We start from the raw sequence: 72,089 nt of genomic DNA, 5'->3' as shown, positions 1-72,089 counted from the left end.
ATGATATTTTTTGTGGTTTGCTTTGTGGTTCTTTCTTTTACGTTTTGAATATATGTTTGATTTTTCTTTTTGTTTTTAAGATATTGATGATAAATGACAGGCATCTAGAAGAGACAATCCGGAATGAGGAGGAATTCAACTGTTTATTTTGGAGCAGAAGTAGTCTTTTGTATGGTTTTCTTTTATTATTATTATTATTATTATTTTTATTTGTTTGTTTATTTTGAAGTCAGTTTGTATATATATATATATATATATATCAATGGAAACAATATGCATGAGATTGATGAAGTGCTTAATCTGTGGTTAAATAAGGTGAGGAGGATGTAGAATTTCTGTGGGGAAAGAAGGTGGCGAGTACGTAGTGCTTGTGTGGGGATATAAGTTGGGAAGAATGGACTTTGTCACTGTGGGGGAAATAAGGTGGGGAGAAAGGAGTTTTTAAGTTTTAACTATGGGGACATGTGTTATAATGAAGTGTCTAATTGTTTAGCATAATATGTTGCGGGAATAGAGTGGTTGAATGTGCCAGATAATAAGCTGAGATAGCAATCCATAATGTTGGTGAGGTAATAAGGTGAAATGTGAACCATCTAGGATTGTTAAGTGGTTAAAGATTTGCTTTTGGAATAAAATAATATAAAATAAATACAACCTTAGTGTAATAATAAAAATTTGAAATTATAATTAAAATTTTACTGTTGTAGCAAGTAGAGATAATAGTTATAATTTGGTGATAGGGCAGTTAGTTTTAAGTTGGTTTGGATAGATTTCATCCATTGTGAGCGTGTCATGCATCAATAAATGAGAACTTAGATAAGTAGAGGAATAAGATAAAATGGATAATTTTATGGGGGGATCTAATGTTTAATCCAAGTAGAGTAATGAGGCAAGGTATAGCTCGACTATTTGTGGAATGCTTGAGTGCAGTATTAAACCATCAAGAAGAGGATCTATGATGATAAAATGTTTATTTATTATTTTAAAAGTACGATATAAAATCTTAATGGAGCAATAAGGAGGTATATGGAGTATTATTTGGAAGCACGGGCAGCAAAGTTATGGGGAAGGATAGGGCAAGTAGTCATATAAAGACTGGTTGGGTGTTGGATGTAGCAATGGTAGTAGTCGCAAGAGAAGTAACGATTATATAAAACGTTGACATCATCAGATTTTATCACCTTTCAATTAGAAATCACCACATCCGAATAGGTTTCTCGTTGGCATCCATGTTATCATTCACATTATTCTTTTTTTTTATAAATTTCAAATTCAAACGTTCAAATTGTATAAATCCTTAAAATTTTAAATTATAAAACATTATAATACCCTACCTAAAACTTTAAAATTTTAACCCCGAATACTATAAAATTTATACCCAAAATTGTAAAAAACCAAATCCTAAATAGTAAGGGTTTGCAGTTTATTATTTAGGGTTTGGAGATGTGGTTTTCGGTTTACCGTTTACAAGAGTTAAATAATAAAGAAAAATTAATTTTTTTTTTTAAAACAAAAGAAAAAAGTTCTGATGTGCCAATTTTTGAATTGACGGGGATAAAATCCTACGTGGTGTCACCATTTCAATCCTAATTCGTTCTGAGGGATGGAAGTACAGTATATTCGTTCTAAGGGGTGGTTTGTTTTTAAAATATTTATTTTAAAAACCTGAAATTTTTAATTTTAAAATATTTATTTTAATTGATAAAATTAAATCTCTCCTACGGAAAGGAAAATTATTTTAAAGGGCCAAATCCAAGCTTCAGTCTGCTCAAACATAATCATTCATCATTATATCTCTAACTTATTTTAATTTTGGTCATATTTTGAAAAATAAAATTTCACATAAAAATTAGAGTTTTTCCCCTTTGAGAATTGGCTCAATCATAATTATATAATTTCATACAATCATGCATAAAATTTATGTTTTATTCTTGTATATATATAAACAATTTATTTAGAAATTAGTTTCTTGCTTTTGATTACCTTTGAACATTATTACAATCTTGATTTGCAAGGTATATATACATTATATATTAATGAAACTGTTCCAATTAATGAATAAGCTCTTCTTGAACATAACATTTTACATGTACCAAATTTGAATGTTGACTTTGGTCAAAATTAGTGAAAGCATCCTAAATGGTTATAGTTTTGTTTGTGTTAAAGCTTCCTCATACTTATTAAAACTTCACATTCTAATTTACCAAACCCTAACCCCAAAACCCGAAACATGAAATCCTAAGGTCGAAGTCGTAAAACTAGCCCTTTTGTAAACCCTAAACCCTGAAATGAAGAAGACAAGAGGAATAAACCCTATAAAGAGAAATGGTTTTAATGAATGTGTGGAATTTCAACTGAAAGGCGGAGCTGTGTTACGGCTGTGGACAATAGGGTTTAGGGTTTATGTAATGATATGATTCAATATAGCCTATCATTACGGAGGAATACCATCTCCACCAATGAGTAATGCTACATAGAACGAAAACCTCACACGAAACCAGCCACACGAATGATGTGGCTGGTGACATGTATTTTTTTTAATTTAAAAAAAAAAATTAAAAAGAGAAGAGAGCCACACGTGATTTCTCTTCTCTCTTCTCTAGGGCACAATCGCGAAGTCCTGCCTTAGAGAATGTATCTCTCTCTCGCGTGGGTATCGGCCGCCGCTGCGTTCCCCCGCGACCGACCACCTCTTTCCTCCCCGTGACTGCCACTGCCCGGCCTTCGCCTCCCCGTGATCTCTCTTCTCCTCTCGCTTGAGGTGTGCTCCCGACCGTCCCGTCCCTCCCCGCCTCCCGGCTGCTCTATTTCTCTCCCCGCTCCTGCCCCGTCCCTGCAGCCCACTTCCTCCTCCTCTCCGGCCACTCCCTGGGCCTGCTCCTCGCCTCCCGTCTACGCTCTCTCTTGTTTGGCTTTTGAAGAGAAACTGGGGCACATGTCGTTGGTACACAAGAGATAGAGAGCTGGGTCGGTTCGGTGCGTGCACGAGAAGTTAGGGCATGGCTCGCCGCTTTGAAATCGTGTATAGAGGCAATGATGATGCCCTAAATTTCTCTCCCGCCTCATTTCTCTACAATGATGGCATAGTAGCTTGGATGGTCTAGTAGGCAACCGCTACTGTTATTGTTGTAGAGGGAGGGGGAAGGATGGGAGAAAATCATGTATGTCGAACTCGAGCCTCGAGCTTTTGATTCTATTGCTTGATATTTTTATATAAATTCAGCATGAATCATTTTGTTGCATCGTGTATTTGTTTCATCGATGTGGTCGGTTCGTAGTGATCTTTTTCGCTCTATATAGCATTACTCTTGTGGCCATGATGATTTGCCCTTTAAAAGAGTATATAGATTGATTGGGTGGCGTGGCAACTTTAGTTGCAACCCTTGATACATGTTTATCCATGCGAAAGAATATGGGGCATGATCTGAGCCTTTGATGAATTATAGAGCATTATCCTATTGGTTTGGTGAATTCTAACTTGATTTCAAAGTTTGATATTAGTGCATTTATCTTAGATACATGTAATACTATTTCTTCTTGCAATTGATTCTTTCTTGCATAGTTGATCTTTATCTACTTGGTTTTCATTGATTTTTGGGCCAATTGGTGGACTAGATCTCGTTGAGGTGTTTGATTGAAGTCTGGCCTCCCTGCGACTACCGACGATGGAAAGGTTGGAGCTTCTTGATGACGATGAGCATATCCCTAGTATGAAGATCGCTGGAGGGATCTGAGCTTAAGGTTTCAATGCTCACTCTCATACTCCTCTTTCTTTCTCTCTCTCTCTCTCTCTCTCTCTCTCTCTCTCTCTATAATGAAGTTTTTGATCTAGTTTTCTAGCTATCTTTGCATCTTGGATTGGTTCTGTTGAATGATCAGCAGCTGGGAATTGTTTCTTTTATCTTTGGTTTTGATTCTGGTCTTGGGTTTGTTGACAAAGTTTCAGATTTGCTAGTTCTATTTGTGTGTGTGTGTATATATATATAGAACTCAGAGGCATGTTTGAGTTGTGGGTTTTGAATTTTTATTGGCATTATTAGGTGTGTGGTTACTTTGGTTTGGATGGGAGTTTGAGAAGTACCTAGTTTGGATTGAAAATTTGAGTGGAGATATTATAGTTTTGAGGAGCTCTTTTGCATTATTATCTTCAGTTTTCAGTGATTGAACAATTTGTACATTCAAGATTTTCAATAATAAGACACTTGGAAATTGGCAAATCAATCAAAATGATTTTTGCAGGTTATATTATCCTGCTTGGTTGTTTCTTTGTGTGAAAATGCTTTCCTGTTTTTATGGGATTGTGATTGTGCTTTGGTTTTTATTTTCATAAAGATTAAATTTTCTATTCAGGTATAATGCTACTTTGTTAACATGAATGGTGAATTTTTGGTTGAAGAAAGTTTTGAAGACCTTTACTTGACTTTGTTAACATGCTAGCATTCTTGGACTTGATGATCTTTGTATTTCAGATGTGGAGAATCTTTCACGTTTATCTTTCTATTCAGTTATAATGCTAGCATTTATTTTTGTTGAGCAGGTTTTCCAATTTTTCGTATTTTGGTATGCCTTACAGAATAATAAGCAGCACACACATAACAAACATAAGCCATGATAACAAAATCAAACAACATATATCTTAATATCAAACAACATATATGCCCTGATAAGCCATGATAACAAACATAAGCAACACAAAAACCTTATAACATAAGCCATGATACTCTGCAGCAGGGTCAAGAATAATAACATTACAAAATCAAACAACATGGACACCTTCCCTTACTATAAAATCAAACGCAAAAATATCTCTCCATCAAACATAAGCAATACAAACAACTGAACATGAACACAATTTTTTTTGTTTTTCCTCCATGAACATGAATACAAATACGAACACAAAAATTAAATCTTAATAACAAACATAAGCAACACAAACAACTAAACATGAACATGAACACAAATTTTTTTTGTTTTTCCTCCACGAACATGAACACAAATACGAACACAAAAATTAATCCTTGAGTTATATAAGCAACTTGCATCACCATACGATTCCCTGAAAAATTAAAATGGATAATACATGAGAAATTCACAACACCAAAAATCTTAATCAGTAAGTATTGAGCAAAAATGTAAATTGTATCCCAGTGCAACTTACCTCAGAAATCATTGGGATGGCTTGTAAAACCTAGAGAAGAACTATGATGCTTGTCCAGATTGATCGATATAGAATTTGAATTCACCTAAGAAAAGAGATTATAGTTCAATTAAATCATCATTTGAAATTAAATGATTGAAAATCGTAATTTGGACATTAATGACAGTTACAAGAGAATTACCACGCTCTCTTGTGTGCAATGATCATTGGGTGCAAATTTTTGAGATGATGCATCTCCCTTTGTTTGTGCCTTCTGCCAATAATAACACAGGTGTCATACACTAAAAAATAAGTTCATCGAAAACAAAAACTAAACAAGTAATGATTATGATACTACTTAAAAATACCTTTTTCTTGTTTCTAATTATTATTTCTTCAACTTTCGACTTCTTCCTCTTTGATGGTGGACGACCCTTACTCTGCACCTTCAAAGGAGTGAGAAATTGTTGGTGTGGCACAATAGTCGCCTCCGACAACGTAGATGTAAAATTTTCCTTGCAAGTTGTGTTGTCATTCAACTTCTCAATTGCCTCATCCACATATATCATCAACAAGTTGTATTTGTCATTTGACTCCGCTCCAAGTTCTGCAGCTTTAGAAAAATGAGAGCACAATTTATTGTACCGCAGTTTCTCCTCACTTGTTTGTGGGTCATCGTAACAGTTTTGTACATATGTATGCATGCGTTTGATGTCTTTCCTCCATCGTGGTAAAATATACCTAGAAGGAATGTCTTTCACATTCTTTTCAATAAGCACCTTGCAAATGTGCCTACAAATAATCCCCTTGAACTCAAACAACTGACATGAGCATTTAATGTCAAATTCTTCCTCGTTAGTGTAGACATTGTATACCACTTGCTTTCTAAATGCACCTTCCTTCCCCTTGAGAATGTCGGACACCTGAAATGAGCAGACCGCCCCATGTGAACCAATGAGACTAAGATTGCAATATATCATGCCTCACAACTCATCATGAAACAATTTAAAAATTTCATTTGTGTATGCTTCTTGTAGTTGCTTCTCAAAATAGCAATCGGTGATTAATGGAAAACACGAGTTAAATGAAGCAAAATCAGCTTTTGTTCTCCTTCTCAATCTTGCTTTTCAAGGCATTATCATATTGCTCAACAAACTGCTTCAATGAAGTCGTCGGACCAACACAACCATCAAAAAATGCATTGACGTTTTCAGTTCTTTCAGTGGTAGACATTCCAGCCCAAAATATGCCTTTCACATATACAGGACCCCAACGATCACGAATTTTGAATAGAAATTCAGCCATTCATTTTTCTCAATTTTTATAGTCCGCCATCATCTTCAAGTATGTGTCTTCAAACTCTTGAGAATCAGCTCGCTTCATCACGTGATATGTTTCAAAAATCTTCTTGATTGCTTTGTATTCATTTAAACCTCCAAGCTTCTCGGGAACCTTCTTCATGATATGCCAAAGTCAAAGGCGATGATGTGAATTTGGAAAAACCAATCGAACTGCACCTTGAATAGCCATACACTGATATGTAATAATTTCTTTAGGAGCCTTGCCTGAAATACACTCCAGCCAAGTTTTGAAGAGCCAAACATATGTTTCTGTATCCTCTCTGGACAGCAAGCCACACCCAAACAATACCGTCTGCCCATGATGATTTACACCGACAAACAGAGCAAACGACATGTCATACTTATTCGTCAAGTATGTTGTAGCGAAGGAAATTACATCACCAAAAGCTTCATAAGCCGCTATAGACCTCGCATCCACCCAAAATACATTTTTCAGACGACCTTCTTCATCCATGTCAATCAAATGGAAAAATTTTGTATTTCTTTGTTGCATGCGAGAAAAATATTTTCCAAGTGCCACGGCATCTCCAACGCCAAGCCTAAATTGCCTTGCTTTCGCAATATAATTCCTACAATCTTTTCTGTGTATGTTAAATTTTCATAACCCCCACTTTCAACTGCCAGGGAATGAAAATTTTTGCTCAGACTTATTCCTACTTGGTCGTTTAATTCAAGCCTTCTTTTGACATACGCATCAATTTTTTTATTGCACTTTTGGAAACGAGCTTTTTGTGGGCTAAGTGCATGATTGTGCTCCAAATTAACACTAGAAATGGTAAATCGTCCATCATTGCCAACAATGACATTAATCTTTGCCGAACAATTTACTTTGGCGGATAGTCTTGGGTTGAAGGAGTTTTTAGAAGTAGATATTTTTTTGCCACCTCTTGCACATGCTAGCGTGTAATATTTCAATTTTCCATTATAATCTAATCTCGTGCTTTTTTTGGTGATGCCAAACCCTTCACGCCGTGCATATTGAACATATAAATTATAAACTTCTTCTTCAGAATCAAGGATCATACCGGCCCCCGGCAGAATATTTTCAACTAAATCCTTTTCTACCGGTTTTTCTTTGGCATGTATGTCATAACTTGAACATTCAACTTCTACATTATCTTTTTCTTGCTCACACCCAAGTATCACTTCTTCCATGTTCTTGCTTTAGGTATATGTCTAAAAACAAATTATACAAATATTTAGAAAGCATGAAGCAAAGTAATGGTTTCTAATCCTAAATAACTCCAAAAAAGTCATACCAAAAAAATCAAGATGATGGCTAAATAACTCCAAAAATAATTCATATACATTGCCAACAAACAAAAAAAATCCATTCATAACTATGGTGCAATGGAGTGGATTATTTAGCCATAAGAATCCGTTATAAGTAACACAAACAAAAATAATCCACAATTAATTAAATGCGTTAATTAAATGTGTAAACTATTAATTTTGAAAATAAAGATAAATTCAATTTAATTTTATCCCAATGCTAATAGAATTAAGTATGGATTATAAAATTTTTAATCTCAATTCTATGGCGGGATTTGAACAAATCAAGTAGGAAATTACGATCAAGGGATTTGAACAAATCAAGTAGGAAATTACGGTCAAGAAATTACGGCCGAGGAGGAAGCATGACCCTGGAAGCAGCCCGGGCGGGATGGAGGGCGAGGCGGGGAGGAAAGTGGCGGCAGGACGGGGAGTCGGGAGGCGGGGGAGGCAGATGGGGGCCGGGAGCAGGGAGGCAGTGGGGCCGGGAGGCGGGGAGGCAGGCGCGGCCTGGGCGGGAGGAGACCAAGATCGGCCGGGAGTATACACTCAAGCGAGAGAGAGAGAGAGAGAGAGAGAGAGAGAGAGAGAGAGAGAGAGAGAGAGAAGGGAGAGCAGAAGAAGAGATCACGTGTGGCTCTCTTCCCTTTTAATTTTTAAATTATACACTCGACCACATCATTTGTGTGGTCGGTTTTACGATGAGGTTTTTAGATTCTACGTAGCATTACTCTCCACCAATATGAAATGATACCATGATCCAATGTCTCAGTCTATATTATGGGCCGTTTAGGAGATATTATAAAATATAACATGATTTGGGTTGTAATAATTAGTCTCGGTCTATCTCTCGCATGAGTACATACTCTGGCCCATAATGTGGCCGTTGGATGTTGAAATAATTACATCCCGCGAGGTCCAATCGTAAAGCCACTTCCCCTTTCAGTCGATTTTCACCCATTCGATAAAACCCTTCTCTTTATATGGTTTATGACAAAAGAAGCCCAAGGGCTAACAAAGCGAGAACAAGAAAAGAAAGCAAGAAAAAAACTCGAGCGAGGCAGTGCTATAGACAAAGCTCTTCAACCCAAAAAGGACTCTCCATGCCTCGAAAAGAGTGAAAAGGCGAGGATTAGAGCACGCAACATTGGCAAGGGTGTCGGCGAAGGTGTTGAGGTCCCGCGAGATTGTTTCAATTGCAATATTTGGAAATGATTCATGGTTCTTCTTCATAATTTGGTAATCCGAGTTGACATGCCAGGCAACGCTGGCATTATAATGCTTCAACAGGTGAGCCACACCCGGGCGATCCCGAGAAGACTCGGTCGGGGAGTCCATCCCAAGTCGAGGCAGTCCGAAGGGGCAAGGTTGATAGTAGCGATTTCGACTGAAATGGAGAAAGGCGAAGATAGACCCATCGAGCACTGCAACCCAGGGATATTCTTAGAATTAGTAAGAATAAGAAACCCAAGACCAGCAAACAGATTACATGAGGACCGGGGACGCATCGAGAAAAATGTGAGCGAGTTCGATTTTGCCGAGAGAAGAACCCGATCCACGAAAGAGTTTTTTGAAATCGAGGCGGAGAGACCAAGCTACGTTAACAATCACATCGGGATTGATAGGATCATTTCTAAAGACAAAAGTTGCAACATTTGCTTCCATATAATCCAAAGTAACAGTGATGGCAATAAGGGCCTTCGACCAAGGATCCAAAAATATCAACTAGCCATGAACCGATTGATGAAGAGAATTAATCAAGGATGAGTTCAGACAAAGCATATTAAAAAGTTCAAACCAGCATTGAATAACTTTGTTGCATCTCCAAATAATGTGCTCAATGGTTTCATTTTCCAGTCCACAAAGAGGGCAAAGGGTTGCGAGGGGCCCCAATATTAAGATTATATAGATATGCATTAGTGGGTAACCGACCATGAGCAATTTTCCAGAGGTGGACTTTGATGCGAGGCATAATGGGAAGTATCCAAATTTCATGCCACCCCCGCCAACTATCCCGAATGTGATTTCTCTGATTGAGATGGGTATACACTGAAGAGGCAATACTTGCGATGCAAGATGGGGAGTTCCATTTCCAAACCAAAGTATCCTCAGAACTAAAATGAATGTCATTAAGGAAAGGCGAGTCGATGGAGCTACCAAATAAAAGTCTGGCGATAGTTTGAGAGCAAAAACCATTAGCAGAGAAGCAATCCTTGAAACGAAAATCATCCAAATTCAGGGAGGTGTTGAGAAAAGTGGGCTTCTACGGGAAATAGGCAAGTCAAAAAGGCATCATTCCATATATCAATAAGCTCAGGATTGCAGGCAAGAAGTTTAATATTAGGTCTCAAACAAGTAGCAGTATGACAAATGGATTTATAGAACCAGGAGGATTTAGAAATTTTATTAGGGTTCCAAAGATGCCAACCACTGTACTTATAATTAAAAATGCTGACCCAGATTTTATCCTCAGAATTTAAAATGGCAAAAACATTTTTCGCCATGAGAGAGTGATTCTAGGCCGGAGATTACTGAGATACTAAGACCCCCTCGAGTTTGCCAAGTGTAGTAGTAGTCCAACCCGATTGGTGAAAACCCTTCTTATTATCTGCTTTGCTACCCGGAGGAAATTCTAGCATGCTTAGAGATAGTGTCCAAAATGGAGCCGGAAGGTTCATTCTTGATAGCATGTAGTTAGGAATGGCAAAGATAGTACTGTTCAGGAGAGTAGCTCTACCAGCAAGGGAAAAGGACGAATGATTCCAGGAGTGGATAATTTTTATGCACTCTATCAGGGATGAATTGAGCGATTAATAGTCGGGTCTCTTAGGGAGATAGGAATCCCAAGATAGGTAAAAGGAAAATTCCCCAATTTTATACCAAGGATTTTGGATATAGCATTAGATAACCTACGATTGCACCAAGAGGGGACATAAAGGCGATTTTCAAAACATTAGGCTTCCCGACCCGATGAAGAGAATGATATAGATTTAGAGACGAAAAGAAGCGTTATGCAGCATTTCTCTCCTGGAAGCATTGGTGACAAGAATCGGTCATCCGCAAACATCGAGATGGTTGAAGTTGTTTGTGATGTTTTCGATTGAAACCATGAATCATGTCAAGTTGGAGTGCTTTGTTAAGAATGGCAGTGAGGTTTTGAGAAACTAAAATAAAGAGGAGAGGAGAGATGGGGTCCCACCATGACGGACGCCTCTCTTGCCTATTAATCCAAGAAGTATGGTGACCATTCACAATGAAAGAAAAAGAGGCAGAATTGAGACAAGAGGTGATCCAAGTAATCAAAATATCAGGAAAAAGCATTCTCCGGAGGGTAGCAATAATGGCGGGCCACTCAATAGTATCAAATGCTTTTTCAATATTGATTTTGCATATCATCCTAGGGGGGGTATCGACCTCCGTTTCAATACTATGGGCGATCTCCTGGGCTGCGATAATATTATCAAAAGCGCCCCACCCAGGGATAAACCAAGATTGCTCAGGGCCAATAAGCTTGTGAATCACTAACTTCAGACGATTAGCAAGTAATTTTGTAATGAGTTTATAACAGACATTGCATAAAGAAATGGGTCTAAAATCAGTGACAACAGTTGGATTAGGCTTTTTAGGAATAAGGACGACATAAGTTTTACCCCAAGATTTGGGGATTTGGCCGGTGTTAAAAAAGAAAGAGATGGCTTTAAAAAGATGCTCCCCAATGATGTTCCAGTAGAAAATGTAAAACTCAGCATTAAGACCGTCAGGACCAGGACTCTTACCACTAGGCATGGATTTAAGAGTTTTGTAAATCTCATTCTCAGAGAAGGGTTTAGACAAAAAATCTCTATCCAAATCAGTAAGCGAAGGCAAGTCATCCGGTAAGGCATTATAATAAAAATCAACATTATGCTCAGAAGAAGAAGACCAAAGCATGGTATAATACTGAATAAAACCATTTTCAATATCAAGCTGGTTTGAAAAGGTATTACCCGATAGATCCTTAAGTTCCTTTATTCTGTTCATATGATGTCTGATTTTGACAGTATTGTGAAAAAACCGAGTATTACTATCGCCTTGAGTCAGCCATTGGACCTTAGAATGTTGGCCCCAGAAGATGTTTTGCTGTCTCAAAAGAGCATTATGTCTATTGTGCAGAGCTCGGAGCCAGATACCGAACCAAGGATCCAAGTGAGATTCATCGGCAGACTTCAAATTCTTAATTTCCTCTGGATGTGGCGAGTTCTTTATCGATGTGGCAAAAGCCACTTTTTCCCACGAGAATATTACTTTTAATGCGGGAAGCGAAAGCATGAAGGATTGCATTGGAGAATTTATAGGTGCATGGGAGAAATAAGCGAATCATTTGACCAAGCTCTAGCAACATTATCATGACAACCCTCATAGTTAAGCCAGACATTATCAAATCGAAAAATTTTGTTGGGCAGATTTGGGGAGTTTTTAGCATGTAAAAAAAGGGGAGAGTGATCAGAGTTGATACGAGGGAGAATATAGTTGGAATAATCTTTAAAACTTAAAAGCCACAGAGAATTAGCAAGAAAGCGGTCCAGTCTGGCCCATTTACGGGCCAGACCAATCTGGGCATTGCACCAAGTGAATGACGACCCAGAGAAGCCCAAGTCAAAGAGATTGTTGTCAAAAGTAAAATTGTTAAACAACAGGGACTTAGCTGCATAATTCCTGAAGTTACCCCCACGAATCTCATCAGAATTGAGGACAACATTAAAGTCACCTGTAATGAGCCAAGGCAAGTCCAAGGAGTTAATTTTAGCAAGAGAAAGCCAGAGAAATTTATGATCCAAAATTAACTGAGAGTTATAAACAGTAGTAAGAATCCAAGAGTTGTTATCAGAAGAAATAACGAGATGGAGGGCATGTCTGTTAATTGCAATAGGGGTAAACCAAGCCAATAGGCGACACCGAGAGCGATTATGCCTCCCGAGAAGCCCAGCGGAAGGAATGGCGACCCAATCCCATTACCTAGCAAACTTAGCACAGAACCTGTGGATTCTCAAAGCATTAGTTTTAGTTTCAACCAAACAAATAAAATCCGGTTTACGAGTTTTAATGAAGTCATGGATACTGACGTGAGTGTTACGATTTGAGGAGACTCCTGCAATTCCAAGTAATGATTCGTAAGTCCATGGATAATAAGAGAAGAAGGGAAAAAGATTAAGACTAGGAAGAAAGGGTTGAAAAAAAGAAAAGATTAGATGAGGGGAGAGCTTCTCCCTTTCTTTTGCTTTGCTCCCCTTTTTGAAGGGGCTCTCTTCAGAGAGGAAGTGGTATCAGACTTCGCAACATTTTGAAACTGACCAAGAGTCATGTCATCGTCAACCTCCTTCAAGGAACCAGAATCCTCAGAGGAAGAGTCCTCCATTGAAGGTTCCCTAATGGGAGAGCTATTGAGGGCATCAACAACTTGATCAACCAATAAACCATGTCGATCCTCCAGAACGAGGTTAGGATGTGGAGAATGAAGAGGCATAGAAGAGATGAGCATCGGTTCTCCAGTGGGAGAGGGTTCACATTGCTTGGAAGTGGAGCCGAGTTCAAAAGTGGATCTAGTCCCCATGCCACCGGAAAGGGAAGCCTCAGGAGTCAGCGAGGTAGGTGTTTTCAAAGAAAGTGGAGAGATGTCAGAGGAGTGTTTCTCGGGGATAGGAGGGCACTCAAAGGAAGGAGAAGGAACCAAGGGTGGCTGTTTCTCGGGAAAAGGAGAGCAATCAATGGGGAGTGAAGGTACCGAGGGAGGAGATTTCTCGGAACTCCCAGAAGTATCATCAACAGGCATGGGGCAACGGGCGACAGATCAACGGGTAAGGATTCCTCGGGATTGGAGTAAGCACGAGGAGAGAGAAATTTCCCCCCTCTCCCAGAGAAGGCCCCACGTGTCAACTGCATGTGAGACTGGACAGCAACGTATCCCGAAGGGGCCCATGCAGGGGGCCACGCGTCAGGATCAGGGCTATCGTCCCCACAGGAGCCTCCAGAGAAAGGAAGACGGGAGCCACCATGGTCGCCTCGAGAACCACCACGCCCTCTGCCACGACTACCCCCGCGGCCGCGCGAAGCAGTATGGCGTTTCCTAGGATTCAACCATGGCCTAAATTCACTATCAAGCTCGTGATAAGGCTGAGGGATAGGATTGTCTCCAGAAAAACCCTCTTGACCTTTGCCAACCTCATCGACCATCATCACAGCCTCATCCTGTGCCTGCTCTGGATCAGCTTGACCAGAGGGCACAAGAGATTCTGGACACGATCGACTGCTGACAAAGGAGCAGTTGGCTTCTCCGTTGCCAACCCTCCCGCAGTTGTAGCAGAAGATGGGAAGCTTCTCATAGAGAACCAGAACGAAGACTGAGAACCCCCCATAGTTAACCCAAGTCCCTTGTTGAAGAGGTTAGTCAAGATTAATTTCAATACAAACCCAGGTAAATTTTACCCGAGAGCAGTCAAGAGTGTGCTTGTCAACCTTAAGAACATGACCAAACTGGGAGGCAACAAGTTCAATAATCTCTCCTCCCCAGAGCTCAATGGGTAGGTGGTATATTTGGATCCAGACGACAGCAGTAGAAAGTTTCTCAAACGCTGGTTGGAAACTTTTTGACCAGGGGGAAAGCTGAAGGATTCTTCCGGCAACGGTCCAGGGTCCATCCCACAGGAGTTTCTCCTGCAAATCAGAGGATTTACATTTAACAAAATAGTATCCATTGGGAAGATCAGCAACAGTAAATTCTCCAAGTCCCCGCCAAGCATCAGCAAAGGCAAGTTTGGCTTGATCAAGTGGGAGAGCTTTGCCCAGAAATTTGGCGTAGAGAGAGGCTTGCATGCTAGTTTTAGCGTGAGTCCAGAGATCATGATCAATGTTGATAGCATTGGTGGTTGAGTTCTTGATCTTGTCGAAATGTTCTCTCCTAAGATGTGGAGGAGGCTCATGCAGGTCTTCCTTAGGTTCAGAAGCAACGATTTTGGCCCAGGAAACTCCCGGAGGGAGCCCTGTCCGAAGGGAGGGAGAAAGCTTGGGCCCCGAAGGGGCCATCAAGGCCGCTCAGGGAAGTTCAGACACTCAGACGCACAGGAGCTCAGAAGACGCTCAGTTTCTTTCTCCCCAAAACTTTATTTGTTCAAGTTCTTAATGTGAAGTAGTTTTGTGATAAGATCCCTCATGTCTTCATTTTAGCTATGGCACCACATAGGGAGCCTCAGAAATCGATGGTTTCTCTACAGCGGCTCCTCACTATCATCGAATCGTCCTTGCTAGGCTCCTCCTCTTCGAGTCCCCTCTGGGTCTGGCGCAGAGGATAGAGCTCTTGCACGCCAGCGGCAGCTTTATCAGGTTGTCGTCTCTTACTTCGTTTTCTTACATTTCCTTTACTCTTTATATTTAAATTAATGGCTTTACTACTGGGCCCGAAGGAGTCTGATCGTGCTTAGGTTTAATCCATGGAAGTCACGCTTCCAGATTCTCTTCATATTTCTCTTGATGACATGGACGTAAGATTCTTGTTCCTTTATTAGTAATTTCTTTGGGGGTGAGAATTTCACTTTTTTAAATTGATTGCATGTCCTCTTGAATTCAGCCGAATATACTTATTCAATTTTGACAATTGTACACTAAGATAGTAAGATTTTGATTCCTTTTTTTTTTTTATTTGGTTGATAATTGCATCTTTTAAGTTGATTGTACATCTTTTTGAATTCATCCCATTGAACATCTTGAATTTTGATGACAAGGATATTCAGATAGTGATTTTTTTCATTTTTTTTTTTGAGCGGTGAGATTGTCTTTTAAGTGAATTGTATGTTTTCTTGAATTCACCCTGTTAAACACATTAAAATTCTTGAATTTTGATGACACGGGCATTCGGATAATAAGATTCTTGTTCCTTTTTTGTGTGAAAATTCTCTTTTAAGTTGATTGCATTCATCCCATGAAAGCTATGTTTTTTTACCTTATGATTTCTATATAATTGCATTTCTGTGGTGACTTTTTGATTTTAAGGCTCTGTAGCTGAGTGATGAACTCAATCTCAATGAACTTGAAGGTGTTCAGTTGCTTGTTTCTGCTAATAAAGAGGTATGTTTATTTATCCTTTTTCTATTTTTTGGGTGAAATAATTGGTTTTGGGAGATTGTGGTTTCATGCCTTCTGTTCATCTTAATTTATTTACTGTTTCATAGTGAGTTCTCTTAGGCCGAGAAGCTTTGGAGACTTTTCAGCTTGCTGCTGGACTTTGGTATGGAGAAGAGATCTTTTAACCTTACACTCTCCTGCAAGTAATATGCCTGATCTTGTGTGATCACTAAATCATTTCTCTATATTCTGTGATCAGGGACAAAGTCTTATTTCAAAGGGTTTTAATATGACTGAAGATTTTGTTACTCAAATCTTGTTTATAGGCGGTGGTACTAGACCAAAGACTGATCTGATAAAAGAACTAAAATGAAATGAATCCACCAAGGATACTATTTCGTGGAATCCATGTCTGAAAGAAGCATCATTAGACAGTATAGAAGCTTTATCAGCAATCACACTTAACACATCCGATTTAAAGGCAATAACATGAGTAAATAATGTTTCTCTATTATAATGCTTGAAACGTGATCCTACTATGTGAATAATGTTTCTATTGTGTTTTAATCTTTATGATCTTTCGAAAGATATTTTATTTTTTATTTTTTATTTTTTCCAAAGTTTGGCAATCCTTAAAATGAGGTTTCTTTCATTATTTTTGATGCGCATTAGAGCTTAGCTTTTTCAATTGAATCAAAAGTACTTTTCTTTTAGCAGTTATAATTTTGCAAGGGGATTTTCAATATGATTCTTGATCTTCCCATAGTCTATGCTTCTCAAGTCATTATGTTCTCATATTTCGCTCTTCTTGGTCTAAATTGAATACAATAAAATAAAATAAGTGGTCATGTTTCTTTCAAGTTCACAAAGATATTGATTCTAGTTAAGGTTGCCATTTCTGCACAAATGCAAACTATACTTTTTGGCAATGATCCTAAAAGTAAGACGAGGCTGTTAGCCAAGTTAATTGAAGTTTTTTTCCCTGGTTTTTGGGGTTGGGAAATTATGAGTTGGTTTAGTGTTCAAGGTGCAAACTTCTAATGCCATTATAATTTGGTTTTTGTTAGGCAATACAGCTGTGTATACAGCTGTCTATCCATCTTTGTATATCTGTCATACTTGTATACCTGTGTGTATACATATTTATGTAACCTTATTCTAATTGATAATGGGATCATCTAATTCTAACATGGTATCAAGAGCCAAACCCTAATTTTTTTTGACACTACCGGCCGTGTCGGCCTCGCCGCATTCCTCTTCCCATAAAGATCTGGGATCACTTGCACACACTTTATCTTCCCTCCAGTTAGGCGTTGCACTACTCCTTACTACAGACTTTCACTGCCTCCTACCAGCGTGAGAGCTCTGTCCAGGACTTTTTCGCAGGACTCAGTGATTTATGGCGTCAACATGATGAGATGGCCCCATCGTTTTCTTCGACATATGGCAGTGTCTCGACATTGCTCAAGATCATGACCATCTCCGCATCTATGAGTTTCTCATGCTTTTTCAACCTGAGTTCGAGGCAGTTCGTGCTCAGTTTCTCCACCGAGTTATCCTTCCATCTGCTAGTGATACTTTGGCTTATGTGCTTGCTGAGGAGACCCGTCTTTGGTCCTTAGATATAGTTCCACCACTTGCTGTTCCTCAGCAGATTCTACTGCCTATCACTGCTCCATTGTTGTCTCCGGTACCTCTGTTGCTGTCGTCACCAGGTCTTGGTGCTCTCGTCCGTCCTATTTCACAACCTCCGGGACCAGGACAATAGTCTATTCGGTATCATTATTGTCATGCTCCGGGTCACGTTCATATTGAGTGTCGCAATCTCCAGCGGGCTCAGTAGATAGCATAGTAACGCGTCTCCCTAGCCTCGCATTTTGCTTCTCCGATTGGCCCTCGGTCTGTTTGAGCAACTTCAGCACTTGTCCAGCAGTTTTTGAGGAATCAAGTTTCTTCATCCTCGGCCCTTGTCTTCCCACAAGATGCCTCGAATATCTCTTTTCATCTATTGGTCACCTCCGCTCCTACAAGTATCTCTCCATCCTCTTGGTTGCTCGACTCTAGAGTTTCTTTCCATATGACCTATGATGCAACCCACCTTCACTACTCTCAGCCTATTTTCTCCGACCTTCGTGTCATAATTGCTAATGGCACCATCCTTCCCGTCACCAGTCGTGGCCTTTTACATACCACTCACTTCCACTTTCCCAATGTTGCATATGTACCCCAACTATCTATTAATCTTATCTCTGTTAGCCAGCTCACTTCTCTTGGTTACCTTGTTATTTTTGATGAGTTTGGGTCTCGTGTGCAGGATCATCGTATGGGGAATCTCATCGGAGCTGGCCATCGCCATAGTGGGGTGTATGTGCTCGATCACCTTCGTCTTTTGTCATCCTCTTCGTTCCCGGCTGCCTCTATTTATAGTTTTTCCTCGTTTAGCTTCCATCAGTGGCATCATCTCTTAGACATCCTAGTGGCTCTAGTCTGTCTTCTCTTATTCACTTGGGTGTATTAGGTCGTGTTTTAGTTGATCATTCTCATTCATGTTCGGGTTGCAAGCTTGGTAAACAACTACAACTCCCATATCGTTCGAGTATGTCTCGGTTTGTCTTTTCTTTTGAATTAGTTCATTCTGATGTTTGGGGTCCCGCACCTTTTTGTCTCCAAAGGCGGGTATCTTTATTATGTTATTTTTATTGATGATTTCTCTCGTTACACTTCGATCTATTTTATGTGTTCCCGTTCTGAGTTCTTTAAGATTTATATTGTTTTCTTTACTATAGTACGCACCCAATTCTCTTCTTTATTCATATTTTCCGTTCTGATTCAGGAGGGAAGTATCTTTCTCATGAGTTTCATGATCTTCTTGCCTCCCATGGCACTCTTCCTTAGCTCTCCTGCCCTGGTGCTCATGCTCAGAATGGCACTACAGAAAGGAAACATCGTCATATCATTAAGATTGCTCGTACCCTTCTTATTGCCTCCCATGTTCCACCCCACTTATGGGCTGAGGCTGTCTTTACTGCTGTTTATCTTATTAATCTTCAACCATCTTTTTTTCTTCAGGGTCGTAGCCCCGGGAAGTCTTTTCTCTAGCCCTCCATGATATGCTCACCTATGTGTGTTTGGTTGCCTATGTTATATCCTTTTATTTCGTGAGCGGACTAAACTCTCGGCTCAGTTTGTTCCTTGTGTCTTCCTTGGTTATAGTCCTAAGCATAAGGGCTATCGGTGTTACGATCTTGCCGCGCGTCGCATTCTTATATCGCGTAATGTTACATTTGTCGAGGATCGCCCTTTCTTTGTTCCTTCTACTTCATCTATTTACTTCTCCACTACATTGGCTGATGCCCAGTTTCTTACTGTGTCACCACCTCCTGTGCTACCCACACCATCTTTCCTTTGCCCACCTCCGCTTGTGTCTCATCCATCCTCTCCTCCACCTGCATCTCCATTGTCTGTTGATCTTCTTATCTAGGTTCCTATCCGAGCTCTACCCTATCACTATGTTTATCGCTCTTGCCCTCTTCCTGAGCATTCACCCCCGACGTCTCAGTCTTCCTTTAGCGAGTGTCCTGTGGATGATCCTCCTGCACGTTGCTATCCCCTTCAAGATCGCCATCCCCCGACCACCCCAACCTTACTTCTCAGGTACTTGATCTACTACTCCCTTCTTCCAGTGGCCCTCCAAAGCCAGCTTCTTACCGTGAGGCTGTTGAGATACCTAAGTGGTAGGTTGCTATATCCACTGAGTTGGAGGCTCTCGTGCACACTTCTATATGGGATTTGGTTCCCCTTCCTCCAGCTGTTGTCCCTATTACCTGCAAGTAGGTCTATAAGGTCACGACTTGCTCTTATGGTTCCATGAAACGGTAAAGACTCGTCTTGTGACTCGTGGTTTTCAACAGAAATATAGCCATAATTATGATGAGACTTTTGCTCTAGTGGCTTGTATGACTACCATTCGAGCTCTTATTGTTGTCGCTACTGTTCGCCGATAGTCTCTCTTTCAACTTGACGTGGAAAATGCTTTTCTTTACGGGGACCTTCAGCAAGAGGTGTACATACTTCCTCTCCCTGTCTTCTCTTCTCCTTATGGCCTTGTCTGCCGCCTGTGACACGTTATCTATGGTCTCAAAGAGGCTCCTCAGCCCTGGTTTGTGCATTTCAGTTCTGCTGTGGCACCCGTTGTTTTTCAGTTTAGTCTGCATGATCCAACTTTGTTTGTGTACTCTTCTTCTCGTGGCCGGACTCTTTTGTTGCTCTATGTGGATGATATGATCATCACCAGTGATGACCCTGCTCATGTAGAGTTTGTCAAGCATCACCTTTAGCAGTACTTTCAAATGACCGATCTTGGTCGTTTGAGTTATTTTTTGGGCATTGAGGTCATCTCTACTTTTGATGGTTTTCAGCTGTCCTAGTAGCATTACACTTCTGATATCCTGGCTCGGGCTGCTCTTTCTAACTCTCGCATCACGACCACTCCTATAGAGCTTCATCTTCAGTTGTGTCATAGTAAGGGGACTCTCTTGTTCGATTCGATACGCTACCGTCACTTAGTTGGGAGTTTGGTCTATCTTACCATCACCCGACCATATATTGCTTATGCTGTGCATGTTTTGAGTCAGTTTGTCAGTGCACCTGCTTCTATTTACTATGCTTATCTGTTGCGGCTTTTGCACTATCTTCAAGCGACTATGTCTCAGGGTCTTTTTTTCTCCCATCACAGTTCTCTCCAGCTTCATGTATACTTTGATGCTACTTGGGCTAACGATCCGTCTGATCGGCGTTCTGTTATTGTGTTCTGTTTATTTTTGGGTTATTCTCTTGATTCTTAGAAGTTCAAGAGCAAACAGGTGTTTCTCAATCCAGCACTGAGGCTGAGCTCCGCGCCATTACCACTGCTGTTGGGGAAATTGTTTGGTTGCGTTGACTCTTGTAAGATCTTGGTGTTGCCTTTCATGCTCCAACTCCCCGTCATTGTAACAACACCGGTGTTTTTTAGATCACTTTGAATCCCGTAAAGCATTCACTCTCCAAGCATATTAGTGTTGATGTTTTCTTTTTGCGTGACTAGTATAGCAAAGACATCCTGACTCCCCAATTTGTTCCTTTCGAGCGCCAGCTTGCTGATTTGTTCACCAAGTCTCAAACATGAGCGCAATATGATTTTCTATTGTCTAAACTCTCAGTGTCTGATCCCCCGTGAGTTTAAGGGGGAGGGGGGGTGTTAGGCAATACATCTGTGTATATAGTTGTCTATCCATCTTTGTAATCTGCCATATTTGTATATTTGTGAATATAGATCTCAGTTCTGGGTTCAATAGAATTGAACCAGGCTAAATTTCTGCTTGATAGCTATCAACATATATAGGCAGTGAAACATATGGAGTGCTTTGGAAAAATGTCTCAAAAGTAGTAAATTTCTAGGGTTTTCACCACTCAAATGTTCAACAAGCAGAATAAATGCAATGCCTTTAAACCAAATTGACCAAGTACCATAAATTTTGAAGTATAAAGTGAAAAACCAAAAGGGTTACATACATATATACATGCATATGTTTTCTGAATCATAGCCACAGTCTCTATGATTCCCCTTTAGTCTATTACCTCTGAACCCCAACACACCATGAAAGTCATTAAGCCTTCTAAAGTTCACAAGATGATGGAAGATGGTTCCCGCCACCGGATGATATTTATTATTCGTTTTCCTCTTTACAACCAACTTGGTTAAATTCCAGATTAGCAAGAAGTTCAAGATCAAGAAGGACAGAAGCAGCACTAGGGATAAAAAGAGAGATTGTGAATGAGAGACGGAAAAGGTATTGGATTGGTGTTGCATTGCGACTTGCGACTGAATATAATTGAAGATGCAGAGTTTTTGCATTATAATTTATAAGAAAAGATCCGGGGAGTGTAATCATGGAGTCACAAGCTGACGGGATATACTTCTCGGAGATCAATGGTGGGGGGAATCAATCTTGTCAACATCCTACACAGGGGTTTGATGAACAATTTATATATATATATATATATATATTTTGATGGACTGACAAGTGCAAGTAAATTTTTTTTTTAAAAATAATTACTATTTTAAGTAAAAACTATGTTAATGGCAGATGCTGACAATTCTACCAAAGTACCGCTGTTAAAGATCTGTCGATCTGACCCACCTAATTTGATTTCTTTGGCGTTGCACCATTTCTTTCGGTGAAGTGGTGCCTCACATTGAATCTGGTGAAAGGATTCAAAGGACTTGAGCATTGTTTTTATTTTTTATTTTTCAATCAGAATGGATCCTTACTTACTTTTGAGGGTTTTAGGTCCGTTGATATGTAAGATTTTAAGAGATAATACAGAATAATAGGGCGGAAGTACAACACAAACTATCTAATTAGCATAATTTTTTAATTTTTTTAACATAAAAATCACCATACAAAAATTTTAGTAAGACAACTTAATGACAAAATTGTCCCCATTTAAAATTAAAAATTACACTACTATATTACAAAAGTGATAACATGATTTATTATTTTATTTTTATTTATTTCATTTTATTTATTTATCTACTTATTTATTTTTATTAAGATTAAGATATTAATGAAAGTTTGTTTGTTGTGGATTAAATGTTTTTAAAATTATGTTGATTTTTTAACTTTTGCTGTATTGTTGAGTGTTGTAAAATTTGATAAGATTTTCATAAAATATTATCGTATATTTTTTATTATAAAACAAATATAGATTAGTAAAAAGTTATTACTGTAATTTATTATTTTGAATTGCATACTTATGAAACACTAAACAATACACAAAAAATTGTATTGTTCTATAAAATCAAATATAGAATAACACAAATATTTGTGTTGTACTTTAATTATTTGCACTTGTTACTATCCATTTAAATATTGTTGTTACTTCCATTTTGTCTGTTATTAATCTATAATAAACCTCATATTCATGACTCAAATTATATGGCTTTATCTTCTTATCTTATTCCTCATATATATATATATATATATATATAGTCCTGGTTTATTGATTTATATCACTTTTTGTTTTGTAAGTTGTGGCAAATTGTAACAATTTTTTTTCCTTAACAATTTTTTTATAACAAAATGAACAAACCATTATTTATATTATTTACTATTTAACAATTTAATTTGCTGACTCTCATATCTCACTATTGTGTTATATTATTATTGACTATGATTTATTTATTTATTAAGAATGAACAAATCAAACACAAAATTGAAAACTATGTTTATTTTAAATATGTAGTTAATGATAAATATATTGTTTAAACTCAACTCAATTTAAAATTTAATTAGTAAAATAATTTTTGTAATTTTTATTTAAAATAAAATTTTAGAGAGATATATTTACTATTTAGTAATTTAACTTAAATGAAACTTTATGATTAACCTAATAAACACAGAGTATTACAATAATCTAATTTTACAAACCAAAAATTAATAAAAATTTAATATTAGTTTGGAAACAAACTAAATATATTATATCGGGTTGATTGAATTTCAAAACTTAAGCTACTATGACATATATATTCGTATTTAGACATTTAATTAAGGCCTGTTTGAATAGCTAGAAATTATGGCATAATCCGTACAATATGGCATAATTTAACATTTTCTGAGAATTATGCCATATTGGTTGTTTGGGTACTTATTTCAGGGTATAAAATTATGGCATAATATAGGTATTATGACATAAAAAATATTCCACTAAGAGTGGAATATTTTTCTCATTGCAAAAAATCTCTTTTTTTATCCAGCCACTAGCAATCAGTCTACCGACGGTCCGAGCAACCTCCGGTGACCGGCCACCGCACACATTGGGTTTAGCATTAAAAGAACAGGAGGAGAGAGAGGATATCAACACCATTGAGGCTCATCATACAAATCTTCATGAGTTCTCACCACCTAAATTTGCGTTTGATTATTAATCAAAGAAAACATTGTTTAAATCTCTTGTGGATTACTGAATTTTCAGCTCTTCATGCATCAAGTCCAAAATAAGTATCAGCTTGTCAAGTACATCATCATCACATGGTGCTAGTTTACTGAAAACTCACGCACCACCCAATCAATTTCAATCGAACTACAACCAGGAGCTGCCTTCTTGATCCCGTGCTCTTGCATCAATTTCCTCACTTTCTTCACATCTTCAAATCTGTTAGCCTTTGCATAAATGTCGGAAAGAATTATATCGAAAGCATGATTGAGTGGGTCCATTCTAATAAAACGGCCTGCAACTTTTTCACCAAGCTTTACATTCCATGCATCCTGCAGGCACCAAGAAGTCCTCCCCAAACAAAAGTGTCTGCCTCCATTAGCATGCTTCCAATGATCATCAATGCCTCAGCAAACAAGCCCGCTCGTCCAAGTAAATCCACCATGCAGGCGTAGTGTTGCTGCTGTGGTTCAATCATGTATACTCTCTTCATTGCCTCGAAACACTAACGGCTCCTTTCCACCATGCCTGAGTGCGCACAATCGTATAGCAGTGCACCAAACGTCACTTGGTTCGGCTTTGTTCCGTGTCTTTCCATCTTCTCTAGAAGAGCAAAAGCTTTCTCTCCAAACCCATGGATAGCGAAAATTTGTTGAAGTTGCCTCATATCCTCATCTTGTTGGATTTCTTCATCACTAAGGCATGTCTCGATTGGCGTGCCAAATGCTATCTAGAAGATTTCTTCATTGTTAAGAAAACTTCATGATTAAGAAGATTTTTTCATTGTGAAGTAAACTTCATGGTTAAGAAGATTTCTTCATTATTAAGAAATCTTCATGATTAAGAATCCTCCAAGGCACTTCCTATATATAAGCCTTCTTCATTGTATTTGAATAGAATCATCCATTATATTTCCACAATTCTTGTAGAGAGAGTATTCTTCTTTCATACCTTTTTGAGAGGGTTTGTTGTACTCTTAATTATTTATAAGTGGATTTTCTTGGCTTTTGCCGTTGTGGGTTTTTCTCCCGGTACTCGGGTTTCCCACATTAAAATCAGTGTGTTCTTTTCTTGCATTTGATTTCTCTTTTGTGTCATTCTAAGATAAACGCTTCCGCAATTGCACTCTACCATTCCTAACAAGTGGTATCAGAACGTCAGGTTTATAGTTAGAATCACATCATCATGTCCACCATCACCAAGTTTGACATTGAGAAGTTTGATGGCAAGATTAGTTTCTCTATTTGGCGAATCCAGATGCGAGCCGTTTTGACGCAAAATGGTTTGAAGAAAGCTTTGTATGGAAAATTTGGGAAGCCGTCTGGCATGACGGATGATCAGTGGGCCGAGTTAGACGAGAAAGCATTGTCAGCTATCCAATTATGCTTATCTCATGAAGTCTTGCGTGAAGTGATTCATGAAACCACCGCGGCCGAATTGTGGATGAAGCTCGAATCACTTTATATGACAAAGAGTCTTGCCAACAAGTTACATCTGAAGGAACGACTTTATACTCTTCGTATGGCTAAAGGTACCCCTATTCAAACTCATCTCAGTGAATTCTCTTCTATTATCGTTGATCTTGAAAATTTGGATGTTGATATTGATGAGGAAGATAAAGCTGTTTTGTTGATTGTTTCACTGCCCCCTTCATACAAGCACTTTAAAGAAATTATGTTATATGGTAATAATGCTGACACTTTGAGCTTGGAGGATGTTAAGGCAAACCTTCTTGCTAAAGAAAAGTATGATGTTGATAATTGTTTTGAATAAAACGGTGAAGATTTATTTGCTAGTGGTCGTAGCACTGAAAAAGGCAGTAGCAGTAATTTTTCTAAGACAAGATCTAAGTCTAGAAACAAAAAAATCTGCAATTACTGCAAGAAACCAGGGCATGTTATTTCTGAATGCTATAAGCTGAAGAATAAAAATGATAAGGCTAAAGGGAAACAAACTATTGATTCTGATAAATCTGCCGAAGCTGGTGTTGTCGATGTTTGTTCAGATGGTGATGTTTTCTTGGTTTCTAACACTGATGAAATTAAACATGAGTGGTTTCTTGATTCTGGTTGTACCTATCATATTTGTCCACATAAAGATATGTTCTCTTCTTATGAACCTCTTGACGGTGGATCTATTTTGCTTGGGAATTACACTCCTTGCAAAATTATTGGGAAAGGTACCATCCAGATTAGAACTCATGATTGTGTTGTCAAATCATTGACTGGTGTCAGACACATCCCAGAGATGAGACGAAACTTGATTTCGTTAGGCACCCTTGAATCTCTTGGGTGCAAGTATTCAGCTGAAGGCAGAGTACTGAAGGTTTCCCGTGGCTCTCTGGTTTTATTTAAAGCTAACCGTATTGGTTGCTTATATGTGTTGCAAGGAACTACTGTTGCAGGTTCAGCTTCTGTTGCCTCATCTTTCTCTTCTCCTCATGATGATACTCAGTTGTGGCATATGCGTCTTGGCCACATGAGTGAAAAAGGTATGAATTTGTTGTCAAAAAGAGGATTGTTGGGAAGTCATACCAGCTGCAAGATTGACTTTTGTGAGCATTATGTCTTTGGAAAACAGAAGAGGGTCAGCTTTGCCAGAGGTTCTCATACATCCAAAGGTATTTTGGAGTATATTCATTCTGATTTATGGGGTCCTTCTCCTATTCCCTCTCTTGGGGGAAGTTCTTATATGTTGACCATTATTGATGACTTTTCAAGAAAAGTTTGGGCATTTTTCTTACGCCATAAAAATGAAGCTTTTATCATATTCAAGCTATGGAAAATTCTTGTTGAAAATCAGACCAGTAAGAAGGTCAAGAAGCTTCGTACTGATAATGGTCTTGAGTTATGTAGTGGTGAATTTAATTAGTTTTGTGCATAAGAAGGCATCGCCAGGCATCACACCGTTGTTAGAACTCCTCAACAAAATGGAGCCGCTGAACGGATGAACAGAACTATTTTAAAGAAAGTAAGATGCATGCTTTCTCATGCTGGCTTGAGTAGAAATTTATGGACAGAAGCAGCCCACACAGCTTGTTATCTTATCAACCGCTCTCCACATGCTTCTCTTGAAGGTAAGGTACCAGAAGAAATTTGGACAGGTAAACAACTTGATTATTCTAATTTAAGAGTGTTTGGTTGTCCTACTTATGCTCATGTAAATGAAGGGAAGTTAAACGCTAGATCTATGAAATGCATTTTTGTTGGCTATCCTGATGGAGTTAAAGGATATCGACTATTTTGTCTAGAGACCAGGAATATTATCAATAGTCGAGATGTCACTTTTAACCAAAATGCATTATTATCTTCTGGAAAGGAGTCTGTTGGTGCTTCTCCTGATGCAGGTAGTGAAAAAGTTGAAATTGTGACTTCTAGTCTCAAGTCAAATGATACTCCCTCCTCTAGCACACAATCTGGTGATGTTCCAATTACCACTGCTTAGGTTACAAATCCACATCTCCAAGATTATTGTATTGCTTGCGATCGTCCCAGGTGAGAGAATGTTCGAAAGCCTGCTCGCTATGATGATGAAAGCCATTTTATTGGCTATGCTCTTGTTGTTGCTCAAGAGATTGAAGAAGTCACTGAACCTAGGAGTTATACAGAAGCTATTACTTGTTCTGATTCCTCCAAGTGGCTAGCTGCGATGCAGGAAGAGGTTGAAAGTCTCCACAAGAATGATACTTGGGAGTTGGTGAAACTACCAACGGGTAAGTGAGTTATTACCTGTAAGTGGATTTACAAAAGGAAAGATGGCATTTCAGGTGTTGAAGCAGCTAGATACAAGGCACGATATGTTAGAGGTTTTGATCAACGAGAAGGTATTGACTTTAATGAAATCTTCTCTCCCGTTGTTCAGTCATACCTCTATTCGTGATGTTGCTTGCCTTGGTTGCTCTCTATGATTTAGAGCTTGAGCGACTTTGATGTAAAGACCGCTTTTCTTCATGGTGATTTGAAGAAGAAATTTATATTCAACAACCTCGAAGGTTTTTATGGTTCCCGGAAAAGAGAACCACGCTTTTGTCGCCTTAAGAAATCTCGTTATGGCCTCAAATAAGCTCCCGATAAAGGGTGGTATAAGAAATTTGACTCATTCATGTTGAGTCAAGGCTATTCTAGGAGCTAATATGACAACCTGTGTTCTACCTTAAAAAAAGGTTTCTAATGGGTCTTTTATATATCTATTGCTTTATGTTGATGATATGTTGATTGCAGCTCATGATATTACTCTAATCAAGGAGTTAAATTCCCAATTAAGCAATAAGTTTGAGATGAAAAACTTGGGTCCTGCTAAGAAAATTCTCGGAATGGAGATTTGTAGAGATCGTCAAGTCGGAAAGTTGATGGTGAAACAGAAGAATTATATTCAGAAGGTGCTTGACAAATTCAATTTGAAAAATGCTAAGCCTGTAAGTACTCCTATTGTTATGCATTTTAAGTTGTCATCTGATCAGTGCCCAAAATCCGAGGAGGACAAGGAACGCATGGCAAGTGTTCCTTATGCTCCGACAGCATTGTCAATGAAATCGTTGCTTCGGTCGAACCGGCTGTCGTTGCTTTGGTTAAAATCGTTGCCACATCGAAGGGAGAAACTCTCCCATAACCATCAACAACAGCACCTGGCAATGAAAAAACAATGACAGGTGCTGCGGCTGCAGTTGACAGTATGGTCATCGCCAACCAACAATTTAAAGAAGTGCGGAAGGACTTTCGACCGAAGAAGAAGAAATACCCCGGACCGGGGCAGCTAGACGTGTTCGAGCAGGAGTTATTAAAGATCTTCCTCAGTTGCTGAATGGATTCGTAAGTATCAATATCATTTAACTTAGTGGGTTACCGTTTAAATATTTTCTTTACCATTTAAGTTTTGAATTTAACCTTTAAAATTTTTATGTACAGTTTAACTATTAGAGTCTTCGTTTAAATATTTTGTTCACCGTTTAAAGTGATGAGTTACCATTTAAATTGGTTAGTCTCCGTTTAACTTTGTTTTTTATGGTGTAATGACAGTACTATCGTATGGAAGAATGATTGTCTCAGCACCACACGAGCTAGCTTATACACGATGCTGGACGGGAAGGAAATGGTAATAGACGATGTGATAGACGCGTTCATTTGTATAATCCAGAAATTTCTCACAAGAGTACCATATCCATATATGAAGCTTGTCTCCATCACGCGACCGTTGATACTATTCATGTCCAGGCAGGAAGATACGGGTGAATCGGTTCTCGCTATGATGGGAGATGCCGCGTATAACTTGCACGATGTTGAGATAGTCATCCTTCCAATCATCATGAATGGCCACTTCCATGTGGTCGTTCTTGATAATGAGAGGCAGGAATACATGCACCATACATCCGCCGTAAGTAAAGGGTACGATAGAGATGCTGTCGAGATGGTAAGTGTTTTGATAACTTCCATTTTATAAACAGTACTTTTTTAGTTAGGATTCTAACATCAAAATTTAAATCTTGACAGTGGAGACTATTCGACCGTTGTTTCGATATAGACCTCGGCAAATCCGCGACTGCAAACTACCCCCTTGTTCACGATACTGACACCTCAAGGCAGAAACGAGGAAGTGTCGACTACGCCGTCTACGTTATGTGGTTTATCGAACAACTGCTCGACGGTGAAAAGCTCCGGGTACCACAAGCAGACGTCCTACTTGCGCTTAAAGTATGTTACCCGCATACTAAACGAATGGAGCACACCCAGCATTACTGAAAAAGTGGGGTTCGTCGACAGGGGCAAAAAAAGATTGAGATATAATTTTGTACGAAAGAGTTACTGTGTAAATAACATCATTTAAATAAAATATTTGTTATTTAAATATTATTATCTCTGTATAAAGTCCTAGTTTTATGCTTGTGTTTCGAAATTAAGTTTAAATAACAGTGCCTACATGTTTAAAAACCATTGTCAATGTTTAAATATTGTTGTTATTGTTTAAATATAGTTGTCTATGTTTAAATTCTTAGAGTTTTTGTATAACTTTTTGTTTATTTAAAATACCGTTTTTTATTCTAAAAATGTTTAACTAAAACGTTTAAGAGATAATGTCTTTATTTAAATATCAAAAGTTGACACTCAAATAAATTATTTTTAATGCCTATTCGACGACAGTTTCATTGTAAGATCTACAATTGTTACTTGAAGCGTGGCAGCGGCTGCAACGTAACTCGCGTACCTTGTACGCTTATGACTCGATCCTCTTTCGTCTAGGACACCTAGGTTGCCTTCGCGTCATAACGGTCGTAAACGCAGTTTGCGATTTTCGTCCGGAGGCTTCTAATTGTCGGGTATGGAGAAAATAGCTTCGTTATACGCCAGTTTGTAATTGTCAATAGTGAAATACCCGCTAATAAATCGATGAAAGTTGGTGTCTGTCTGCATTATTACAGCGCAAGCGTGTTTGTAAGGGATACCATAAACTTGCCTCATGCGACATGCGCAATTTCTATTGGCAAGATCTACAAAGTTGCTGCACTGGTCAATCATTTCATAATGATCATCGACACAATGACCAACATAAAGATTTTGGTTTGTCGCAACAAGTATCTTTACCTTCGAATGTATGTCCGAGCATAAGTAGGTCTCTCATTTGTTCGCTTACTCATGGCAGTTGCATAACATGCGCATCAACTTGAACCTATACAACGTAGAATACAAAGATATTTAAACAAAAACACTAATATTTAAATAGAAACAAAAATATATTTAAATGGTAGGATAAAAATTTAAGCGAAGAGTAAGATAATCAAACACAGATAACCGTTTTTGCACAATAATGAATTAATTTAAAGGACAAGAACAAATATTAAGTGTTAAATAAAATCAACATTCGAATACCTTATAGAGTCGACCATTTTCATCATCGGTAAATGCCGAGCTTCTTTGATAATCTTCTTTATCGTATAAAGCATCATCTAACTTGGAAATGAACCAAGTCCAATTGGCATCGGTCTCATCCGAAGGTGACCTGTAAAAACCATTATTTCTATCTTTGCTTGTCGCACCCAATAGAGTACCCCGATACTTTCCAAGGAGGTGGGTACCATAGAGAAACAACAGCGCGCCTACAAGCCCTCTTGAATCCCATAATACATGCATTGAAAGAAAAAAAAAATGCACATTTAAAACGCTTACCGTCTCTTTCCACAATCGCAATGCTGCCAGGGTTTGTCTCAACCACCTTATCCATGTACCAAAGCAACAAATTGTAGCTAGAGATATCACTGCCGTCGAGAACCACCCAGGCATCCTCTTTTCCTAACCAAGTCTACTTTTATGGAATGTGGACACCATGTTCCCACAACATGTCCTTCTGAATGTTGATGACTTTGTACAAGAGCTGGTCCTTGAGCTTCTGAATCACTCATGCGCTTACCTATTTTTTGGACGCTTTTGGATGTGACACAGAGCCAATTTCACCACTGTAAGTGTGTGACAGATACATTGTCTTGATTCTGAATATATTTTTATTATATTCTTTTGATTCATGAAGATGCCATTGACAGTCTTCGACAGCGCATTCCACAGTTACCCGGTGTTTTTCATTCTTTAGGAATTTGAAGTCAAAATTCCGTTTAATTGCAAAATTTCGAAACGCATCTCTGAAATGTTCAACGCCTTGAAAACGTTGTCCGATATCCACCGATAACACTTAAGATTGATCTGACGAGGGAGGAATGTATGTTACACCGTCAGGGTCGCCATGAGGTGGAACGGGAGCGCTCGTAGAGTCTGAATTCCTGCCACCACTTAAGTTTAAACGGAAACGGTTAATGTTTTAAATGGAAACATAAAATGTTTAAACAGGAAGTAAATAATTTAAATGTTAAAACAAATATGTAAACAGTAAAATATTTAAATAGTAAGTAAACAATTTAAATGTTAAAACCAATATGTAAACAGTAAATAAATATTTTAAACTGAGAAAGCAATATTTAAATAGTAACTTAATATATTTAAACGGTAACTGGGATAATTAAACAATAATTAACTTCTATGACTGGATAAACATAAAAGAGAAAAACTATACAACGAGAAAAAATCGTTTTTAATAGGATATGACAATGGCACATCATCTGTCTCAACAACAAGATCGACTACAGCGCATTTGAAGATGGAGTACATGTGACACATGCGCTGGAAGTCAACCTCGTTTTCTATTCGATAAATCATTTTATGTCCATCAGGTGTGATAACTTCACCTTGACACGGGAAATATCGAGACCCCACCGCTCACATATCTCAGATAACATTGATTCCCAAGAAGTTAGCACCGTGAATATTAGTACTCGTCCCTCCCCGTTGTATCTAGCAATAGCACAAAAACTCTCCATAATAGCCCTATATTTTTATAAATTGTTACTCCCTCACACAGAATAATCAAAGAGAGAGAGCAACGAAAAAATTCTCACTTTATTGGGAAACCGATAGAACTCAAATCGAACAAACCAAATGAGAAAAAGAAGAAGATGAAAAAGAAGATATACTCAGCCTTCTGAACTTTGTCCGAAAAAAATTGCATAAAGTGCAAAAGATGATGTGATTGGACGATTTTTTTCCCACCATTTGCATGGGCAAAAATGGAAATTCATAAACTTAACCCAGTTGAAGTGATCGAGAGGGGGTAAAAGGGAATTTAAATTAAAACTGAAGAGCTGTCCGGGGTGTGCAAAAGTTGGAGGGGCTATTTAGAAAATTTTGAAATTCATTAGTGTGAACAGTAATTTTCCCTATTTGAAAATTCCTTGTGTACTATGTAGCGCCAAACCATGCAAAAGTTCTACCTCCACCAGGCTTGTCTTCTTCCCTGCTTCGACTCCGCCTATGCTTCTCCACCCTCTGGAAAAACCCATTGAGCTCCACATCGACGACGTCCTCCATATAGCCACTTTTCGGCCAAGTACACCAACTTGGGAATCAACTCTACCACCTTCTTCCTCATCATCCTCACCTTCTTTTCCTCAATCCCTTCCAAGACTTCCTTCATTCTCACCACACCTCTTCTCACATTCCTCTTATCCGCAAACACCAACCACTCTTTCTCCTTCTCCTCCCCCATGGGCAAGTACCACTCATATTGCTCATGTGCACTTCTTCTCCAGAACATCACTAGAATAGCCCCCACCACTATGCAATCAAACATAGATCTCCTAGTAAAGCTATCATCTCTGGGCTGCAAACAGAACGTCGAGTTCAAGAACAAGCTCAAAGTTGATCCACCACCACCAATGCATTGCCTATCAGCCATACAAGAAACACATCGGTATTATTTCTTGGCCTGCTCATATTCCTTCATCAGCAATCCCCGGAAGTCATTAGTGAACCTAACATGGGATGATCCTGCAAAGCTGAACAACGTCGACTGGTTCTTGCTTAGCACGAAGCTTTGCCAATCACGGACTTCTCCCGGTGTTGTCGGGTGGAAACCGGTCAGATAAGGGATTCCCACGTCACGCTTGTTCCATAGGCTTCGCTCAAGGAGAAGACGAATCATATGGTGCATTGCCGGCATGAATAGGAAGCTAGAGTCCCAGTCACTGTCCTTGGCTCGACGGAAGTCCCATGTTATCCTGCCAAAGATGATAAAGTGGTTTTCCCATTAGATTGATTCCAAGATTCTTGCTTTGCTAGCCAGTTAAGAAGTAAAGAACAGTCAAGGTCCCGGTCTTGTGCGGTTGAGTTGGGTGACAAGAGGTGTTTTCCTACGGCAAGTCCAGCATAGAAAGGAATGTAGAAGGCGGTGGCATGAGAGGGGTTGGTAGTGCAGCAAGGATGAGAGAGAATTCGATTGTGGTAGATGAGCTCCGCTGAGAACTGATCAGTGGTGTGCCATGATGACAGGAGGTGGTCAAGGATTGTTTCTACAAGGTTGGTGGGTTTTGGGCCAAAGTCAGAATTGGAAAACTGGTCACAGAGAGAGCGCTAGGGGGTGAGGTTGTCACAATCATCTATGAGGTCTTTGTTGAAGTATGGAGGGAGGTCGTAGACGTAGATGAGGTTGGAGTTGCAGTCTTGTGGATGTAACTCCGACGTGCGCCGATGTGAGGAGTGAAGAAGGAAGAGGAGGAGTTGGATAGAGAGGGTGGTGAGGGTGAGCAAGGTTAGGCAATGAGAGCTGGAGGAAGATGATGAGGACTTCTTATGGTTCTTTAAGGATGAATGAGTCTGATCCAATGGTGAGGTTTTCAATCACTGGGGCATTATAACTGAGTGTTGATTTGTGATCAAAGTTTCTTGTAGTCAACGAATGGAAGGGTGAGGAGGGTTGGATGAATTTATTGGCCAGGAAAAGTGGTGTTAATGATCCTAGTTAGTGTTGTTAATGGAGGAATGCTCCGCCGGCCATTATATTGAAGGAGCTTGCATGATGAGACCCAACATGCATCATCATGCATTTTCTTCTTCTCTTCTTCTCTTCTTTGATTTCTTCTCCTTATTGTTGTTATTATATTTTTATGATCTACCGTTCAATTTTTAATATATTGAGAATTATGATTGTGATTAAAAATTTAATCACAAAACCATCATATAGGATTTCTTGTGAAAAAATAAAAAAATATCCCTTATTTCATGGATTTATAGCAAATTGTTAGATATATTAAGATTAGGTATCATTCGTGATAGAAGAATAGTGATTATTTTTCTGATTAGATTGAGATCTCAAGTTTTTCTTACCACATTATTATTGGTTGAGGTGAGTGGTTATATATAACACATTTTTCTAATTTATATAATTTAATAGTTTTTTATTTTTCAAATTTTTATATTCACATGTCTTCTATTAATCTTTATAAATCATATAACTACATAATATAAACGGATTTGGTTCACTTGTAACTTGTATGGTTATATTATCATGTATATATATTTAACCGTCTTGGCAAATAAATAAGTAAAAATAAAGAATAAAGAAGGGAAAATTATTTTTTAGTCCCTGAAAGTTTTAAAACTTCCCAGAAAGTTCTTCTGACATTTGAATTTGACAGGCAGTCCTTCCTTTTTTATTTTGCTGATGGTTTGGTCCATGGGTGTAACTCCGTCAGTTAATTTCATGCAATATTCCATTTTTGCCCTGCTATTTGGAGGGAAATCTGGCGCCCGGTCTTGTCAACTTTTTGGAAAATAGTACGGTTGTCAGTTTTAACTTTATATGCTTCTTTAACCCAAGCTGCCTTCTTCTTCCTTCCATTTACGCAGGATAGATAGATTTGTCTCTTCCCCGTTGTTTTGGTTTTATTTTGCACTCTTATAGTTTGAATATTTCTTCACTTGGAAGACAATTCATGTGAGCTTCTCCACACCTGTTTTGGTTTTATTTTTTGTGGTCATGCAATTGTTGACCATGCTTTCTTCATGCGGGCAGCCAATAGATACCTTTTGCTCAGTGGCTAGGTATAGGTGGGAGGGCTGAGTCCTCCAGTTCACAGTGTTGACTCCTTGGACGTCAATTCTAGATAAGATATGTCAAAGATGGGGGCTTGACATTGGCACTGTGAAAGTGAAGTTTGTCACACCGTATGCAAATCAAACTATTTGTCCCATTGATTCTGAAATTGACTTCAAGCATATATGCCAAATATATCAAAAACTAAATAGCGTTGCCGTTGACCTTATTGTTGATGTAGATGCAAATGATGTAGACATGCCATTGTTTTCTTCACTCCTGTCATAAATATCTTTTCTTTTCTTGATGTGTAGTCATTTTATTTCATTCTTCTGCATTATGTCCTCATTCATAAATAATATTTCTCGTATAGTATATAGAGTCATCACTTATTGTATGCACTTTCCGGTTAATTTCTGGAGATATCATTTACCATTATCTATTTTTACTTATATTTGTCTCTTTCTACTTAAAAATTTCTGTTTTCGCTTAACATTAAGCGATATCGATTAAACTCTGCTTAAATGGAAGAGCGTTCGCTTTAGATGCGAGAGTCACAGGGTTCGGTCCCCCTCATCTCAAACCATTATTTTAATTTTATTATTATTTTTTTAATTTTTAATTCAACAAAACCCTTCTTTTTTGTGAACATTATATATTTCCGCTTAAATTTCCCCATTTACGCGTATTAATTTATGTTTTCACTTAACCTTATCCGATATCTCTTAAACTATTTTCGTCGTCCACTTAAGAGTATACCATTTCGCTTAAACTTATCTGATTTTGCTTAAAATATTTTGAGTTCACTTAAACTTCTTTGATTTCGCTTACAATTATGTGATTTCGCGTACAATTTTCTGATTTCGCTTAAAATTGTCAGATTTAACTTAAATTTATCTGATTTCGTTTAAAGTTGTTTGATTGCGCATAAAAGTGCCATGATTTCACTTAAACTTATCCGATTTGTACACTACAACATTCATTTTTGGAGAGTATGTCACTCAATAGGGGCACATTTCCATCCCATTAATAACCTGCGGGGGTTCTATCCATCCGGCCTTCGTCAAAAGATCATGAGATTGTTTCAATGGAAGTTAGTGATCAGTTTTCTGACAGTGAATATTTTAAGGATGCACTTAGGAATTTTGCTATCAAACGCAATTTTAACTTTACATTCATCAAGAACGACAAGCAGAGAGTGACTGTGAAGTGCGTTGCTGAAGGTTGTGAATGGCGTGTCCATGGGTCCATGGAAGGTAGCCACGAGATGTTTAGGATCAAGATAATATATCCCACACATATGGTGGCGGTATTGGCATATCCTCACATTCCAAGGCATAAAAAAAGTGGGTGAGTGCACGTGTCATACAAAAGCTGAAGGACCATCCCCTGTATAGGGCTATTGACATTCAACGTGATATGTTGCGAGACCACGATCTCTATTTATGCTATAAATAAGCTTGGCTAGGGAAATAGGTCGCCAAGGATGTTCTCCATGGGAGTGAGGTGGCGAGCTATGATTTATTGATGTGGTACACGAAGAAGGTGCTACTGACAAACCCTGGTAGCGTTGATATTGTAGAGAATGATGGTCCTCGTTTCAAACGTGTGTTTTTTGCCTTCAAAGCATGTGTCATTGGTTTCAAGACAAGATGTAGGCCATTGTTATACTTGGATGGAACTCATTTGCTCGGTAAATACGGGGGCACTTTGTTAGGTGCAACGGGAAAAGATGGGAACGATGGTTTTTTTCATGTGGCATTTGCAATCATAGATAATGAAACGGATGCGAACTGGACGTGGTTCTTGTCAAAGCTTGGAGATACTATATACGATGATGACGATATGTGAAACTTATTACATTTATATCTGATAGGTCCAAAGGCATTATCAGTGCTGTCGCGAAGGTATTCCCTTCCTCACCGTATGTATATTGTTTGCGCCACTTAGAAGCAAACTTCATGAAAGCAAATGTCAGACTTGGAAAGTCATTGAAAGAAAGGTGCTGGTCTATATTATCAAGAATTATGTTTTCATGTGCTGAAAAAGAAGTCAATGACGTTGTTGCTGATCTGTTAAACACATCGGCGGATGCACATCAATGGTTGATACAAAAATCTGATCTGGCACACTTGGTGAACTACATGTTCAAAGGTGGAAGATGGGGGGAGATGTACTCAAACGTGGTGGAGTCGTTTAATGCATGGATAAAAGAGGCACGCCATCTCCCTGTCATAAACATGGTAGACTCGATAAGGTACACACGATTTCGCTTAAATTTATTTGTTCCCAATTAAGTTTCAATGATTTCGCTTAATGTTAATTGTTTCCGCTTAAGTTCAATTGTTTACAATTAAATTATAATTTTTCCAATTAAGTTTTAATGTTTCACTTAATTTTAATTATTGCCATTTAATTTTAAGTTTTCCCGCTTAAGTTACATCGTTTACGATTAAATTATAATGTTTCCGATTAAGTTTTAATGATTTCACTTAAGTTTAATTGGTTCTACTTAAGTTGAATCGTTTACGATTAAATTATAATGTTTCTGATTAAGTTTTAATGTTTTCGCTTAATTTTAATTATTACCGCTTAAGTTACATCATTTACGATTAAATTATAATGTTTCCGATTAAGTTTTAATGATTTCACTTAAGTTTAATTGTTTCCGCTTAAGTTGAATCGTTTATGATTAAATTATAATGTTTTTGATTAAGTTTTAATGTTTTTGCTTAATTTTAATTGTTACCGCTTAAGTTACACCGTTTACAATTAAATTATAGTGTTTCGGATTAAGTTTTAATGTTTCCGCTTATTATTGCTTTACTTGTCTTTTGTACAAAGGTTTAAGCTAATGGGTATGTTGTGTCATCGACGTGAACAATCTCACAGATGGGAGAGACATCTATATCTTGTCATACATCAAGAGATTGAGGAACTTGTTGAAGAGTCTCGCAACCTACTTTTCGACCGTTCTGACGGTGACCATTTCGAAGTGGTTGACCAGAAGAACTACTGTATCAGTTTGAATGCTCGGGCATGCTCATGTCATAGTTGGCAAGTATATGGCATTCCATACAAACATGCATGTGCGATAATACTGCAAACAGACACAAATATTCATCGATATGTCAATAACTACTTCACAGTGGACTCTTACCGACAAGCATATGCAGAAGCCATATTCCCAGTAGCAAATAATTACAAACCAGATGATGTCAACCTTGAACTACTTATGCGCCCTCCAATCACCAAGAAGCCAATTGGTCGACCAAGACGGAAGCGTCTAGAGTCACAAGCATCAATCGTTCACAAATTACGATGCAGCCGTTGCCATGATGCTGGTCATAACTACATGATGTTATTTACATGTAGCTTGCCACAACAAAAGTGGTATGTTTTAATTTTAAGTGAAAACAACTAATTTTAACTAGTATGAATGAATTTTAAGCAATATGAACTAATTTTAACTAAGAATGATTCTTTTTAAGTAGACAATCATATATGTGCATGACAAATAACTCTTGTTCAAAGCATCATAGTGATATGCAAATAAGTACATGTCTAGAACTCAAAATAGAAGAAACGTCAAGTTAATGAGAATGTATTGTATGACATATCCTAACAGTTCTTTGATTCTCCGGAAGTTCGGTGACCACGGGTGATGCCATCCATCAATATGCGAGCCGCAAAATGTAGACGCAAGCATGAAATGTCCGTCTGGGAAAGTTTTAGTTTCTCGCCAACAAGTATTTACTCTATGAAGCTCATGTCATAAACTGGACAATTGACAGTACCTAGCTTTAGTCGTGGGCAATTCCGTTCGTGTTTGAGAGGGTAATCTTCCATTGTGTTATCACCAAATTCAATTGCTAAACATCTGTCGAATAGTTCCCGCTGTCAACAAAACATGTATCGGTCAAGCTAAATGGCGACGAAAATAGAAACAGTTTAAATAAATGAAAACATTGTTTACTATGTGGATGGCATCTTGATCATATCTCAGACTGACAGACGAGGAATAATGAATATATTCCTCCTTCACTTTATCGAGTACGAGGAGATGGAAGTAACCATGAAGTATAATAGGCATCAAAATGATGTCGACATCTGTAAACCGCCGTATGGCATCCGCCATCATGAGCAACGACTCTTCTCCTGTGTGCTCTGACGAGGACATCAAAAAAGCAAGTGGTCGGGTGATTGCTGCCCGTACCCTGTAAGGGTACGGTTGGTTATTCATCTGTTCTATGATTATCAATACATATACGTCCATCACATCAACAGCGATCATTTTCTTCCCTTCCAACAGAGAGTAGATACGTGCCCGAGTAGTGTATAACACATCATTCTTCCAAACATAAGCCCTACCGGATCAAAGCGCGCAAAATTGAGTGTAAACATTGTAACTTAAGTGGAAACATTTATAGTTAAGAGGAAAATATTTAAACTTAAGTGGAAACATTAAAACTTATGCGGACACATGTAAGTTTAATTGGAAAAGTTTAAAGTTAAGAGGAAAATTTGAAACTTAAGTGGAAACATTAAAACTTATGCGGGAAAATGTAAGTTTAATTGGAATAACTAAAACGTAAGCGTAAAACATTAAAATTAAGTTTAAACATTAAAACTTAAGTAAAGACAATAAAAGTAAAAACAGGATGCTTACATGTCCATCGGATAGTTTAGAAAGTGGCTGATTGTTAGTTGTTCGACTTTATTTAATCTCATGAATCCGATAGGACGTTTGTTTCGTGGTACCCTAAAAGTCTGAGTAACTTATTCGGTCGGTACCACTGCCTGTTTGTCAATAGATGACGTCTCCGGTATTGGTTTTGGGATGACAACTGACGCTTCATTAGTAATGTCAGTTGATGGTTTCGCGCCTGTCGACGGAGACAGTTTTGGATTCAGGGAGTCAGTGTGGATGTCCTCCACATTTTTTAACTTCTCATCTGAAGAAGGGGCAGATCATTTTTGAAGGATGTTAGTGATTCTATTATAGACTCGACGTCGATGTTTTCGGCGTCGTCGATTGGTGGTACAGCGGGTGGAGATGGCTTCATCGGTTCGGAGATGGAAGGAAGTGGACAAGATGGCACTGGTCCGGAGTGGGAAAGGATGGGGGAAGGTGGCGCGGGTCCGGAGGGGGAGAAGATTGGGGAAGATGACGCGGGTCCGGAGGATGAAGGGAGTGGGGATGACGGATCGGGTGTGGAGGGAAGCGGGTGGGGATAGTGGCTTGGTTGAGGAAGAGAGAGGGAGTGGGGATGACGGATCGAGTGTGGAGGGGGAAGCGGGTGGGTATGATGAGTCGGGTCCGGAGGCGAAAGTGGGTGGGGATAGCGCGACATGTGCCGATGGGGAAGTGAGTGGGGATTGCTTGGCTGGTGCGGAGAGGGAAGGGCATGGGGATGGTGCTGTGGGTCCGGAAGACGAAGTCGGTGAAGATGGAGTTGAGTTTGTCTTGACTTTGCCCTTTCGGGCAATTTTTGGAGGTCGTTCTTCTGATTGGCAATCGGCTTGCGAAATCACAAACTTTATAGATCGCCTTGTAACTGGCTTGAGAGGAGCATGCTCAGAATCATTAGATGCGGAAAGAGTCAATGGTTGTCTTCGCCTATTAACAACCTTCTTCACTCGACTTCTCTTGGTGGCCACTTGTTTCGGCGGCAAATCCTTGGTGTCGTCAGTTACTTTAACTCTATTTGAAGCCCACTAACAGTTTCGGACAACTTCTCAAAACCTTTTAGTAAATGTAACCCAATGTCTTCATCAATTAGCCCCCTCGGTGGATTAACAGAAACAGAACCATGTCAACCCTGGCGTGGTGGGCTCCTCGGCGTGGAGAGACCGTCCACGTTTCCCTGCAGATTTCTCCCCAAATTTTGCGCCAAGATATATTGTGTTAGCCACTTGTTCTCCATGGTGGCTTGTCCTGACGAAAGCTTCTTCTTCGGCGTTAGCCGGGGCGAGGACGGAAAACTATAATGTGGAAATGACATACAGTCAAGGTAAACAATGATACTCAAACGAAAAACTTAAAACAACAATAAAAAATTAATTCTTAATAAATTAGTGTTTACGTTTAAAATATGTAGTTTAGACTTAATTTGTTAAGGTTCTACTTAAGAATTAAGCGAAAAAATATATATTTTAAGTGTAAAACCTAAAAGTTAACTGAAAATATTTATTTGCAAGTGAAAACTCAAAAAATTAAGTGGAAACTAAATATGTTAAGTGTAAACTAAATATTTAAACCGGGAAAAAAAATTATTAAGCGGACACTAAATAAGTTAAGTGTAAACTAAATACCTCTTTCCCCTCGATTGATGATAGCAATGAACCGATGGATGCTTGCTTCTTGAAACTGTTCACCTCGTAACACAGGATCCGGGGAGTCTTACCAAATCGCACCTTCTTGCCGGTGCCAGTTACTTCGTAGAACCAAATATTTAGAGCGACAGCACATCCTCGCAAGTAGCTAGTGTTTGTCTTCTCACCAGAGCATCTTGCTTGAACTCTGGCCGCCGTTTGTGGGACGTCATCCATAAGCCACTTATGTGTGGCTTGCGTCCATGCATAGCGCCGCATTGCGGGAAGATCATCTACATAGTGTACAAGCCAATTGGGAATAGAACATGATGAGTTCGAGAACAACATGGTCCCCATGATGAATACCAACAATATCTTCACAAAGTTTTCTTCTTCTCCCCTCTTCCGGACTAATGTGTTAAGAGTGTTTTTGATAGCTTCCCTATGTCTTTCATAGGATTTCGAGAAATATTTTTCTTCAAATTCTAAATGTGGCTTTCTCTTTTTGAAAACCACTACATCCCCATCGCATCTGAGACCAAGAATAATGGATACATCTTCGGTCCTAAACATCAACAAGCTCTCACCAATTTTAAATTTTGGGAGTGCTCATCGTATATCTGTAACAGAGCATCGAGCAATCTCCTCTCTTGTAGTACATGCTCAATTTCTATTAACGATGCGGAAGGAGTACTCCGGATGATTTCCAAATGTCTAGAAACTTATGTTTTGTCTTAACTCGGCAATCGTTTCCGCTATGGAGACCAGATAACACCTGCCGTTTACAAGGTTGGTTGCCATATGTCCAATACCTTCACCAAGACGAAAGGATTAACGAACTATCAATAAGTTTTAAGCGGAAACTAGAAATTATAAGTGGAAACACATTTATTTAAATGAAAACCGATTAATTTAAGGGGTAAACAACATAGGCAAAAAAAGACAAAGCTAAAACTAAAACCAAACGTTTATAAACATCATCTTCCATTCGAGATAGAACGATATCTTTCCAAATTTAAGCCTGGACCATACACAACAAACAAAAATTAAAAAACCTTCAATTACAAAACCCTAGAAACCCAAAACAACGATGTAAACAACCCTACAACCTACCATTAATACCTTCAGGTTCGCTGATTCAAGAGTATGGAGATGGTGTCAAGGAAACAACAATGAAGACACGGGAAAGCTCTAGCAAACTTCTTCTTAATACCTTCAGTTGAACTCAGGGCTTCAATGTGTGTAAGTCTCAGCATCTGAAGGGACAAGTCTCATAATGTGAAGGGGCAACTGAGAGAAGGCGCGCATAGGAACCAACACTCCCCTCTCAGGATTCGTGGCCGCTTAACTTGCCACTTCCCAACGTGGAGAGAGAACACATCATTGATGTAACTGGCGGGGTATTTTGGTCTTTTCTCCTCAAAAATCACGTAGTTAGCAACCGTAAGGATCAAATATTCATATGTACGAAAAAAGAGGGATGATCTGTGAATATTCAAACTAGAAGGGTCTTTATGTGAATACCTGAACTTTGGAGGGACTTTTTGTTAATGTCCAGAATAAAGAATGATATATGTATATATATATATATATATATAACTCATTTCTATTCCAAATAAGAGCTTCAAGGTTCAACTCTCTCTTTCTCTCTCAACAATGGTTGAAAATGGTAGCTTGCCCAAATTTATTATATATATAATACTTGATATATACAATGATATTTTAATTCTTTAATTTTCAAAACAATGAAAAAACCAAATTTTGAGTCACTTATTTCATGCCAAATGTATTTTATGTTTTTTATTTCTATTTGTTTTTAGAACCTTTCCAAAAGACATGTATTATAATGACAAAAAATAAAAATAGAAAACATTTTGCTGTGTTAGGATGTTCCGGAAGCAACCACAATAAATTAATTAGGTTGGTAGTCATCTTAGTTTTTTTTCCCCAGTTTATGTTCCTTAAACTTTCATCAAAGTTAGGTGATGTAGAAAACGGAACCTCATTTGTAACTATTAAAGGTTGCTTTATCATGAAGCTTGCATTATGAGGATCTAGAGACTTGCAGCATATCATACACCACACAAGCACATTATCATTCCTCACATTATACTGTATGTCACTCAGCTGCTGCCTTGGAATAATTATGCTCTCCACTTACTATATGTATGTGGCTTTTGTGTGGATTGGCTTAAGAAAAAAGTGTTTTTTTTCAATTCGGTAAAAAGACTTTTAAAAACAAGTGCTTTTCAGAGTAAATTAAGTGTTTTTTTTGTATTTTATGTTTGGATGAGTTAATTCAGAAGTACTTTTATATATGTAAAGTTGTTTTGATGTGAATTTTTAAAAAAACTTTTCTCAATGTCAAATTACTAAAATAGACCTTCGTTGAGTTATTATAATAAACACCGATACTAATACTAATAATAATACAAACATAAATATAAATAGTAATATACTAATACTAATATACTAACATACTAATACCACTAATATAATAATATTAATACTAATACTAATCTAATATACTAATAGTAATGCTAATACTAATATACTCATAATAAAACTAATACTAATACAAATATACAAATGTACTAATAATAATACTAATACTAATATATTAATATACTAATACTAATATACTAATAATAATACTAATACTAACGCTAATAGTAATATTAATAGTAATGGTAATATAATATTAATACAAATACACAAATGTACAAATGTACTAATACTAATATACAATTGTACTAATAATAATATACTAATACTAATACTAATAATAATAATAATAATAACAACACTAATAGGAATACTAATACTAATACAAAATATACAAATGTACTGATACACTAATACTAATACTATCTAATAATAATAATAATAATAATACTATTACTAATAATAATAATAATAATAAACAAAAAGTATAAAAACATAGTTATTACTTTATTTGATAAGGGTAACTTAGTAATTTAACAACTTCCATAACAACTTCTGAGAAGTGCTTTTTTCAAAAGCACCACACTGCTAGCTTTTAAAAAAACTGTTCTACAGTTTTTTTATCAGTTTTTGCTTCTGCTCAAAAGCCCAAACAAACATGTTTTTTAAAACTCAGAATTACTTAACTTATAAAAAAAACACTTTTGGGGCATAAAATAAGCTCATCCAAATAACCCCTGTATAAGATCTAAATAAGCTAGTTAATATGAATATATGGTCCTCTCCATGTCTCTATCCTCATTGCTTAGTAAAAGTTTTTGATTCTTTAGAACCCTATTCAAGCTGTCAACCCAAGGTTTCATAATATTTATACCTGGAACACTTGGAAATAAAATCCCATTAGATCTGAACACTGGTGACCTAGAAGGAACATATTTATATATATGGACTTCCCAGAACATCGAATTTTTTATAATGGTAAAACTCGCTTTCTATTGTCTTAGTGGTAAGGTGAAATACTATTCTGCTTGTCTTTTGCAACTTACACTTGACTTGGCAGCAGAGCGATTGTAAAACCACGACATCTTTAACTGTTATATTCCATGGATGAGAAATTCAACAAATATTTCATATATTGAAACATAGTTCATTGTCAAAGTATAATAAATCAAACAACCACCCCTTAGCCTTGAAGATTGTCACAACTCACATGAAAGTGGGTGAACATGCATAAAGTCAAAACTTTACATTTACGGTACTGTAATTGTTTAAATGGATCCCAAGTAGATCTCATGAGAGGAGTCATATATCAAATTTGTTTTGCAATTTAAATAAAACAGATAATTTTTTTCTAAAAATATATTAAAATTGTGTTACCAAATAATCTACCAAACAACAAAATTGGTTGAAAGAATTAATAAATATAAACCACTATTGTGTGAAGTTCAAAGGTTTAACTCTTACTGAATGTGTGTGGCAGTTTGTCCACATTGTAAAAATAAACAAATAAATAACAAATGCATTTGAATTTTGTATTTAACTAAAAAAAAATATTATTATTATGCTAACATAATTGTTATAGATGATGTTAATATATATATTATTGCTCAAATATTTGAAAATAATAATATAATCTAAATTTCAAAAAAATTATGTTTGGCAGGAAAATTTTAATAAGAGCTTGGAACGTGAGTATACTCTATATATTACTTATATGTATCTATAAAAATAGATTATTATTGAAAACTTATGAGTAGGGGTGGCAAAAATCCTGATCCGGACAATTACTATTATAAACAAATAAACTTGTTGCCCTGGATCCGATTCGATTTTTAAATCCCAGACAAACCTAATTTGTCCCGACTAGGGTTTCTTTTTAAATCCCGAGGTTGTCGAATCCTATAAACTACATTTAACTTCACTCATATATTAAATTATAAAAAAATAATTTAATTTTACATTAATACATCCAACAATCCAAAACTTAAATCAAATCATATAAAATTCCAAATCTTAATAAAAAAAACTATATAAGTTTAAATTTTTTTGAAAATTGGGCTTAAAACAATTGGGCTTATGATTTAGGTTTTTAAAATTTTTAGAGCCGTTTGGTTCAGCGATGTAGAAAAGATTACTACGTGTTACGTAGTATCGAAAAATATTACCATCGTTCGCGATCTACATGTGTGAATCTCAGATGAGTAATATCACATTACTAACTTATAAATATTACAAGAAAAGTGAGTAATCCCATTACCACCAAATTTCGTGTCTATCTTGGATTCACGTAGTAATCTTATAACTCAGATATTTTAACAAATAGATTACTACTGACAACCAAACACTAGTAATTAATTATTCCCTGTAATAAGAGTTTCCAAATCAAACACTAGTTATATTAAATTACCACAATATTCTCAACCATATAACATTCCCACTCATATTACTACTAGTAATCCCAGTTATGCAGTAATATGTCATTACTGACGAACCAAACTACAGTATGACAAAGTCTCTGTTTGGGGGTCCGGACAAAATATTGTCATCCCTACTTATGGGTTGATTATTAAGCCGATGCAATGTACACGGTCACATCTCCGAATCATTTTCAAAATTTGAAAAATTCCAAATTTATAATCTGTAATTGTAAATGATTAGGATATATGTACAGTATATTAAGAACACGTGTCATGAAAACAATAAATGGGACCCAATATTTAGCGACCTCAAACTCGGGTGTTCGGCACAGCAGTGGACCCCACGCGTGGCAGCGTCCGACCCTAACGGATTACCTACCGAGCTGAGCCTCCTCAAACTCGACGAAACCCTCGGCCTTTCCCAAATTCCCTCTTTTCTTTCTATCAATCTCGATCTCGATTTCGATCTGTTTAGGGTGTTTGGAGTTCTCGATTGGCGGTGATGGCGATCGATGCGCGAGCTGTGCTATTGATGGGCCTTTCGATTGTATGCGCTGTCATGCACCCTTGGGAATCCGTGGATGCTAGACCCGACAAGGCAACGAGGGAGAAGTTCTACGGTGCTCTAGTAATGGGATCAGCTCCTCAGAAATCCGGGGATGGAACCATTGCTGATATGTTTGATAAAGTGCTCGAGAAGGAGTTCTCTGAGAACGAGGCCCCCGAAGATAAGGGTTTGGGATGTTGTGTTTGAGGTGTTTGGCGTTTGAGGTGTTTGGTGTTTGGCGTTTGGTTGGAAAGAAAAAGACTACCTGGGGTTGTGTTACCTTTACTTCAAGTGTTTCTTGGAGCGTTTAAGATCAACCTTGAGCTGTTTGCTCATTGTTGCCTTATCAATCTTTAAACATTGTGCTATGTTGAACTTTGACCTAATATTGTTATGCTTTATCACTTGCCAAATCATCATGATTCCATTTGGAATTTATACTTTGCTCTTGTTCATCTATTAATAGGTGATGTTTTCCATTGGTTTTATACAAATGACAATTTTTCCCATTTTCCAGGGCCTGACACAAGTAGCTTCAACAACAGCGTAGCTGACCATCAAGTAGGTGTGACTTTTCACTTCATCCTTCCCTTGTATATTATATGCTATGTTCTGCATTGGTATTTTCTTTGTGAACAGTTTTTTCTGGTTCCATAGTCTGTGAAAAATAGAAACTAGATATCCCACACTTAGTCTCATAAAGTATTAACATTTATATTGAGGAGGAAGTGTTGGAACATATGCGTTTACCATCTTCACCACAAGCCATAACTACTGCACATTTCTTATGTGAAAAAGTTGAGTAGGCTTTTTTTATGAAGAAAAAAAGAGAAAAGGCTTAAATTACATTAGAAAGATTGATCTTTTTCTGCTTTGCCATGAGGACAGCAAAACTTGGTACATCTATTGGGTTGATTTTTGGTGGAGAAACCACCTCTTTGCATATATTTGATTTACCAATTCCTGAACCGTTGGGAGGCTTGTGCACTGGATTGCTCTTTTTTCTATTTGGAAAATGTGGTTTTGTTTTGAGAACAGTAAAATGCAGATTAATTGTCTTTATTGCACAACTCATATGAATGATGTTTAAGCAATTTAGAGAAGAAATAAACATTTGTTTTATTGTCAAGAACAAATTATTTTGGACTCTAATAGCTGAAGAGTCTTAACAGGCTCTCTACCCTTTAATATGTTTGTGTGTCTGTTAAGTTGGTTTGATATGTTGGATCATTAAGATGCAGGCAAGACTGCCATACCTAGAGGCATTGAACAGATGCAACCATCAAGTTTCACTTTACATGTAGCAGTTCTTCATAACTTGTTTTTGACATGTAAAAAATATATTTTCTAGTTATTTTATAGATAATAAAATTTTATGCAAGAGACTCCCATACTTCTCTGTTTTCGATCGGTTAAATTAATTTTTTTCTCTTGATTTCACATAATATGCTCTAAGGCAACAGACTTGAATGCATATGTTGCATGTATCAACTAGTTACAAGACTCACGTAAGATGTTCTTGATAGTGATTTTGCTACAGTTTTGCTAATGAATTGGATTGTGTTTCCAAATTCCTGCTTCTGAAAAAGGATGCTATGAATTCAAATTGATGTTCAAAAATGGTTTTGTAGGCTGTTTTTGGAGACTGTGGCTATAATTTCTCATGACAAGTCAAAAGAAGAATGATTCTACAGAAACAAAGTATGAAACATCCAAGTTGGACGCTGTGATTGATGCTTGTAAGGATCTTTTATTTTTGGTCCACTGACTTTGAATATCTTGCAGCTCAACTAGATCATTCCAAATTAAAGATGTTTTCAGTCTGGAAAATGAGGGTGCTGATGACATGACAACCTTGATTGACAGAAAGGTTAGATGAGTAGTTCTTGTTAATTTGGAGTCTGGACTAGAATTTGCATTTGATTGATGTTGCTACTTGCAAAATTTCTCTTTCAAGTAACCAGTTCCATTTTGACATTTTCATGCTTCACACTGGCCTCTCAATTTGCAGGACAACGTGTTTGTCATGTCAAATCGCAAATCAAAGTATCCTATGCTACAAGTGGATTTAAGGTTGATTTTCTATCAATAGATGCATCTGGTATTTGTTGTTAGAAGAACTATATCTTGTAATTTAAGCTTTGTTTATTGGAATTCACCATTGCAGATTAATTTCAGATTTAGTTGTGATAGTCTCGGCGACAATTGGTGGTATTACCTTTTCATGCTTGGGGCAGCCAGTTAGTTCTCTCTCTCTCTCTCTCTCTCTCACACACACACACACTTTTTATGCCTTAAATTTTGAAACAATATCGATTATTGCTCAATTTTGAGCAGTTCTGATATTAAAAACAATTGAGTTTTATATGCAAGGTCATTGTTGGCTATCTTCTTGCGGGTTCTCTAATTGGTCCTGGAGGTCTGAACTTCATCAATGAAATGGTGCAGGTATTCAGCAACCACTCTAATCCTGAGTGCCTTTTCATTTTTTCTAATATTTCTTTTGTGCCAATACTTACATTACATTGGTCCACATGTAATAATGCCCTTCCTCTCCCCATGTGCAATACCATGGTCAGTTTTTTATGCTTGTGTGGTTTGCATTTCTCAAAAAAGTAATTTGAATGATGTTTTGATCCTTTAGTCGAGGTAAAATGCTCTATTAAAATATATGACCTTTGTTAGTTTGGAGATAAACTGTATGTGACAATCCACTTTGGCAGTCTATAGTTTTATAGTGCAGAACTTTCTGAAATTCACGTGGTTTTGCTTTAAGATCACATATTTATAACATCTCTGTCGGTGGATTATATTTGCACAAGTGGATTGCTGCTTATTTTGTTTGACGATGATTCTTGGAGCTGTTCAGTAATTTAAATATCACAATTTAGAGCCGAGAAACCTTTTATTTGTAGTTGAAGATAACATTACATACCTTTAACCATAGTTCTTAGGGCATATGGACCATGTTGTTCTTATTTTATTGTAATTGTTTTCTCATATTTTGTATTTTTTTATCCTTTGGAATTTTATCACTTCTTAAGGACCAAAATGAAGCAGTGTGTAAGTATGTAAACAGCTAGAAGTACTGAAACAAAGATTTTGTCCAAGGGATAAGCACTGAATCTATTGACCTTAATAGGGCAGTAGGGACCTTTATTGCTGTCTAGCAGCGCACAGTTTTTTAAGTCTGATTTTTGTTTTTAATGTTTAGTGTTTAGGGTGTAGTAGACTTGGGCTAACTGGTGATGCTTTTGCCTCAACCATGTTTATTAATTATTATATTCTTGGTAAATTTGTTCTGCTTGCTTATAGGTGGAGACATTTGCTCAGTTTGGTGTTGTGTTTCTTCTATTTGCATTGGGACTCAAGTTTTCTTTGACAAAGGTATCTTGTAAAAAGAAACGATTTTTAACTTAATTGCCGAGTGCTAAACAAATGGTATTGATTCAATCCTTTGCATATTATTTATTTATTTATTTTTGATATTTTTTTTTTAAAATGATGTTCCAACTTGAGGCTTTGACAGTTAAAAGTTGTTGGACCTGTTGCTGTTCTTGGAGGGCTACTTCAGATCATTATTTTCATGTTACTCTGTGGTCTAACTGCAATGGTATGCCATAAGGACCTGGCTTTTTTGGTACTAATTTAGTTAGTTGTGCTTATCTCTCTTGCCATTGTATTTGTGTGATAAGTATTAGTAGATCTAAAATGTGTGGGCCTTGACATAGCTATGTGGTGCAAATTTATCTGAAGGCATATTTGTCAGCTCTTTTCTATCGATGTCATCAACTGCAGTGGTAATGGTTATGTACATATCACAAATTTTGACATTGTTTTCGTACTTTACAGTTATTTAATTTTCTTTTTTAAGATCTCAAAATTTTAAGTGGAAAGAAGTAGCACAAACGCTCTTCATGGTCAAGTTACTATTGGAACCCTTATTCTTCAGGTTGAGCTTCCACTGACCCCTAAACAAATTACTATGCATTTGATTCTACTCTTGCTATAATGATTTTTTTTTTAATTTTATCCTAACTTATCTAGATGATTGTTTATGATGGAATACATGAATTTTATTAATTGCAATCATTTACCAAGACTAAGAAACTGGAATGTAGTGGCATGATCTGGTCTAAATATCAGTTTAGTTGCCCTGTGTTTATTGGCTGAAGATACAGAATCTCAGGAAAGAAAAGTGACCTAGTCATGTGGTCGTGCAGACCATTAGAAAAGTGACCTAGTCATAACATATGTACTCACCTGTACCATAGAGAAAAATGGCAACACCTAAATTGAATCTATTCCATTTAAAATATCTAGATACCAAAAATCACAATTCTGGCAGCATTTTACCTATGTACATGTGTTTTTGGTCACACTTGAGTAACTCTGATGACGCAACATAGAAACTATGTTATATAGAATGTGGTTGTATTTGGCAACAACAGTAGAACAGCATGAAGAAGACAACACAGAATAGGACTTGACAAGATAAAAAAATTTTATTGTTATCTCATAAAACATGGACATCGCAAAATATAAAATGCCAAATGTCAATAATGCCTTTACAATTTTATACATTTCTCTATTTGTATGTTTGAAATATATGACATGGAATTAGTTTATTCAAATTTGAATCCTTAATTTCTGTTGTAGATATATAATTGTCTAACAAACAAATAAAATTTTTATTGAATATTATATTTATATTTTTAACATTATAAATTATTTGAAAGTGCTTCACCATGGTAAAATTCTAATAACCAATATATATTATACTTCTCTTCGTTTGCATATTTGTCACTATAAAATTTGTATGCATCCCTCAAGAAAGCCAAAGCACATTCATAGCATAGCATAGTAGAACAAAATGTATGGTATGGTATGGTATGGTATTGTATAGTGGAGTATGCATATAATAAAAACTTCTATTGTCACGTATAGTATTCTGTAAGGGGATTACAATAAATGCACGCATAGTATAGTATAGTATAGTATAGTATGGCCGATTGGTCGCCGGAGACCAACATGGGCTGGTGATCAGTGATGGCCGGTCGCAGGAGGCTGGACGAATGGTGGCCAGACTGTTGGTGGACTGATGGCCGGTCGCCGGAGGCTCGGGCGAATGATGGTCTGGACCGCCACACACTTGCAATAAAAAGGATATTCCACTCTAGTATAGTATAGTATAGAAATTGTGGCATCTCTAGCCTAGCCTAGCCCTAGCCTAGTAGAACGAGATGGTATGGTATGGTATGGTATGCATATAATAAAAACTTCATTGCATGTATAGTATTATGTAAAGGGGATTACAATAAATGCACGTATGGTATGGTATGGTATGGTATGGTATGGCCGATCGGTCGCCGGAGTATAGTATGGTCGATCGATCGCGGCGATCGATCATCGAGTATAGTATGGCCGATCGGTCGCCGGAGACCAACATGGGCTGCTGATCAGTGGTGGCCGGTCGCATGAGGCTAGACGAACGGTGACCCGGACCGCGTGGACTGATGGGACTGGCGCCGGAGGCCGGTCGCGGACTGATGGTAGGACCGCCACACACTTGCAATAAAAAGATATTCCACTCTAGTATAGTATAGTATAGTATAGAAATTGTGAGCATTTTTATTCTTATAGGATGAGTGTTTTTTGTTTTAACAAAATAAAAAAATTGTAACTAACCCGATCGGGTCGCCGGAGACCAACATGGGCTGGTGATTAGTGGCGGTGACTGAATGAACGAGTGCAAAGCGCCGGGTGGGACTGATGGCCGGTCACCGGAGGCCGGCCGGATGATGGTTGGACCGCCACACTTGCAATAAAAATATTCCACTCCCGAGAGGAATATCTTTTTATGCCTTTAAAACACATATTATGCCATAATTTTATATTCCAAATTAAGTGCCTAAACAACCAATATGGCATAATTCTCTAAATTATGGCACATTGTACAGTTATACCATAATTTTTCACTATCTAAATAGAGCCTAATATAACTTGGTAGTATGGGGAAATTTTTTTAGTGGAATCTTTTTGAGAACTACTATTGAAAGAAGTGCGAATCGGCCGGGAGGGGTTTATTGCACAAAAGCCGAGACGCTGGCTCCCGCAGAGGGAAGCGCAACAAATGTCAGATGCAAAGCCCAAAGACCAAAGGGAGTGAATGGAGCTGCGCAAAGTGAGAGCTAGAGCTTTAGGAAGGTTAACATCACAAAGCCGGTAGGAACGAGATGTGCTGTATGAAAGAGATGTGTGGCTGAGGGGAGGAGAGACATAACGCATGCATTGAAATTCTTGATGTCGGAGGTTCAAGAATCTATGATAGGAAGGACATTTAATTTAAGGCTAAGGAAGAATTCTAGGAAGTCCATTACTGATACTGAGAAGTGGTGGTCTCATCTTGTCTTGCTTGCTTGCTTGCTGGGGGAGAGGAAGCTTCCGAACCCAGCTAAAAAAGGCTTGAGGAAGATTAGCACTCACGCTGGCCATATGGTCGGTCATTAAGCCAAGCACGAAAATAAAGAGTACCGCAAGTCGGGTGCAACACGATAGGAAGTGTTGTCCTCCGCTTCTGGACTAGACAATCATGTCTTTCCTCTTTGCCTCAAAGCAACGGATGCTTATGTTGAAAGTCGACTTTTCCATTTTCCTTCTTGTTCATCAATCTCCAATCAAGGCAAAGTGGGCACTACGACTCTACGGTGTGAGTGCCTGTGCAGTGCAGTGCAGTGCAGATTGATCTTGAAACCACATTATTGATCTTGACATTATTGATCTTGATTCTTGACAAATACTAGTATAAATTGAGACCACATTATTGATCTTGATTGTTGACCTATTTGTATAAATATATGTGGATATTGAAGTTTATGTGCATATTGGACACATCCATAAATACCTTCTGACGTCATAATGCTAACGGTTGCTTAATTTGATTGACACACACATCCCAACTTTCGAAATATTATTGACTTAAATGCTGAATTTTGCATGGATGCATAGCAATTCTGCCTATTAAACCACATCCTCTCTATAGCACAATTGATAGTAATAAAGTTGTTATTTTTCTTTAAAAATTAGATTTAAGAGTGTGTGGACATACGTAAAGCTTGATTTTTGCATGCATAAGCACGTCATCCTTCTTATTTTTCATTTCAGGATTGTGCAGTGGGCTTACTGTTTGCTCTACTGCCTATTTTAGGTGGTAGTAGTGGCCTTTTCCGGGGACTAATGTCAATGACAAAACTGTAAGTGCCTATCTTTTCAAGTATGTTTAACTTCTGCAATGATATAGTGTGCTTTTTCTAATTCTTCTGTGATATGTTTAGGTAATGCCAAATGGCTAGATTTTTCATATTTGATCTTCCTCAAATGCTTAAGATATATATTTAATTTTTAACTCTCTAATTAATTTAATATCCAGTAATAATTTAAATAACAAATGCATGTATATGAAACTTTTTAAGTTTGCTTTTTCTATAGTGAGCTTCTTTCTAAGTTTGAAGAGTTTTGAGACTTGGATATTTATAATGAGATCTGACATCTTCAGGCTGCTAGTTTTGTCCATCTTCATGTTTGTTGCATCTCGTTGTCTTGGTCTTTTTGTTCCACGCTTCCTGAAGCTCATGATACGGTTGTCATCTCAAGTGAGTTACTATTTCTCAGCTACTGTTATTTGTTATCTGCTGTAATATGTGTTTTATTAATTAATTGGTTTATATCGTATTATTCAATTTCTCTCTACAATTACATGATGCAAGGCCCCGTTAACACATATGAGTTAACTTAGAGAGGACTCTTTATATCACCATCGGACCCTGCCCTTTTACAAGTTTAATATAAGATGAGGTCAGATCATGTCTCAGACTTAAATAATCAACAATCTCATGTATCCATTGTTGTTTAAAATTGATTAGCACAAATTAAAGATTCTAGCTCTAAGGTAGTGTTTGGCAACAAAGACTGAATAGGTTGGCTAGGACTTGACAAAGAAATAAATTGCTGTTCTTCTACATGTTCGGTAAAGCATGGGCAAAAACAAAAGCTATGAGATGCAAAAATATGAAACGATAAAATAACAACCCTATTATGTTATAAATTTCTCTAAATTTTTTTGATTTTTGAAAAAGTATAAAGTATTGAATTTAGTTTATTCAACTTTAAACCATATGTGCTTTTGTTATCAAGAGATAGAATTATCTAATAAAAGTAGATAAAATTTGGTTAAAATTTTTTGCTATTATTAAAAAATAAATTATAAAATTTTTTAAAGTGTTTTGGGATTTATGCATATAATATAGTTTTGCAAATATGTCGCTGAAAAAATTTATAGAATTATTTAACATTCCTCAAAAAAATTAAAATTATAATACGCATGCCTTCACAAAGGTATTTATATATGCATATAAATATTAATAATGGCTTTGCTCTGTATATACACGCTTACATCAGTTTTGGAGGGATATATTAACAATTACACATTTAGCAATGGTATATATCAAAAGGTGTGTATATATGCTTACACACTCTACATGTATAATTGATATATGCAAATATTAATAAAAATATGTACCATATGTATCTTTGATTTAGAAATATAATACTGACATCGGTTGTGTGATAAGATGCTGTAATGGGTTTTATATATAAGATATAGGGGTTGATAGGCTAAGTCTTGAGAGACTTTTTGGTGCTAAGCACGCTAAACTCTATAGAGCCCATATAAGGCCCACTAGTACTAAAATATAAAATCTAACATATACCTTTGCAAGAGTGTGTACAAAAATCACGAGTTAAAAGGGGGTATTATGCAATTAAAGAAAATTCCTACAAAGAGGGTGTATCTAACATAATTTAGAAATTATACATGCAAAAATAAAATTTTTGAGGGATGCATGATAAAGACTGTATTGTAATGAGAAAAAGAGTTAGGGAAAAAGGGATAAGACTAGGAAAATTGCTTGTCGACACAGATACAACTTTATCCACGGAATTTTTGGCTCTATGAGATGGGACAAAATCAATTATTTTGTTTTGTCTCCGTCCAAACAAAAAGCAAAAACGCAGTTAGTTTTTGTTTTGCCCACTATTATCCCAAACACCAAATACCCCCATTTATATGCATGGTTTATCTATTTTAAATTCGCATCTTCACTCCTCCACCAGCAATTGAAGAGAGAGGTTCAAATTGTTTAATGAAAGGTCATCCATTCCTATGTTATATCTGAATTGTATTTATTTGTTTGTTGTAAATATTTACATAACTTTTGCCGACAATTTCTTAGGTATGAACGTCAAACTTCATTTGCACTTTTGATTTATTTGTAAGCATGACATTGAATTTCTAACAAAATTTTACCAGAACCATGTAGACTGGTCTTATTCCTTTACAACACAAGTATCTATACTTTATAAGGTCTTTTAGTTATCCTTTAATGTGTTATGTGTCTCATTTATTAACATTCTTGTTGGTTTGTGTTGCAGACAAATGAATTATATCAGTTGGCAGCTGTTGCTTTCTGCTTGTTATTAGCATGGGTAAGGAAGCGCAAGCCTCTCTTGTATTCTCTATATCAAAAATTAGCATTCTTCCTTCAATATCATTTTATATTGTTGCGATTTTAATATCTTGCTGCAGGATACTTGAGTTTCAAACTGATGTTAGTTTAAATTAGTTAAACTAGAAGAATATTTGAATTTTATAACTGATATTGTATTCAACTTTAAAATCTTTTTAATATAGAAGTCCCATTACTTATATGTGCTCAAAAAGGGGGACTAGAGGAGTGAACATGTTGAGGAAATGGATGCACTAAAAGCAAATTTGGAAATGTTTGGTATCAAGTATTAAGAAATGAAGTCTAATCAGGAATAATTGAAGCAACTGTGAAGAGCACAAAGCGTTGTTGAGTTTTTCCTCTTAACTTCGAAAATTTCTTATTGCACCCTAGGTGAAGGCATGCTTTGGCTTAGTAGATATTAATCCAATAGCAGTACTGCTCATTTATATTCAGAATTATTTCCATTAATTTTTATGTTCCAAAGAAAATATGAAAGCCCTGTGCAATGCTCATCAGCTGCTTGTGTCATGCTGTTAAGGTCTAGGATTTCCATGTACCTTTGGTTTCCCTATTTCCAAGTATTGTCAGCTGTTGGTTTTTGATTATGCTCATCCGTAGTGTGTCCTCCTTAGTTTGTGTACGGGTCTACAATTCTATTAATGAGAGATCAGAGTTTTTGCGATTCCAGGTTCTTTTTGAGTTTCTCGTCTAATATTGTTTTTCTGACATGAATGGCTAATTACTGCTGGTCCAACAAGCTTTTTACCTGTGTAGTGCATAAAAGGCTATTCTAAATGGTTTTCTTATCATAATCAAAGAAATGTTTGGCAATATGTGATAGCATAGCACAGATACATTGATCAGTCTGCTATCTATATATTCTTGATAATTATATGATTACTTTATCTTGCTAATGTGGCTTTCTACCCTGTTTGCTTTCAGTGCAGTGATAAACTAGGCCTTAGTCTTGAGTTGGGAGCATTTGTTGCTGGAGTTATGATATCAACTACTGACTTTGCACAGCATACCTTGGAACAGGTAATTTGTATCAAACTACTAATATAATTTGCCAGAAGTAGATGACTTCTATTTTCAGGTGTGTCTGTTTTGTTGAAGTAAATTTCTTATGCTTCTACTTGAGCCCATGTCGTTAGGATGGAGGACAAAGATTGTTTCATAATGTCGTATGCTGTTTACACAAAACCACTTTATTGTTTTTCATAGATTATTTCATTAAGAAACTTGAATTTGATCACAATATAATAATCTACTAAAAACAGGATGATCAAAAGGCGGATTTTAACTTGTGTCAAAAGTTTAAGATAAAAAATTTGAATCTCATCGAGTATCAAATATTTGTGCTTATCTCTATGTTTAAATACTATTGAATTCCTTGTTAGTGTAAATCTTCATTTTAGCCGAATTTTGTCGTTATGATTAATTTCTTTTTGTTGGTTTATGTTCTAGGTGGAAGCCATTCGGAACCTATTTGCAGCGCTATTCCTGGCAAGCATTGGAATGCTCATACATGTGCAGTTCTTGTGGAACCATGTTGATATATTGCTTGCCTCTGTGATTTTAGTAGTGGTTGTTAAGACTGTGGTTATCACAGTAGTGGTCAAAGCTTTTGGTTATGGAATCAGAACATCAATTCTTGTGAGTACTCGTTTAAAGTCTGTAGTTGACTTTGGTTATTTGCTTAGTATCCGTTTGCTCCTCTCATGTTCTTGTCCTTTCTAGGTGGGTCTATCGCTTGCTCAAATTGGAGAATTCGCTTTTGTTCTGTTGAGCCGTGCCTCAAACCTTCACCTTGTTGAGGTATGGTCTCTCAAAATAATGGGGAGTTGGTGCAATAGCCATTTTTTTCCTTATTTAGCTATGACTACAAATGCAACTCAGCATCACCATGGTTGCTTGGCTATGCTATATCCATTTAGAGGAATGCTGATTCTGCAGCTGACACCCTGAGCATTTAGGAAAGGACTAATAATAGCTAAATGATGATTTATCAATTACTCAAAATTTTTTATGCAATGAAATAGTCCCTTAATATGTGCTTATGATAGGAACCATTTATTTGTTTAGTACTATACATACATTCTGTTTGATTTCCCATATGCACATATTGTATAAAGTTTCTATTAATGGCCATTGCCTTTCTCTTCCTTTTTCATTCTCTGGTATTTCACTAAGATTCTTGTATATTATAGGGGAAGATGTATCTTCTACTTCTGGGAACAACAGCTCTCAGCCTGGTACATGTTTAGTTGTTGAACTGCATGTAGGCAAGAATTATGTAGTTTTTGTTTTCTATTTTCATTTTGACACATTATTTTCTCTTGATGTAGGTTACAACTCCTCTCATGTTCAAAATAATTCCTGTTGTGATGCACCTAGGCACTCTTATGCATTGGTTTCCAGCTGAAAGCAGCTCACAGAATGAGGTTTGGCAACTTATGTTCAAGAACTTTGAAACAAGGAAATATGAACTTGAAGTATGAAGACAGACATAGAGCTAAAATTTTTCTTTATTGTGTTTTCTAAATAATGCATCAATAGGAAATTGAATTGTCCTTTGAAGATAAATGCATATAACCTGGTTACACTATTCAGTAAAAATATTTTTATAACTTTTTTATTTAAATTTAATTAATTAATTATTATTATTATTATTATTATTATTTTTGGGCATCTTAGCCAGCATCTTTAATTTTTTTTTCTTTGTCATTTGGTTTTCAGGAGAGAACTTCAGTTCATGAGCTACACAATAGGGCATTATAATGGTGACTACTAGTGTTCATACATTTTGATCTGTTGAGCTTAAGAAGCACTACATTGAATCGAGCTCGGAACATGTCGGATTCCAGCTTCATATGGATACATTGGATTCTTGATAGCAAAGAATACGCAAAATCTCCAGGGCAGCCAGCATCTTGGAGATCTTTTAACCTATAGATATCTTCTTACTTTCCCAGTACACAGTATTTGTAAAAGCCACTCTTTCTTCCCTTTTGCATAGTAAGCATTGATTGTCTTAGCTGTAGTAGTTGTTAAAGACGAGCCATTCAATGTCTTTGTATAGAGGTATTAGCATGAATTCTGCAATTGCTGACCGTGTTTTGCATTTAGTAGTAGTTCAGAACTTGGCTTCCATCACCAACGATCAAACTCCAGTAGGATTTCCAGGCTGCTTTAGTTATAATCCAATGAAGCCTCCATGTTGGTCATATACTTCAATTTAGTTTTTATAAGCATTGTTTTCTAAAATCTGCAAACAAATTTTATCAATAAAATAAAATCAAATCAAATCTATACAGATTATTTTTCAATGTCTGTTTGATACTCCCTCTGTATAAAAATTTTCAAATAATTGCCACCTTATAGTTTTAAGATAAGATTTTTTTTCAAAATTATTTTTATTTAATTTAATAAATTATATAAAAAAATATAATATTTATAATTAGAAGAAAAAATAGGTTCCAATAGTGATTAATTTTTATGTTAAATTTTAAAAATTTTAATGATATTTCTAATTTTTGTATATAATAATATTTTAAAACTACATGTATTGGGAATGTAGGAAATATTCAAATTCATATAAAATGTAGAATTTATTTTCTTATTTATCTATGAAAGATTCTGAAAATGTAATTAAATAATGGTGATAATAATATCGAAATTATGGTACCTGGGAAAAAAGAATATGTAAAATATATATGTTTTTGGGTTACTTTCCTCTGGATCAGACCAGATTGCATTCAATTTGCATCAAAAGGTGACAGATCAGCGCCAAAGAAACCTGGAAACGGACGGCATTAGCTTTTGGTTCCCAAATGGCAAATCACAAACATTGGGGGACTGGAGTGAAGTCTGTATTGAGGCCTTCCCAGTTCTAGTTCCAGTTTCCAGGAAGTAATTGCCAACGCGCAAAACCGTGTAGTTGGAAAGGAAGCTCGAGACTTTGAAGTTAAACAAACCCCTTCTTCTTCTTCTTCTTCTTCTTTTTCTATGGTTCTCTCTCTCTCTCTCTCTTTCTCTCTCATCTCTCTCCTTTTCTTTCCCAATCACAAACCCTAATCTCCTTCAACGACTTTTTTTAACTTGCAGCCGGTCACCCTGCACACCAATCTCAGCGACATCAAGTGCGAGATTGCCTGCGATGAAGTCCCCAAGGCCTCTGAGGTTTTTAATTCTGAAACCCATTATCTTTTCTCTGCTGATTTTATTCTTCCACGTTCACTACATTATCTTTTTCCGTTTATTTTATTGTGCTTTATTCACTTGCTAAAGCAACTGCGCTTGAGGAACTAATTCAATTCATTTCGTGAGATTTACTTGCGTTTTCGAAACTCTGAATTTGGTTTTCCTGCAAGAAAAAAATGGTCTAGACAAAATGTGTGTTTGTGTGTGTCGTGTGGCAAAACTGCATATTCATACAGCGACTCATTAGTGAGATTTACGAATATGATTTATCGCCTGGTGTTTGTGCTGAAATTTAGTTCACTTTTTTTTTTCTACAAATGTTTTATTTGTTACAGGAAAAAGCCACTTCTAAAATTTTTAAGATACATTTTAAGAGGATTAAAGTTTTTAAAGGAGTAAACAAAGTAAGAAATTGTCAATGGAGGATGAAAAGTAGGCACATGAAGGGGAAAAATACAATGTAGAAAAATAGGGAAAGCAAATACTTCTTTTCTTCTAACTCGGTAATACAGACGCAAGTAGTGATTTGCATTTGTAAGTTGTTCAAATCAATTGGATAGTTGATATCGCGTGTGCACTTGTATTTGAGGGAACACAAGAGGCCCTGTGAACCTTTCATTGCCTATTCATTTCATGCCTTGATAAGCATATATATATCTTGCAACAAGAACTTCATTTATCACTCTAGATTTTTTTATTTGTCTCTACGTCTAGGACAGAACTATATATATATATATGTATGTGTGTGTGTGTGTGTGTGTATGTATAGTGCATTCTCTACTATCAGTCAACAGATGTATAATTTCTACAAGAACTTCATTTTAGTGCCGATATTGTATAAAAGATGATAACCATGCAAAGGCTTTCATGAATTTCATCATCTCACCTGTGAAGTTATTCTTTTTGTCATTTTCTGAGTCTAAATACTTGAGATGCTACTTGTTGAGGTGGATACTACCAAAAATAAACCATTTTGCATTGGAGCTTGTGTTGATGCTTCTACTTTAGTTTTGGATTGATTATGTACATTGTCTGTCCACTGATTACCAATTGATATGCAATATTATAAATCAGTGTGTTTGTACTGGATGTGAATGAACTTAGTTTGATTCCACTGCTGTCATCATTTCCTGCGTACTACATAAGAATGACTGGACCAGGACAATCATGGAAACTTAAATACTTGAATGAGAGATGCAAGGACTTTGTTATGGCCCGGAGTTTGAGATCTAGTTATGGGACGATTGATAGTAGAACTCCAATCTAGATTAATTGATGTTTTGGTTTATTGGATCTTCTTCCTTTTGAACCTATGATGGACAAGGTAACAAAGGCTTGTTAGAGAATGCTCCGATCTCAATTTTTTTGGGTAGAAAAACTACTTTTTCCCTTCTCCTTAATTTAAAAAGTAACATATCACTAGATAGATGAATCCTAGATTATCTCATCTAGATAGGCTTCATATTTGACAACTGAACAACATCACTGCCTGCATACTTATAACACACATGTTAGGCTATAATTATATTTAAAACAAACATAGACCAAGTACATGATAATAACTAAGCCAAACCACTTCTTGATCGATCCTTGTTGCTTTTTGCACCAATGAGTATAATGTTTACACACTTAAGTTTGTTGCTGGCGCATAACACTACCTCCCCCCTCAAATTGGAGCTTGTCCTCAAGCGAGAAGGATAATGAAACTGAATCTGCCAGACATTTTCCCATGAAGCATCTGTTAGTAACAAACCTTCCCAATGAACCAAAACTTGATTAATGACATGCCATGGAAAACTCTGCGATCCAGTATTGCTTGAGGAGTTGGACTGATTTCACCATGATAAACCAATGGAAGGGGCTCCTGAGCTGTAGTGCTACTGGCTCCATAGTATTTCTTCGAGTAGGATACATGGAAAGCGGGATGGACTCGAGAAGTGGCAGGCAAATCTATTTTATAGGCAACAGCACCAATCCAGGACAGAATCTGAAATGGACCGTAGAATTTAGGTGCCAATTTGCAATTTGAACATGAATGCAAGGAAAGTTGGCGATAAGGGTGGAGTTTTGAAAGAACCTTGTCTCCAACAGCAACCTGAATATCCGTATGGCAGGCATCATACACAGCCATCATGTGATTTTGTGCTTGAAGTAAACGATCCTGTAAATTATCCAAAACATGATCACAATATTTGAGGACAAAGTCGATTGCTTCCAAATGAGAAGCATTTGGACAATAAGCAAGCAACTTTGGTGGTGGTCTGCCATATACAATCTAAAATGGGTTGCATGCAAATATGCAATGTTGTGTGAAAACTGGTATTATAACAAAGTATTGCCCAAGATAACCACTCAAGTCATTTGTTCAGACGGTCAGTAGTAAAACAATGCAAATACATCTCAATGGTCCAGTTGACAAATTTAGTCTGGCCGTTGGTTTGTGGATGATAAAAGGAGCTGAAATACATTTTACCCCATTTAACCGAAATAATTCTGTTCAAAAAGAGCTTGTGAAAGTTACATCTCGATCACAAATAATTGATTCTGGAAGTCCACGCAACTTGACAATATTATCAAACAAAACACGAATGACTGTAACAGTCGTAACTCATAAGGATGGGATATGAGAATAAAGTGGGCATACTTCGACAGCCGATCGACCGCTATAAATAGAACGGAAATAAAATCCATTGAAATATTAGATGAAATTTGAGTAGGAGCTGGGAGGGGCTGCAAAACACCTGCTGGATAAAGATGTTCAGTTTTATGGCGTTGATGTATATTGCAAGGTTTGACAAAGTTTTGAACATCTTGCTTCATCCTTTTCCAATGGAAATCTGCAGCCACTGGTTTTATTTTCTTTTGATATCCTTCATGGCCTTGATTGTGGATAGAAGAAACAATAGAAGAAGTCAGATGCGAGTCATGTAAAAGATAAGCACGATTCTTGAAGAACATTAATCCATATTTGAATGTCCAGGGACCAAGAGCTACACCTTGCTGAATACATGTAACTAGCTGTGCAATTCATTGGAGGATGCCACATGAGAGTGGACGGCATTAAACAAAGCAAGAGATAAGGTGTCAGCAACTACATTTTGACGGTCAGCTTTGTACTTAACCTTAAAATCAAAACCCAATAGTTTGCTCAACAAATGTTGTTGAGGGGAAGTTACAGCCCGTTGGTCCAAGAAATATTCTAAACTATAGTGGTCAATATGCACAATGAATAATCTGCCCCATAAATGAGGACACCAATGACGAATAGCTTTGGCTAGACAAATGAGTTGCTTTTCATAAGCAGGTAGTCGTTGATGGTGAGGAGCAAGAGCAGGGCTATAATATGCAATTGGGTGCCCATGTTTTGGAGAACTGTACCTATTCCACTGTTAAAGGCGTCACATTCAACCACAAATGGAATAGTGCAATCAAGTAAAGTGAGAATTGATGTCATCATCATCGCAACCTTCAATTGATCAAAAGCTGCTAATGCTTCTTCTGTCCAATGGAAAGATTTTGTCCGAAGCATGGATTTAAGGGTGCTGCTATAATACTGCAAACTTTGACTAATTTGCAGTAATAACCGGTTAAACCTAATAATTCTTGTAATGCTTTAATTGCCGTAGGTTTCGGCCAGTGCAACATAGCGCCAATTTTAGTTTTGTCAACTAACGCCCTGCTAGCAGAAATAACATGACTCAAATAAAAAACCTCTGTTTGTGCAATGGAACATTTGGGACGCTTAAAAATAAATTGTGATGTTGCAAGACAAAAAATAATACGCAAGTACTGCACATGTCCACCCCATGTTCTACTGTAGATGAGGATATCATAAAAAAAAAACACGAGAATGAATTTGTGCAAGTATGGCCGAAACACATCATTCATCAATGCTTGAGAAGCAGAAGGACCATTAGTGTGCTCGAAGGGCATGATGAGTCCGAAAAGTTGTTTTAGCAATATCGGCAGCACATATTTGCTTTTGAAAGTAACTAGTGTAAATCGAGTTTAATGAAGAATTGGGCTCCATGAAGTTCCTCTAACAACTCATCAATCACGGGAATTGGAAACTTGCCTTTCACTATCTTGGCATTCAAAGAGCGACAATTAACACAAAAATGGCAAGAACTGTTGTCTGCTTTCTTGACCAGTGTTATTAAAAGCGAGAAAAACGCTCACCTAGGCGCTCAGCCGAGGCGAGGCAAGGGCCCAGCGCCTCAACACCCCCTGGGTGAGGCGCCTTCAATAAGGCGAGTGTTTTTTGCCAAGCGCCAAGCATAAAAAATGGCGTGATTGTCCTTTTTTTTGGCTATTAGCTCTGTATTCAATGCTTTTAATTAGTGTTAATTGCGATTTTAAAAGGCACACTTACTAATAAGGAAGAAAATAAATTTAGGGGAGAAAAATTGGGTGACTTTACAAAAGCCACATTTACTAATAAGGACAAATAAATTTAAAGTAGAGAAGGTTAGTAATTTTAGAAAAAGGCACACTAGTAGGGAAAGATAAATTTAAGGGAGAAAAACTAGATTTTAGAAAAGGCACACTTACTCATAAGGAAGGAAATAAATTTATGGAATAAAAACTAGATGATTTTAAAAAAGGCACACTTATAAGGAAGGAAATAAATTCAAGGGAGAAACACTAGGTGATTTTAAAAGGCATATTTACTAATAAATAATGAAATAAATTTAAGGGAGAAAAACTAAATGATTTAAGTATATTACTGGTATTTTTTTTAAAACAATCAGTGAATTAAGAGATCAACTTATTAATTAAAGAAAATTGAAGAGCCAAGAAAAGTTACACTCTAAATCTAGTTATGGAGTTGAAGCTAGCTTAGATGATGGGATGATGATGTTGTAGAATTAAATGATTTACGAAAATAGAGTGTGCACGGGTAAATTTTTTGGTAGGGTACCAAATTATAATCTTTTCTCATTTTGGGTCCAAAGTCCCAAACTTCAATTTGAATCAAAATGGTTACCCAACTTCAATTTTATTTTACCAGGTGGTTATTTAAGAGATTTTGGTCTTTTTATGATATAAATACAAAAAATTTTCTCTCATGACATACATGACACATTGTTCACGCAGTTGGCAATTCCATCTTATTTGCTAAAAGAGAATTTTCAACATTAGATCATAAAAAAAGGACCAAATTCTCTTCGGTGACCACCCAGTGAAATAAAATTAAAGTTAGGTAACCATATTGATTCAAATTAAAGTTTGGACCGCAAAATGAAAAAAGGACCATAGTTTAGTGCCTTATAAAAAAATTTACCTGAGTTTGCACTCTAAAAACTTGAGTTGTTTTAGACATCCAAGAAGTGTTATACTTAACTTTATGTTATGCTTTGTTTGACTTGATGCTTTACTTTGCTTGATTTAATTATTCCAAAAATTATATATATAACGCTTTACTTCACTCAGGCATGCGCCTTTCGTGGTGCCTCTTGCCTCGGGCAATAAAAAGTCTTAGCGCCTTAAGGGTGCCTAGCGCTTTTAATTACATTGTTCTTGGCCAGTAATACTAGAGAGGAAAATGGAGATTGGCTTAGGCGAATGATTTTTTTTGGATAACACCTTTTTACATTGTTTCTCAGCTTCATCCTTCTGCATATGAGGATAATGGTATAGTTGAACAACGATTGGTTCTGTACAATGCTCCAGAATAATTCGATGATCATAATCACGAGATGGTGGTAAGCCTGTGGGCTCTGGAAAGATCACATCAAATTCTGCTAGAATAGGTTGAACGTCCGAACTGCGATCATCATTTAAATGGAGCAGTAGTTTGATGAAGAATAGAAGTCTGATGTGTCTCTAAGCCATGTAATTCAATTGTCTACACTTAGCAAAACGCATGCATAGTGCAGTAAAATCCCAATGGATGGAGCCCAAAGTTCTAAGCTAATTGACACCTTGACATAGTCCCAAAGCAACCCAAAGGAAGCAGAAATAAATCAACATGAAAATTTTGATCACCTAGCTTTGAGGAAACAAGTTTTGCATTAACCTGAACTTTGAAGATGTTCTCCGTTGGCGACAGGATTTCATCCTTTTGTTGGACACAAGTGATTCATCAATGAAGCTGTGTACTCTCAGAATCAATTAGAATTAATAATGGCTGGTTTTTAATGTATTGCATAGTTTGAGAATGTTGAACAGTTATGGCATGAATGGAAACCTTGTGCTCATCTTCCATAACCTCTCTGCATCTTCTTCTGCCTCCTCAATCCTTTCTACCCAGAATATGTGCTTGCACCTATGACCAGGCGAATAATGCTCATCAGTCACCACAGTTATAACATAGGTTTTTGGCACATCGTTCCTCCATCTCAGCGCAAGTTAAGCGCATGATGTATAGAGGTTTTGAAGAACTGGGTTGGTTAGGCCGCTTAGCATTAGAATTTTCAGCCTTGGCAATGGAAATTTCAGATTCACTTGAACCACCTCGCCACTCATATAATCATGCTAAACTCATGGCACTTGTGAAATCTGTTAGGTGATTTAACTGAACTCCAACAACATTATATTCTTGTAAGCCAGTAAGGAAAATTTCAACCTTTTTGCGCTGACGTTAATGTACTGGAACAAGCAGATGATTGCTCAAACTGACATTGATATTGCCCCACACTTCCTGTTTGGCGAAGTTTGGACAATTTACCAAGTTTTGTGCTTGAATTGGAGGGTTAAACTGAGCATTGCACAAATGTGGGGCAACCATCTCCATCTTTTCCTCTCTAGGGATTTTTTGATGACGGAAGAAATAATTGCAACGACTAAGCCAAGGCAATGGATCTTCACTTCCATCTTATAAGGGAAACTCTAGTTTAGCATACCTGGGTGTAAAATTACCCTTTTTTGTGTGCCTATACAGATTTCCTTCTTCAACTCGACGATCTCGGTTTACACTGCTAGTACCAATTTCACGTCCAACCATTCTTGATGCTGCTAGTTCACGTGCCAAATCATTGAGTTGAGCCGAAAATTCTTGTTGTTTTGCTTCTTGGGCAATGCAATCCCGTTCGATCTATCCCTTGTTCTGTCTTCTTGGTACATGGCCACGAAGGCTTCAAACTATTGGAAATTGCGTGACTCTCCCATAACTCCTATCTCTGATACCAAATTGTTATGGCCTTGAGTTGGTGATCTAGTTATGGGACGATTGATAGTAGAACTCCAATCTAGATCTGACTGATGTTTTGGTTTACTTGACCTTCTCCCTTTGAACCTATGATGGGCAAAGAAACAAGGGCTCGTTAGAGAGAACCCTCCGATCTCAAGATGTATGATGGAAAAAAACTTCCTTTACCTTTTCCTTCATTGAATAGATAACATATCACTAGATAACTGCCTCCTAGATTATCTCATCTAGATAGGCTTCATAGCTGACAGCTGAACAATATAACTGCCTGCATACTTATAACACACATGTTAGGCTATAATTAAAATAAAACAAACATAAACCTATTACATAATAATATCTAAGTCAAACCACTTCTTGATGGACTCCTTGTTGTTTCTTGTTTCTTGCGCCCATGTATAACATTTATACACTTGAGCTTATTGCTAGCGCATAACAGACTTGAACCCTTTTTTTCCCCAGAATTTCCTAGCATTATGTGCTAGTGGTTACTATGATGGAACCATTTTTCATCGGAACATCAAGGGGTTCATGATCCAGGGAGGAGATCCTACAGGCACGGGCAAAGGAGGGACTAGCATATGGGGCAAGAAGTTCAATGATGAAATTCGAGAATCTCTTAAGGTGTTACATTCTCAGCCTCTTTATCTTGTATCCAAATGCCAAGGCTGTTTTCTAGTTGATTATCATGTGCAATTTACTGAGTAAATTTCAATTCTTATGTAGAAATGGATTTTTTCAAGTGATGATGTTTGAATAAGAGCATTTTGAGTGTGTGCGCGTGTGTGTCTGTATATGTATATATATTTTAAATAGCTTGCTTTGTAGCCTTTAGACAGATTAAAGCATTGAGTTGATCTGAAAACTGTTGATGTCTTTTAGTAAACATAAATGTTATGATGAGTTGGTCTGACTAACTTTCTTTGTTCGTCTTTGCCAACCAAATGTTTATAATGAATTATATTTTAAGTATTGTAAATGGCATTCTCTCACATTGCTATGAAATTCTTCTTGTTCTGATTTAGATTAATGCTAATGAAGTATATTCTTGTGAATAAAACAGCACAATGCAAGGGGAATCCTTTCAATGGCAAATAGTGGACCAAATACAAATGGAAGCCAGTTCTTCATCACTTACGCAAAACAACCTCACCTTAATGGACTGTACACAGTCTTTGGACGCGTAATCCATGGATTTGAAGTTCTTGACCTAATGGAGAAAGTACATAATTTTCAACCCTTCATTATCCATCAATTTCAGTTAAAATCATGTTGTCTCTGTTACAAATTTTAGTGAGAATAATTTCTTTTTTAACACAGCAGACACTAATTTAAACTTGGTTGCATGACACAGACGCAGGCAGGGCCAGGGGATCGACCACTTGCTGAGATCAGGCTGAATCGTGTAACAATACATGCAAATCCTCTTGCTGGTTAGTCTTCCATTGCAATAAGACCTGCAAGGTTAGAACTATTTTCTAGAATCTGAAATGTATCCAAGCTTTTTTTTTTTATATAAGAGGGAAATATTTCCTCTCCATGAATTAAAAAAACCAAATGGAGCGGTGAACCACTTTTGAGTTCAGGATGCTGTGTTTGGATAGAATGAAACGAGAGTGTTTGTTTTGGCGTTTTGTTTTCTCTTCATATCTTTTATATATATATATATATATATATATATTTGTGAACAATGTTTTAGCTGTCAGCCAAACTTTTATAAACGAGCAACCGTGCTAGCTGATGTTTTTGGTATTTTTTACTTATTTATACCAAAGCAAAAACAATATTTAATAAAAGAATTAGTCGAAGTTAAAATCCAACACCATTTGTGCCAAAAAAAAGTAGGCCCTTGATTAATGAGGAGATAACATATATATAATGGTGCCTCAGTAATTAAGGTGGCTCGTTGCCTGACGACAGATATGGTATGCAATCGAGGAGCTTTTTGAAGTTAAGGGGAACCCGACAAAACCTACTACGTATGCCATATTGATCTTCTAATGTTCCCTATGTTCCATTGGTACAGGCTCAACCTATATATGAGCTTAAACTGACAAGATAAAACTTAAACATATATAATATTTATAGCAATAATTGTATTATTGGATTATATGATGTGAAAAATAAATAAATAAATAATCAAATGACTCAATCGTCAATCATTTTAGTAATTTTAGTATTCACGGTACACTAGTTGCTTATTTTGGACCAGAAGTTCTTGCCTTGTTAGATTTCTCCTTCATGAATAGAGCTTTTCAATTTCTGCTGGTCAACCAACCCTTGAAGCATCAACACATTGTGATACAAATGGAAATGTTAAAGCTTAATTAGTTATTAAAGTCGGCAAGAATATAAGCAAATATTATTGTTCTGCATCATAAAATATCTTGTTTAGTTATCAAGGTGGCCAAGGATATAAGTAAATGTTACTGTGGCATAAGATATGTGGTGATGGGGACGATGATGTACGGAGTGCTTGAATGAATCCAATGGGAATGGAGGAGGCCACATGCCATGGAATGGACGAGCTGGTAAAAATGGGCGGGTGAGAGGATGGTGATAAGTGGCAGAAAAGGCAGCAACCATCATGAAGATTTGGGTCTGTGGAGAGAGCAAAATGTTGTGTTGGTTGGGGATTAGATGGAGGGGGATCGCCAAGCAATGCATGCCGGAATGTGCTCGCAAACAAGAATGCCACTTGATCTTGGTCAATCAACAAGCTAGAATCCAAACATGGTTTGAGAACCACCGAAAGTCAACCTTGATTCCTCAATTACTTGGAAGAGGATTAACAAAATCATAAATCATGTTCCAGGGTAAGTTTAAGGGGGTGTTCAGTTCAGGAAATGGAGGTAGTGAGAAGCGAGTCCGATTTTTAATTTCTAGATTCATTCATCCCAATGTCACTCTCACTTCGACTAAATCGGATTTTTTGAATTAAATCTATTTTTATTAATTAAAACTCTCTCTTTTACTTCCATAGGTATTTTTAACCGATGTAATTTCATTCAACACCTAAATTCTTCAATTATTTTCTCATTTTTTGACAAATGAACTATGGAAGTATGGAAATGATATCCCTTCCTCACTTCCTTCTGGAAAATCAAAACCACTATGCTAGTGGATATGGATAGCTTGATTTTTAATGTGAATTATTTTTAAAAAATGATAAAAACAGAGTCTAATAGCCTAAACCCTCTTATCCTCAATTGAGGGCGCAGATTGAACGATTAGTGCATGCACATGTTTTGATATATATAACACTATAAGTAAAACAAAACAAAAAAAAAATCCAACCAACGGTTATTTGGCCCCAAAAATTTAACATTGTTGCCTAATTGCAACCGAATTCTCCAAGAATATATATATATATATATATATTTGCATGGAATGAAAGAAAGCCGAGCGGTCTAACCACTAATCGCATATGAATATCTGTATGATTATAAACTACATATGAATTAGAGTTTGTATATATACACTCTAAAATCCTAGCATAGCGTAGTTATGTGTTTAAGATTTTAATAAACTTTCATATTTTTCCGTGAGTTGCTAATTTTTAATTTTTTATATTTGTATCGTCCCTATTATTTATTTTAAAAATATAAATTTATTGTATGAAAGTTTTAAAAATTAAAGATGCAAAAAGAATATTTAGAAACTTATATAGGAAGGATATAAAAAGCAATAGGTTCGCTTGTTTTTTTTAATCTAATAATATGATAATTCATAGTTAATTATATTCAAAATTGTATACATAAAAGCTCATTTTGTCTAAGATATGTCAGTGAAAATGATAGATTATGAGGGTATAATTATAATTTCATATTAAGAAATAACTAGCAAGTACCCAAATGAGAGGTTGAGAGATTAATTCCATCCCACACTATTGGTTTTTGGTTTGTGGTTTATTTACATTTATTACAATGTTATAATTTCATTAATTAAAAATATTCTATTTTTATCTTAAATTAGATTTTTATATCCAATATTCCTTTACAATCATTAATTAAAAACCCAACATGAAATAGGAGAATTTTACCTCTTATCACAATTAAGTCATTGCTTACACCCGACACAATGTGTGAGACTAATAGGTTTTTAAAACCGCGACCCGAGTCGTTGTGGTAAAATCAAGAACCGGTCTGCAGTCCAGTCCATGTTTATAACAATTATTGACCAATAATTGAACCTGTCAAACC

At 36.9% G+C, this 72,089-nt stretch overlaps 5 protein-coding genes across 5 annotated transcripts; 4 read left to right on the top strand and 1 right to left on the bottom strand.

The window, feature by feature from the left end:
* Positions 1–32,682: 32,682 nt before the first annotated feature.
* On the bottom strand, positions 32,683–33,108 carry LOC120272207 (xyloglucan galactosyltransferase XLT2-like). The gene has a single exon (XM_039278970.1). The coding sequence runs from the start codon at positions 33,106–33,108 to the stop codon at positions 32,683–32,685; it is 426 nt and encodes a 141-aa protein (XP_039134904.1).
* Positions 33,109–36,331: 3,223 nt separating this feature from the next.
* Positions 36,332–40,225, top strand: LOC120272206. The gene is made up of 5 exons (XM_039278969.1): positions 36,332–36,553; positions 36,721–37,046; positions 37,121–37,501; positions 38,089–38,588; positions 40,059–40,225. Exons 1-5 carry the CDS (start codon positions 36,332–36,334, stop codon positions 40,223–40,225), a joined length of 1,596 nt encoding a protein of 531 aa, XP_039134903.1.
* Positions 40,226–46,758: 6,533 nt separating this feature from the next.
* Positions 46,759–47,442, top strand: LOC120272328 (K(+) efflux antiporter 5-like). The gene has a single exon (XM_039279141.1). It carries the CDS (start codon positions 46,924–46,926, stop codon positions 47,173–47,175), a length of 252 nt encoding a protein of 83 aa, XP_039135075.1. The 5' UTR covers positions 46,759–46,923; the 3' UTR covers positions 47,176–47,442.
* A 1,189-nt stretch (positions 47,443–48,631) lies between these two features.
* Positions 48,632–59,646, top strand: LOC120272205 (K(+) efflux antiporter 5-like). Its single transcript, XM_039278968.1, is given in 18 exon segments — positions 48,632–48,669; positions 48,754–48,838; positions 48,980–49,041; positions 49,136–49,208; positions 49,342–49,416; positions 50,284–50,355; positions 50,498–50,581; positions 50,700–50,768; positions 50,843–50,920; positions 54,133–54,221; positions 54,524–54,620; positions 56,458–56,511; positions 57,477–57,572; positions 58,002–58,190; positions 58,275–58,352; positions 58,745–58,789; positions 58,883–58,978; positions 59,274–59,646. Coding segments are annotated over 18 exon segments (1,422 nt in total). The 3' UTR covers positions 59,316–59,646.
* Positions 59,627–69,521, top strand: LOC120272204 (peptidyl-prolyl cis-trans isomerase CYP18-1-like). Its single transcript, XM_039278967.1, has 6 exons — positions 59,627–59,707; positions 60,310–60,435; positions 60,642–60,716; positions 68,350–68,511; positions 68,951–69,109; positions 69,242–69,521. The coding sequence occupies exons 1-6, from the start codon at positions 59,627–59,629 to the stop codon at positions 69,323–69,325; spliced, it is 687 nt and encodes a 228-aa protein (XP_039134901.1). The 3' UTR covers positions 69,326–69,521.
* Positions 69,522–72,089: the final 2,568 nt, after the last annotated feature.

Source organism: Dioscorea cayenensis, chromosome 11 (assembly GCF_009730915.1).
Source record: "Dioscorea cayenensis subsp. rotundata cultivar TDr96_F1 chromosome 11, TDr96_F1_v2_PseudoChromosome.rev07_lg8_w22 25.fasta, whole genome shotgun sequence".
NCBI lineage: Eukaryota > Viridiplantae > Streptophyta > Magnoliopsida > Dioscoreales > Dioscoreaceae > Dioscorea > Dioscorea cayenensis.
Note: the sequence above shows the minus strand (reverse complement) of the source record. Positions and strands in the feature narration are given on the sequence as shown.

Excerpts from the sequence above, each read along its gene's own strand:
- LOC120272207 (XM_039278970.1), bottom strand. The coding sequence starts at position 33,108 with ATGGCTGATAGGCAATGCATTGGTGGTGGTGGATCAACTTTGAGCTTG.
- LOC120272204 (XM_039278967.1), top strand. The coding sequence starts at position 59,627 with ATGAATTCTGCAATTGCTGACCGTGTTTTGCATTTAGTAGTAGTTCAG. Across the intron at positions 60,436-60,641 it reads CCTTCCCAGTTCTAGTTCCA|CCGGTCACCCTGCACACCAA; the intron begins GTTTCCAGGAAG and ends TTTAACTTGCAG. Across the intron at positions 60,717-68,349 it reads AAGTCCCCAAGGCCTCTGAG|AATTTCCTAGCATTATGTGC; the intron begins GTTTTTAATTCT and ends TTTTTTCCCCAG.
- LOC120272206 (XM_039278969.1), top strand. The coding sequence starts at position 36,332 with ATGGAAGTTAGTGATCAGTTTTCTGACAGTGAATATTTTAAGGATGCA. Across the intron at positions 36,554-36,720 it reads ATCCCACACATATGGTGGCG|GTCGCCAAGGATGTTCTCCA; the intron begins GTATTGGCATAT and ends CTAGGGAAATAG. Across the intron at positions 37,047-37,120 it reads ACGGATGCGAACTGGACGTG|GTCCAAAGGCATTATCAGTG; the intron begins GTTCTTGTCAAA and ends TATATCTGATAG.
- LOC120272328 (XM_039279141.1), top strand. The coding sequence starts at position 46,924 with ATGGCGATCGATGCGCGAGCTGTGCTATTGATGGGCCTTTCGATTGTA.